We start from the raw sequence: 72,089 nt of genomic DNA on the forward strand, positions 1-72,089 counted from the left end.
TCCCGCTGGGTCCTGTTCTGGTCGGTTCATTCTGTCACGTACGTGGTTAGGGCGAGGGCGAGTAACACAAGGTAAGAACATGGTGGCCCCAATTGCAGGGAAGCAGGGAGGCAAGGCAGGAGTGCGGGAGTCTCAAAATAATATTTAATCTTAGAAAAGGGAAAACTGAACAAAGTCCCACAACAGATACCCATCAAATCAAAGTAACAAAGAAACACTCGAATATCTAAAACTGGAAACAAACTATGACCTGTGAGTAAGACGTGGAATAGAAACGGAAAATGACACCTGACAATGACATACCACAATGATAAAGACAACTGACGACTATGACATGGCAGAGACATGTGACAACGACAATGAACCGACAAGAACTGAAAGAAACCAGGGAACTAAATACAAACAGATAGACGAGACAACGAGGAACACCTGGACAAGACATGAGTGGCTGGAGAGAGCTGATTTGTCGACACAAAGCAGACGAGAACAGGTGGACACAACAACTTAATGAGCACACGACAAACATGGAACACAAGAAAACATGGAACAAAACTAAACACAACCCAAACCAAAACACAGACCATGACATATACTATGATTTCATTTATTTAAAGGGAAAAAATATTTAAAACTACCTGTCCCTGTGTGAAAATGTACTTGTCCCCCTTGTTAAATCATGAATTAACTGTCATTTGGCTAATCACATTTCTTAGAAATCGGAGTTCATTTTTACTGAGCACACCCAAGCCTGATTACCCGCAGACCTGTTCAATTAAGATCTCACTTAGATAGAACCTGTCTGACAAAATCAAGTCGGCCAAAAGAGCAAAAAGTTACAAAAAAGCCACGATCCAAAGAGATTCAAGAACAGATGAGAAATCAAGCCACTGACATCTTTAAGTCTGGAAAGGCTTACAAACCAATTTCTAAAGCGCCAGCAAACCACACTGAGAGCCATTATCAACAAATAGAGAAAACATGGAACAGTGGTGAACCTTCCCAGGAGTGGCAGGCTGACAAAAATGCCAATAACATAGCGACGACTCATCCAGGAGGTCACAAAACAACCCAGAAAAACATTTGAAGACCTGAAGTGCTCCTTTGCCTCTGCTAAGGTCACTAATCATGCATGGCTCAACAATCAGGGAGACTTGGTAAAAATGGCATCCATTGCAGATTCCAAGGCGGAAACCACTGCTGACCAAAAATAATAATAGAGGTTTGTCCTACACATTTTGAAAAAAAATAAATAATAATAAATAAAATCCCTGAATGATTCCCAAGACTTTTGGGAGAATATTCTACGGACTGCCAAGACAAAAGGTGAACTTTTTGGAAGGTGTGTGTCTTGTTACATCTAGCCTAAATGTGACCCAGCATTTTAGAAAGAGAACCTCACACCAGAAGTCAAACATGGTGGTGGTGTGATGGTATGGGGCTGCTTGTTAATTTAAGACCTGGACGACATGCTGTGATTGATGGAACTGTGACTTTTGCTCTTTACTAGAAAATCCTGAAGGAGAATGTTCAGCCATCAGCTGCTGATCTCAAGCTGAAGTGCACTTGGGTTCTGCAGCAGGAAAACAATCAAAAACACACCAACAAGTCAACTTCTGAATGGTTTACAAAAAACAAAAATAAAGTTTTGGAGTCAGGACTTGAATCTGATTGAAATGCTGTGGCTTGACCTAAAAAGGCCTTTCATGTTTGAAAAAACCTCCAGTGTTGCTGAATGAAAGCAATTCAGCAAGGAAGAGAGGGCCAAAATATACTATATTGTCAAAGGTATTCGCTCACCAAACTTGGAAATATCCAAAATATTCACCCCTGAGATCCAGTGAAAGGAACTCTAAATGCTTCAGCCTACCAAGAGATTTTGGACAGTCAAACAGTTTGGGGATTACATCTTCCTGTTCCCACATGTCTATGCACAAAGCAAGTTCCACAAAGACATGGATGAGAGAATTTGGTATGAATGAACTTGACTGAGTCCTGCCCTCAACCCGATAGAAAACGTTTGGGTTGATTTTGAGTGGACAGTGAGCCAGGCGTTCTCGTCCAACATCATTACAAATATGCTCTTGGAAGAATGGGCAAACATTCCCATAAACTCACTCCTAAACCTTTTTGAAAGCCTTCCCACAAGAGCTGAAGCTGTTGCAGCTGCAAAGGGTAGACCAAGATCATATTAAACCATACGGATTTAAAATGGGATAGCACCTAAAATCATATGTGAGTCATGGCAGGTGAGCCAATACTTTTGGCAATATATTGCATCTCTGCAGAGATGTGAAAAAATCATCAGCATTTCTAGAAAACGCTTATTACAGTTGGTGCTGCTGAGGGTGACCCAACAAGCTATTAGGTTTAGGGGAAAGTTTTTTTTCCACACAGGGCCAGGTAGCTTAGAATGTTTTTCCTAAATAAATAAAACCACCATTTAAAAACTGCATTTTATGTTTAGTTGAGTTATCTGTCTGAAATGTACAGTTGTTTGATAGGCTTAAACATTGAAGTAGGGAAACTTGAAACAGGTAATCAAGAGGTCATGAACAAGTCATAAACTATGAAGAAAATAAATTGAAATTAAGAATTTGAAAAGAGGACAATTAATTTTTCACCCCACTTTACAGCGGAAGTCAGATTGTCTTGTTAGAATGAAGCTTTTAAAAACACAACAGATGTCATGTTATATTGGTTAGGAGCTCCACGTATTGCATGGCAACGCAATTATCTAGAAATTACAATATTTGGACTTTTAGTTATCACAAAGTGCACATTAAAACATTTATAGTGTCCAGCAGAGGACACATCCTAGAACTAGCAGCTCCTCTGTTTGCAAACATCAATTTTGGAAGACGTGGTCTGTAACAATGAAGTTTCAGGATGAATGTCTCTTCTAAGGAAATGGTTGTAATGTGACAAAACTCTTCTTTGATCTAGTGAATGAAACATGAACAGTTTAGGAAACTTTGAATGACTGACATCTTAAGGGGCGTAAACAAATGAACAAATCTTGGGAAAAAAAATGTTACTTTCTCACTTGATCCTCACTGAATAATGCAGGCCACCTTTCTTTAAATGCACTGACAGATGGGCTGAGAGTCACCACTTGGGCTCTTTGACTTGAGAACGTTCTGGACATTTTTTTTCCTCTGATTGTCTTTGCATTATTCCTCTTTTTCATTTCATGTATTAATTCAAGCCTCTCCTTCTCCAATGTGTCCTGACTTTCTCCAACAGGATGGGGAGGAAGAAAGGTGACCTCTGCTTTCTTTGGCTTTTTCACATTTCTAGCTGGTCCTACATCAGCTGGATGCTTTCTCTTTAATTTGGTAACTTCTATCTCAGGATAAGCATAATTTATTGATTTTAGCTTGGCACGGTAATTGTGCATCTTGTTCTTGATTTGCTGCTGCCAGCCATATAACCCTGCAAATGACCCTGGCTCCTTAATGCATGGAAACTTCTCAACAAAGGCTTCAGCCAACAGATGTTATTTGTTGATTTGAAGGGGAGGCTGTGGAAGAGGATAGGACTTTTGAAAGGTCATGCATGGATTATTGCTGACTGACAGTAACACATGCATTTTTTTAAGTGTATTCCAGTGGCATGATATGATTTGTTTGCCTCTGCGCGGATAAGTTCTATGTCACGGGAAAACTGTGGTACTTGAAATGGCACTGGCCATGGAGCACAGTGACATGAATCAGGGAGTATAACGGTGTCGTTTGAGCTGGACGATGCACAGTCAACCTCAAGAGAGGATGAATCGTCATATGCATTGGAGGAATTGAATTCACCATTACTCTCAAGATTGGTATCCAGTGAACTTGAAGAATGTAGAAGACAGTCCTGATGTATTTACTGGGTCTAGGTCAAGGGTGAAGGGTGAACATTATTATTCTTTTCTTACCACTTTCGCAGGGGCCTTATCATGTAGATAAAGAGTTGAGGTCAAACTGAAACATTTGTTTCTCAAAGCTTGTTCTTCATATAATAAATAGTCCAAATTCCCCATGTAATTGGAAAGTTTTACCAACAAGTGAAACAAGATCCTCCACTGTATCAAGTATTCCGGTTGGAAGTGTCAACTTTTGTATTTCATATTCTTTTATTACGACTCGTAATTGAACTTCTATTTTGTTTGTTCTCAGCTGTAGGGAGAGAGAGAGAAAGAAAATAAATTGAAACAGTTTCATAATAGTCAATTGAGGGTGTAGTAGTACACTCGCCTGACTTTGGTGTGGGCAGCGTGGGTTCAGTTCCCACTGAGTGACGGTGTGAATGTGAGTGCGGTTTCATCTTTCCTCAGAATATGGTAGAGAAGCAACAGTGCTGAACTTTCTCCACATGTATAGAAAATTAAGATGGTAATCAGACACATTTTATGGCTAATTTAATTTCTGCAGAATTGTAAAGAAATTCCAAAGGGAGTCCTAAATTTTAACTAAACTAAATGTAATGGACTTTCACATGTGGTTTTCAGTATTATCTTGTGTAAACACAGTTTTATAGTTTAAGAAAACATAACCAAAGAAAATGTTTTATAGGATGATCATATCCACATGATCTGATCAAAGTGGGCCATGTTGTCCAATTGACATACTGTATTGTCAGAGACATCATGTGTGTCCAGTCCCCATGTGAGTGCAGTGGGGAGGGTTTCCTAGAGTTGTGTGTTGGAGGTGACACATTTTTGCACAGAATGCCAGCAGAACATCTCCCCTGCCTTGTTGCGTCTTCAGGCAAACAGCTGCGACTGGCCGGGCTGTCTGAGCCCCCACTTTTCTTACCCTACTTTTCAAGCGGCCCTCTCAACATGATTTGTGTTTTATCTCCAATGTTAAACACGTCTCATTAAGGGATTCATGGAGAAACTTGTGACCTTGCAATTACTATTTGCAATCCCAGCTCTTAAGAATGGTGTGGGCTTCTTATGCTAATGGGATTCTTAGAAGGTATTTTTTTCAAAGTCCCCTATTTGGTGGGGGAATCAAACAATGCTTTTATGAAACATTTCTCTCTCTCTCTCTCTCTCTCTCTCTCTCTTTGTATCTACAGTATCGTATCCATCCATTTTCTGAGCCGCTTATCCTCACAAGGGTCGCAGGAGTGTTGGAGCCTATCCCAGCTATCTCCGGGCAGGAGGCGGGGTACACCCTGAACTGGTTGTCAGCCAATCGCAGGGCACACATAAACAAACAACCATTCGCACACACATTCACAGCTAGGGGCAATTTAGAGTCTTCAATTAACCTACCATGCATGTTTTTGGGAAGTGGGAGGAAACTGGAGTGCCTGTAGAAAACCCACGCAGGCGGGCCCAGGATTTGAACCCCGGTCCTCAGAACTGTGAGGCAGACACTCTAACCGGTCGTTCACCGTGCCGCTACAGTATCTCACATTTTCGTAAATATTTAATTATATGTTCACATGGGACTACAGTACTGAAGAAATTATACTTTGATACGTCACACATAGCCATCAATTTCAAAACGGCAGGCAAAAAAAGTGAGTGTATCCATCCATCCATCCATCCATTTTCTGAGCCGCTTCTCTTCACTAGGGTCGCGGGCGTGCTGGAGCCTATCCCAGCTGTCATCGGGCAGGAGGCAGGGTACACCCTGAACTGGTTGCCAGCCAATCACAGGGCACATAGAAACAAACAACCATTCGCACTCAAAGTCATGCCTACGGGCAATTTAGAGTCTCCAATTAATGCATGTTTTTGGGATGTGGTAGGAAACCGGAGTGCCCGGAGAAAACCCACGCACGGGGAGAACATGCAAACTCTACACAGGCGGGGACGGGGATTGAACCCCGCACCTCAGAACTGTGAGGCTGACGCTCTAACCAGTCGGCCGCCGTGAGTGTACCCCAAAGTGAAAATGTTCAAATTGTGGCCGAAGTCTCATTTTGTGTGACCAACCTTTTCCAGCACTGCCTTAAACCTCTTGGGCCTGGAGTCCACCAGAGCCTCAGAAATTGCCACTGAAATTCTCTTCCAATCCTCCATGACCACGTAACGCAGCTGTTGGACGTTAGAGATTTTGCACATTTGAGGATACACCACAGATGCTCAAGTAGGTCTGGAGACATGCTTGGCCAGTCCATCAGCCAGTTCATCACCGTTATACTCAGCTCCTTTAGCAAGACATGAGGTGGCTCTTGGAGTTGTGTTTTGGGTTTTATCCTGTTGGAATACTGCAATAAAGCCCTGTTGTAAGGGAGGTTATCATGCTCTGTGTCAGTATGCCATAGTACATTTCTTGTGCATCATCTTTAGAACAGAGTAGACTTCCTTCTGAGACAACAGCCATGCAGACCAATTGTTGCATTGTGCTGCGTATAGTTTGAGCAATGACAGGCTGACAACCGACCCCTTCCACTTCTGCAGCAATGCTTGCAGCAGTCATATTTTTATTTTCTAAATGGAGACGACTCTGAGCATGTGCTCTCTATTTCTTTGGTTGACCACGGCGAAGCCTGTTCTGAGTGGAACCCATATTGTTAAACCGCTGCATATATATATATATATATGTATATATATATATATATACACACACACACACACACACATACACACACCCTCCTGAACTGGTCAGACGAGTGTACCACTACACCATCAGTGACTGGATTTGTACCCTATTGCTTAATATGCCTTTTCCATGAAAACTAACACAAATGCATCTTAAGAGTTTCTATTTTTGGGTTATTTTACAAATGTCTATGTCACTCAAGCTCTCTTTTCTATTCATGCCACTGGAGGGAGCCTCATTATGTTGTTGCAATACACCAGAGCCATCGGTGTATTGAAGTGCCAGGATGTATGCTTTGCATTCACAAAATAGCAGACAGCCAAATCGATGGTGTTATTTATGAGGTATGTATGAATTTATGAAGGTATCAGAAAAATTTAAAATCTTTTACCGTTATTATGAACATATAAAGACAAGAGTTAAATGGTTAAATGAGTTGCACATGCAACTCCATGCCTCAGTGTATTTCAGTGGACTACCACCATTTGCTCTGTCCATGGGTTCTAGCAATAAAGCTGTGGCAAAATTGAAGTCGTTATCATTGCTTGTGATTTTTTTTTTAAGAACGCTTGTTCAGATTACATTTACATTGGGCTACCATGAAATGAGTGTATTTATCTCTAAGATTGGCACTGAGCTGGGGAAGCATTCTTTTAAATATGCAGTTCCTTCCTCATGGAACAATCTTGAGCAATAAATGAACCTATAGGCCCTGGTCTCATTGAACACTTCTAAAGGACTTTTAAGCAACTTGGAGGCTGAAACAACAGGCTGTTGATGCTTAATTTAACCTGGTTTTAAAGTCTTTGAATGATGCTAAGGAAAACGTAGAATTGTTGTACTTGTAATATGAGATTGTTAGTCTGATTGTTTTTATCTTGACCTGTCAAACCTGTTTTTTGTTTGTTGCCTGTCCTGACAAGGACACTCTCGTAAAAGAGATTTTTAATCTCAGTGAGGTTTTCCTGGCTAACAAAAGGTTAAGTTATAATAATAAAAATATCTTGTTTGTACTATTATGTCTTAAAATGTGTGTGTGTGTGTGTGTGTGTGTGTGTGTGTGTGTGTATGTATATATATATGTATATCCCCTCCTTGAGCCGTCACCTTATCGTGGTGGAGGGGTTTGTGTGTCCCAATGATCCTAGGAGCTATTTTTTCTCGGACTTTATGCCTTTGGCAGGGTCACCCATGACAAACATGTCCTAGGTGAGGGACCAGAAAAAGCACGGTTCCAAAGACCCCGATGACGAAAGAAATTGTTGGATTGCGTTTTCCCTTGCCAGGAAGTGGGTCACCAGGGCCCCCCTCTGGAGCCAGGCCTGGCGGGGGGGGGCTCGAAGGCGAGGGCCTGGTGTCCGGGCCTACACCCATGGGGCCTGGCCAGGCACAGCCCGAAGGGGTAACGCGGGTCCCCCTTCCCATGGGCCCACCACCTGTGGGAGGGGCCATAGGGGTCGGTTGTATTGTGAACTGGGTCTGATCCCCGGCTACAGAAGCTGGCTCTCGGGATGTGGAACGTCACCTCTCTGGGAGGGAAGGAGCCCAAGCTGGTGTGCGAGGTCGAGAAGTTCCGACTAGACATAGTCGGGCTTACCTCCACACACAGCTTGGGTTCTGGTACCAGTCCTCTCGAGAGGGGTTGGATTCTCTTCCACTCTGGAGTTGCCCACAGTGAGAGGCGCTGAGCAGGTGTGGGTACACTTATTGCCTCCCAGCTCGGCGCCTGTACATTGGGGTTCACCCTGGTGGACGAGAGGGTAACCTCCCTTCGCCTTCGGGTGGGGGGACTGATCCTGACTGTTTTGTGTGCTTCGAGGGTGCATGGGAGTTCGCCCAACCAGTCTACATGTGTTTTGTGGAATAGGAGAAGGCATTTGACCATGTCCCGCGTGGAGTCCTGTGGGGGGTGCTTCGGGAGTATGGGGTGCCGAACCCCCTGATACGGGCTGTTTGGTCCCTGTACGACCAGTGTCAGAGTTTGGTCCGCATTGGCGGCAGTAAGTCGGGCTCGTTTCTGGTGAGGGTTGGACTCCGCCAGGGCCGCCATTTGTCACCGATTCTGTTCATAACTTTTATGGACAGAATTTCTAGGCGCAGCCGAGGCGTAGAGGTGTCCGTTTTACTGGCCTCCAGATTGCGGCTCTGCTTTTTGCAGATAATGTGGTTCTGTTGGCTTCATCAAGCCATGATCTCCAACTCTCACTGGAGCGGTTTGCAGCCAAGTGTGAAGCGGCTGGGATGAGAATCAGCACCTCCAAATCTGAGACCATGGTCCTCAGTCGGAAAATGGTGGAGGGCCATCTTCGGGTCGGGGATGAGATCCTGGCACATTTAGAGGAGTTCAAATATCTTGGGGTCTTGTTCATGAGTGAGGGAAGAATGGAACGGGAGATTGACAGGTGGATCGGTGCAGCGTCTGCAGTGATGCAGACTTTGTATCGGTCAGTTGTGGTTAAGAAGGAGCAAAGCCAAAAGGCGAAGCTCTCTATTTACCAGTCGATCTACGTTCCTACCCTCACCTATAGTCACGAGCTGTGGGCCGTGACCGAAAGAACAAGATCCCAGATACAAGCGGCCGAAATGAGTTTCCTCCGCAGGGTGTCCGGGCTCTCCCTGAGAGATAGGGTGAGAAGCTCGGTCATCCGGGAGTAGACCTGTCATGAACGGAACAGAGGCTAGGACCCAAAAATGCAAGACTCCAAAACAAATGGACAGTTTCCAAAAAGAGAGGTTTAATAGACGGGCATAGGTCGGTACACGGGCAGGCAATCCAAGAAGGGCAACAGTATCCAAGAACATGAGGCAAAGAGGCAAGGTCGATAATCGGAACAGGGTCAAAGTCTTACTGTGAGTCTGTGACAAGGAATGCTGGAATGTGACGACAAAGTACAACGAACTGGCAACGAGTGGGAATGAGACACGAGGTTAAATACAATCGGTAATTAGGTATGAACGAGGCACAGGTGGTGAAGATGCTCACAGGAGCAGGTGTGTGAGAAACGAGAGAGAGGAAGACAAAACGTGGAACACACGCACACACACACACACACATGACAAGACCCGCTGCTTCTCCTTGGTCATGGTGACATTGTTGACATACAGTGCTCATAATGGGTAAGTCGCTTTGATGAGCGGTGATGAATTTGTGTGCTTCCAAGTTTCAAATCAGTTGCCAAAGGCGAACAGCTTGACGAAAAAATTTTACTGTACCAAAATTACACTCGTGAGAGAGAGACTTACGTTTGTATTCCTCAGAGATAACACTGCCGCCATGCTGCTTTCTCTCTCTCTCTCTCTGTGCTGTGAGTCTTTGTACAATAGAGAACAGATACAGCAGTTGAAATAAGTATTTAACACGTCAACATTTCTCTCACTACTTATACTTCCAAAGGTGCTATTGACCTGAAAATGTCAACAGATGTTGGGAACAACCCAAGTAATCCATACATACAAAGAAAGTAGAACAAATAAGCTCAGAAATTAAGTTGTGTATACAAATGTTAAAAGACACAGGGAAAAAGTATTGAACACATGAAGAAAGGGAGGTGCAAAAAGGCACGGAAAGCCAAAACAACACCTAAAATCTATCAATAATCAAACAGAAATCCACCCCCTTATCAGTGCAAATGATATCAGCTGGTTCAGTCCTAATTGATGGCCTGCAAAAAGGTCTCATTGCCAAACTGTGTGTCAAGAAATCTCATGATGGGTAAGAGCAGAGAGTTGTCAAAAAACCCTTCACAAATTAATTGTTGCAAATGATAATGATGGCATTGGTTACAGGCGCATATCTAAGCTTCTGAATGTTCCAGTGAGCACAGTAGGGGCCATAATACGAAAGTGGAAAGTCAATCATACCACCATAGATTTTCCTCGATCAGGTGCTCCTCACAAGATTTCTGACAGAGGAGTGCAAAGAATAATCAGAAGAGTTGTCCAAGAGCCACCTGTGGAGAGCTTCAAAAAGACCTGGAATTAGCAGCTAATGTTGTCACAAGGATAACAGTGAGTAATGTACTCCGCCACCATGGCCTGTATGCACGCTCACCACGCAAGACCTCATTCCTGAAAAAAAAGCATATCAAAGCTCGTTTAAAGTTGGATGAAAAACATTTCGACAAGCCAGTTAAATACTGGGAGAATATAGTCTGGTCGGATGAGAACAAACATTTAATTCTTTGTATGGATTACTTGGGTTGGTCCCAACATCTGGTGAAGATTTCATGTCAATAGCACCTTTGAAAATATATTTAATGAGAAAAATGGTGACATGTTAAATACTTATTTCAGCCGCTGTATATCCATCGTGACATGGCTTCCATGTCACTGCCCCACATTCAACATGGCCTCCACGTAGGCACGGAAGGCATACATTTTTGAATTGGATCTTTTTTTTTTTGTATATATGTGACCCAGAAATATATTAGTCCCATTCTCTGCCTGCATTGCGCCACAGCGCCACTAAACAACTCAGGCAAATTCTGGAACTAACGGACTTTGTCAATGGCAGTTTAAGTGACAAATGAAAACTATTTTTAGACACATTGTTCAGTCTCGCTGCGATTGGCTGGCAACCAGTTCAGGGTGTACCCCGCCTCCTGCCCGATGACAGCTGGGATAGGCTCCAGCACTCCCGCGACCCTAGTGAGGAGAAGCGGCTCAGAAAATGGATGGATGGATGGAGAAATGTTCAGTCTCGACGGTCCGGTTTATCCGATATCCGATATCCGTTATATATATATACAATGAGTACGGAACTGGTTAGAGCATCAGCCTCACAGTTCTGAGGTTCAATCCCCGTCCCCGCCTGTGTGGAGTTTGCATGTTCTCCCCGTGCCTGCGTGGGTTTTCTCCGGGCACTCCGGTTTCCTCCCACATCCCAAAAACATGCATTAATTGGAGACTCTAAATTTCCCGTAGGCATGACTGTGTGTGTGAATGGTTGTTTGTTTCTATGTGCCCTGCGATTGGCTGGCAACCAGTTCAGGGTAAATATATGAGTGTCACAGCAAAGGGTCTGAATACTTATGGCTGTGTGATATTTCTGATATAATCTGAATACTTACTGTACCACTATATATATATATATATATATATATATATATATATATATATATATATATATATATATGTGTGTGTGTAAAATGTTTGAATTTTTCACATTTTATCCAAAGTGACCATACCAGTGTGCTTGTCATGGTGACATTGTTGACGTGCAGTACAGTACTCATCATAGGCAATTCGCTATCATGAGCCGCGAAAAATTAATGTGCTTCCTAGTTTCAAATCCATTGCCAAAGGTGAATGACTTGACAAAAATGTTACTGTACCAAAAGTAGCATGTTCCAGACTCCAGAGACTTGTTTTGTACTCCTCAATTAACAGTGCCGCCATGCTGCTCTCTCTCTCTCTCTCTCTCTCTCTCTCTCCTCTCTCTCTCTCTCTGTCACTGTACTGTGCTCTATGGCACAATAGACAATAGATGGCCATCCATCATCACATGGCCGTCATGTCCGTATATATATATATATATATATATATATATATATATATATATATATATATATATATATATATATATATATATATATATATATATATATATATATATATATATATATAGTCACTGATGGTGTAGTGGTACACTCGCCTAACTTTGGTTCAGGCAGCGTGGGTTCAGTTCCCACTCAGCGACGGTGTGAATGTGAGTGCGAATGGTTGTGCCCTATATGTGCCCCCCTATATGTGCCCTGCGACTGATTGGCGACCAGTTCAGGGTGTAGTCTGCCTTTCGCCCGAAGTCAGCTGGGATAGGCTCCAGGGTCCCGCGACCGTAACCAGGATAAGCGGTGTTGAAATGGATGGATGAATGGATATATATATATATATATATATATATATATATATATATATATATATATATATATGAACGCTGCATAAACATATAACTTAAGTATAAAAACAGACATGGCAGCATTACCGCAAGGTGCACCATATGCTTAGACATTAAATAGACATTCATGTACTGTTACTTGAAGCATGAACAAGAAAATGCATGTATGCATGCTCCCCACAAGCACACATATACACGCACACACCCACAGATGTGCATGCAGCAGGAGGTATTGGGGGTTGATGGGGGGGGGGGGGGTGTTTAATCTGGGAGACTTTCCGGACATGTCGGCGGCCTGAGACATGGATCAAGGGCATCCAGGCTAGATTTTGCTGAAGATCCTAGCAGGCGGCCAGCTGCTCCAAACAGTCTTCACCTTGGGCGACGCTCATTTAGAAACACAGCTACATTGGAAGGGAACAGCTCTGTAATTACACTCTATCACCAGTACCCAGTCACAGTAATATACTCGTGTGATATCAGGGAAGAATTTATGACTGCAAATTGCCAGTGATTACCTAATCAGTCCACTTGATAAAGATAATTTTGACCTTTAGATAAATGTGTCCATATTTTTGTCCATATTCTCTAAATCCCATGTAGCTTAACATACAACCCCAATTCCAATGAAGTTGGGACGTTGTGTTAAACATAAATAAAAACAGAATACAATGATTTGCAAATCATGTTCAACCTCTATTTAATTGAATACTCTACAAAGACAAGATATTTAATGTTCAAACTGATCAACTTCATTGTTTTTAGCAAATAATTATTAACTCAGAATTTTATGGCTGCAACACGTTCCAAAAAAGCTGGGACAGGGTCATGTTTAGCACTGTGTTACATCAACAACATTCAACAAAAGTTTGGGAACTGAGGACACTAATTGTTGAAGCTTTGTAGGTGGAATTCTTTCCCATTCTTGCTTAATGTACAGCTTCAGCTGTTCAACAGTCCGGGGTCTCCATTGTCGTATTTTACGCTTCATAATGCGCCACACATTTTCAATGGCAGGTCTGGACTGCAGGCAGGCCAGTCTAGTACCCGCACTCTTTTACTCGGAAGCCACGCTGTTGTAACACGTGCAGAATGTGGTTTGGCATTGTCTTGGTGAAATAAGCAGGGGCGTCGATGAAACAGACGTTGCTTGGATGGCAGCATATGTTTCTTTAAAACCTGTATGTACCTTTCAGCATTAATGGTGCCTTCAAATGTGTAAGTTACCCATCCCATTGGCACTAACACAACCCCATACCATCACAGATGCTGGCTTTTGAACTTTGTGTCCATAACAGCCTGGATGGTTCTTTTCCTCTTTGGCCCGGAGGACACAACGTCCACAATTTCCAAAAACAATTTGAAATGTGGACTTGTTGGACCACAGAACACTTTTCCACTTTGCATCAGTCCATCTTAGATGAGCTTGGGCCCAGAGAAGCCGGCGGCGTTTCTGAGTGTTGTTGATAAATGGCTTTTGCTTTGCTTAGTAGAGTTTCAAGTTGCACTTACGGATGTAGCGCCAAACTGTATTTACTGAAGTGTTCCTGAGCCTATGTGGTGATATCCTTTCCACATTGATGTCGGTTTTTGATGCAGTGCCGCCTGAGGGATCGAAGGTCACGGGCATTCAAAGTTGGTTTTTGGCCTTGCCGCTTACATGCAGTGATTTCTCCAGATTCTCTGACTCTTTTGATGATATTATGGATCGTAGATGATGAAATCCCTAAATTCCTTGCAATTGTACATTGAGGAACATTGGCCTTAAACTGTTCAACTATTTTCTCATGCACTTGTTCACTAAGAGGTGAACCTCGCCCCATCTTTGCTTGTGAATGACTGAGCAATTCAGAGAAGCTCTTTTTATACCCACTTGTTCCCAATGAGCCTGTTCACCTGTGGGATGTTCCAAACAGGTGTTTGATGAACATTCCTCAATTTTCTCAGTCTTTTTTGCCACCTGCCCCAGCTTTTTTGGAATGTGTCGCAGTCATAAAGTTAATGATTGTTTGCTAAAAACAATAAAGTTTATCAGTTTGAACATGAAATATCTTGTCTTTGTAGTGTATTCAATTAAATATAGGTTGAACATGACTTGCAAATCATTGTATTCTGTTTTTATTTATGTTTAACACAACGTACCAACTTCATTGGAATTGGGGTTGTACATGTTTGCCTTGTCAGTCATCTTGTTTGTTGAGAAGAGACTGAAGATGGTGAAACAAGATTGCACATGCATTATTTTGTTTTAATAAAGTGCTGACAAGCTTGAGAAACGTCTTGACAGAATGTTTTGCGCTGATGACACAATCAGAATTAATCGATCCATCAATTTTTGACTTCTTGTCCTTTATAGGGTTGTGGGTAAACTGGAGCATGTCCCATCCGACTTTGGGCAAGAGTCTGAGTACATTGTGGGCGGGTCAGCAATCAATCTATAGGGCTGCTCAAAATTCATTGGCTGATTTTGTCATTTGTCTTGAAATCAATGTCCATGTAAAACAAACCATGTCCATGTGATCAAACCATACTGCAAGTGTAGCATACTGCCGTAGGCCATAGTGTATGTATAGATAACATACGCATACCATTCATAAACACGGAAACATAGTTCTATCAACAAGAATATAAAAGTACCGCAATAAAACAAATCTTCGGACAGATGCAGATGTACAGTATGAAAAATGTGTCACCTCGTTGGGTGGATATAATGCAGTAGGTTAAAATAATATACTCTGTAGCAAACTGTTTCACATTGGTGTATCTTGAGACAGCAAACCGATGTCAATGGCTGATATACAATAATTTGTCTCACATGGACATACACAGCCACTTCACCCAGCCGATCCCGAGGTTTTCCCAGGCCAGCCGGGAGGCATAGTCTCTCCAGCATGTCCTGAGTCTTCCCTGGGGTCTCCGCCCGGTGGGACGTGCCAGGAACACCTCACCAGGGAGGCGTCCGGGAGGCCTCCTAACCAGATGCCCCAGCCTCCTCATCTGGCTCTTCTCAATGCGGAGGAGCAGCGGCTCGACTCTAAAGACTTCTTTATACTCGCGCGGGCGGCGCTGTAGTCACTGTGGCTATCCGGCGCGCAGTTTTCCTTTATACTCGAGCGCAACCCACGCACGCTGTTTTGAAAAGGTGCTGCAGTTCTCCTCCAAGTCGATGTTGCTACGGTTGGTATTGGCTAGTGCTGAAAACAGATTCAAAGGTTTGAAAGAATATAGTATTGTTGAGCTATAGCTTAAGCATCTTTTTCACCATTTGAATTTTCGTGATTTTGTGGGTGGGGGTAAAACACAGCCCTGTGACATCATGGGGGTGGGGCGTATACTCTATGCTTTCTTTCTATATAAGTACAAAGTGAAGTATTTCGTTTGGCTATGCTGCTCAGTTATGAGTTAGCTGTGCTTAGCTTCCATAACAAGGTCCACTTACCACTCCAGTGTGCAGTCAGCAAAAAAAAAATAAATAAATGAGGAAATAAAAAGCGATGGTTTGACTTCTTAAAGACACACTCAGATGGCGAGCTGAACATCAACACCACCAACCGACACTGCAGTGCGCATTTTATGACGGATAGTTTTGTAAAATTTCAACAGAGACAACATGGCATCGTGGGTAACTTGATACTAGTCAATGGGGCAGTGCCGACTGTCTAACTACATGGGCTTCCTCCTAACCATCCCGCTGTCGTCAGGTGCCGTGTTTGCCTGTGACATTATGTCACCAACAACAAGGGTAAGTCGACTTATGTCTTTATTTTTATCATTATAGTCCACAATAACCATTAAATTTACAAGTTCAGCCTCTGTTTGAGACCTTTTGGCGCATCCATTCAACATGCCCACAGCATCTGAGAGCTCAGAGGTGGCTCTTATTATTCAAGTATTGAAACCTTATTTTATTTACTTCGCGATTTTTCTTTATTTAAATTTGGTAGGCTTATTAACATTTCTCTGTGGTGTGTCGAATTCACATGCCATTTTTTGGGCCTGCTTAGTGTCACTTTAACTAATACTGATCTGTGCAAACACTACAGCTCTGTTTACTTTTTGGCTTTGACATGATAACGCTCGGGCCGCTTAGCATCTCTTTTGCTCTGGAACTTCAGCCACCTAGCTGGTAATCGGCTGAGAAATTGAGTGTGAGTTTGGTAATAAATTTGATTCGCAGAAGTGCAGAAGATAAAATTTCTGCTTTTTCAAAGGCATTTTGAATTTCCAACTTGCTCTACCTGGCTACTGTTGATATTCAGTGGATCCCTTTGCTTTACTGAGATTCAGCATGAGGTTTACAGCTACATCAGTGGTCCCATTTTATGCCCCTTTCTTAACACGCTTATCTCGTGGGCTAACTGGGATGAAACAAGTGAAGGGCCGGCAAAACGTACGGACCATTTTTCAAAATAAAATAGTCATGTGCTACAAGTTTTATCTACATAAATTTGCATTTTTTTTTCTTTCTTTTTACCTTAACCAAATAATTTTGGGCAGGTAGTGAGATGCATGCTTTTAGTTGGGATCGCTGCTCTACATGAAAAACTAAGGTAATCCCCCTGTCACCTCATACAGTACCTGGCTACAACCATGCATGCATTATTTCAAAAGTAAAACATTGATATATGTAATGTCATGAGCAGAAATTTACAAGAACTGTGTTTGGAAAGACGATTAAACAGGTGCAGTGTCACAAAACATGAGATTAGCATCACAATGGATTGTATGATCCAACACAGCAGTAAAAGGTTATAATGAACAGTTTAACACTGTAGTCATTAAATCTACTGTATACCATTGGACAATTATGGAATAATATTGCATTGTGCATGTGGTGAGCCTTCTGACAATTACAAAAGCTTAATTAGCATTTATATAGGTTATTAAGATAACTACATACTGGGTAACTGCTGGGATCTGACTAACATGACTTAATGAGAGATTTGTGTTATCTGCACCAAAGCCACAATCCATTACAAACCATTCAACAAAGCAGATGCTGGCAAATAAGACATTATTAGATGCTCATGAAAATTTGTTGAAGAATAGACTGAACAATTTCCCAGTTTTTCCATTTAGTCGCAAAATAAATGGAGAGGTTAAGGTAGCACACATACATATATTGAGGCCTGTTGCAAGTGTGAGTGGAAAAATCTGATTGTTTTCAGCTGCCCAAAGACTTGCTTACAGCCTTTCAGCTTGACCAATCAACTGATGGGCGATAAATGCCAGTCCATTTCCCATGCTTGCGTCTTCCTGGAGGGGAAAAAAAAAAAGCGCTGACACTTTCATTTGTCTCCTGATGGGAGGGGGTGGTCTGGTCTTCTCATGTGGCAGATAAGAAGGAAAGCAAATGAACTGGCAGAGAGCAAAGTGTAATGTCACTGGGACGACTGGCATATGAAGAAAGGTCCCAGAATGAGTGTCATCTAAACAAGCCTCAGCATGAATTACCTCAGACAGACACACAGACAGAACTACGACTCTTTGATCTCTCAAAGAACCGAGTGGAAACAAATTAGCTGAGGTTGGAGGTATTGAAATGATGCTGACACGTTCTCATAGGTCATCCCATCTTCACATACCAGAGGCCAACAAACATAGCAGGTGTTTGTTCAAAGGCAGAAGTATCAGATGAAGTAGTAGAGATCAAGCAAAATATTGGGTGACTCACTAATGACTCATGATAAAGTTGCCTCTGTCTGTAGAAACTTTCAAGACAGACATAGCTGAGAAAAATCAGACAAATGGAAAAAAACTTTAGATTGATATGGTTGCCATTCATGGGTTTCTCTTTGTCATTGTCCTAAATGTACTATTTGATGGACTTTGTTTAGGTTTTCTTAAAGGGGACATTTACAGTCGTTGGATTTCTGGATGGCCAACAAATCAAGTGTGAAATTCCACAATCAATTAAATCTTTAGTTTTCTGCCTATTTCAAGTGACAGCCAGCAGGCTGCTGGACTACGTTCTCTAAATCTCTTTGTCAAAGTCAAAAGGTAAGCGCAACTGCATTGAGTTTTGTTGGATGAACAGACTGGTGTTCGATAACAGTATTAGCTTCATATAAACGTCACATGCTCAGTGAATTTGTCAACTCAGTATTGTGTCTGTGTGTGTGGCAAGGTGGTCTGGTGTGGCAATGTGTCACACATGCAACATGCACCACATACACAGAATTGACAGGTGTAATTAGCTTGATGAAGTTCTGACTTCATGATGGAAAATAGAAACCATGGTGTCTTTTGGGGGGCTTGGCTTTGCTATGCTTTTTGTAGTAGTTATAGATTTGGGGCTCCAAATGCATGGCATTGTTCTCTCAGTTTCCCGGAGTACCATTTTGTCACCATTGAGGCTATTGACAGAGGACACAATCTCAGTGCCCCCAATGTTTTTAATGGCAGTGATGATTAGGCAGAACACAAACCGCACAAAGAAATCCATTCAAACATTCTTTACTGACTTTAGTGAGAATACATTTAGGTACAGTACCTTTTGCAGTCTTTTTGCTTTTGTGATCAATGAGGTCATGATATACCAAACATTACTCATGTCACTATTTCTACTTTAAACAGTTTTCTTGCCTTTTGTGCCCTGTAAATGCACGCCATTAATCATAATGTAAGCGTGTTTTCATGTAATGTGGTGATAGACTGTCAGCAATGCTTCTTTTGGTATAATGTTTAAAACAGAAGGGCAGAGAGGGATAAATACAGTAATCTCACCATATAGACAGTCAGGTATTTTGCAAGCTCACCAGATGTTGATTTAAATAGTCAAATTCTAAATAGTTTTGTTAATAATTTCATTAAATATGATTTAAACTGCCAGCACAGAGGTATAGTGGTAAGCATGTCTGCCACACATTTGGAAGGTGTGGTGTTTGAATGTCAGACGCTCCAGTGTGGAGTTTGGATGTTCCCCATGTGGTTGTGTGGGTTTCTTGAAGGCTCTAAACTGTTCAACGTGAGTATGAATCGTTGCTTGTCAATATGTGACTTGCGATTGTCTGGTGACCAGTCCGGGGTGAATCCCACTTCTTGACAAAAGTCAGATGGGATAGGCTTCCCTGATGATGACCAGCGCTTTAGAAAATGGATGTATGGTTTGATACTTCCCTGGAGAAGGATTTGTATTTTATCACTGCTCCCGAGAGAGTATTTTCCTTTATGCTTAATCTAGGATTACTTTTGTCATAATATTGAGACAATGCGCACATTGTTTAAATAATACCCCACCCAAAAAAAAAATATACATAATAGGACAAGCATAAGGTTACTGCTGATACTTTTACCAATTATAGACATTTCAAGTCAGTAAGAGCTAATCTGAAATTCAACAGGTGTACAGACACATACAGATCTGTTCTCCTGATACTGCCTTTCAACTCAGGCCTTTTTATTGAATTTGATTGTGGCAAACACTTTTCTGGGAAAACATGAATGATCTATTTCCAACATGATGCTATAGTGTTGATGGCATGTGTCATCCCTTTTCCAGATTGTGCGACTTTAAGCGCTTAACAATCACAAAGAACATAGGTAACCCAGGAGAGATCGCCTCAGGGATTTGTGGGCAATCAATGTGTAGGTACCGGTAATGCAATTCCCCAGCATTCTCTGAGTGAACCATCCAGTGGAGCCTCAAGAGTAATCAAGACAACACCGTTAACTAAATCATCGCTCAAAACTTGGTTCAGAGCTGCAGTCTTGGAAACGCACTAAGCTGCAAGAATAACAGAGGTCATCTCGTTGACTTACGGTGGCTGCTGGGTACTATTGATCTGCCTGATTGTTATGTCACAAAGAATGAATCGTGTGACCTCTTTGTGACAGCCATATGCCAGAGAAAACATATCAGTCACATTAGATTTATTTATTGTATGTCGAGGAGTTAAGATGTACTGATATTTACCGCTTTATTACCACGTGATCCCCCTCACTCTTAATCAGCGGTGGTTCTTCAGTGGAATCACTCCTGTAGAGGATTTAATATCTGCCTTACAGTTTTGAGCTGTGTAGCGTTTGTATGTTCTCCCCACGTTTGCATGTTCATTCATTCATCCGTTCCGCTCATCCTCACTAAGGTCCCGGGGGTGCTGGAGCCTATCGCAGCTATCTTCGGGCGAGAGGCAGGGTACACCCTGAACTGGTCTCCAGCCAATCGCAGGGCACATAGAAACAAACAACCATTCGCACTCACATTCACACCTACGGGCTATTTAGAGTCTTCAATTAACCTACCCTGCCTGTTTTTGGGATGCGGGAGGAAACCGGAGTACCCGGAGAAAACCTATGCAGGCACAGAGAGAACATGCAAACTCCACACAGGCGGGGCCTGGGATTTGAACCCCGGTCCTCAGAACTGTGAGGCGGATGTGATAACCAGTCGTGCACCGTGCCGCCCGTTTGGATGTTCAAAACATATATCCACTGATGGTGTAGTGGTACAATCGCCTGACTTTGGTACAGGCAGCGTGGGTTCAGTTCCCACTCAGTGACGGTGTGAATGTGAGCGCGAATGGTTGTCCGTGTCTATATGTGCTCTGCGATTGACTGGTGACCAATACAGGGTGTAGTCAGCTGGGATAGGCTCCAGCGCCCCACGACCCTAACCAGGATAACCGGTGTTGCAAATGGATGGATGGATGGATGGATGGATGATTATTAGGTGGTTTTGTGGTTGTTGTTTTTTTTTTTTTTTGTCAAAAAACACTCAAGAAGAAGAAGAAGAAGAACAAGAAGATAATAAAGAAGAAGAAGAAAGTCTACCAAAAGATGTCAAAAAGCTGCAACAAAATGCCACGATCCAAGGAAATTCAAGAACTGAATATCAGAAAAAAAGTCATTGAACTCTATCAGTCAGGAAAGGGTTACAAAGCCATTTCTAAAGCTTTAGGACTCTATCGAACCACGGTGAGAGCCATTATCCACAAATGGAGAAAACAGAACAGTCATGAAACTTCGCAGGAGAGGCCGGCCTACAAAAATTACCCCAAGAGCACAGTGACGACTCATCCAAGAGGTCACAAAGGGACTCAGGACAACATCTAAAGAACTGCAGGCCTCCTTTGCCTCAGTTAAGGTAAGTCAGTTTGCATGATTCAACAATAAGGAAGAGCCTGGGCAAAAATGACATCCATGGCAGTGTTTTAAGGCAAAAACCACTGCTGACCAAAAAGAACATAAAGGTTTGTCTTCCTTTTGCAAGAAAATACAAAACAATATCTGAATGATTCCCAAGACTTTTCTGAGAATAGTCCATGGACTGACAAGACAAAAGTTGAAGTTTTTGGAAGTCTATATACATGTATATAAACAGCATTTCAGAAAAATAACATCATAAAAACAGTCAAACGTGGTGGTCTACGCTGGTAGAGTGATTGTCTGGGGCTGCTTATGTAATTCAGGACCTGAACAACTTGCTGTGATTGATGGTCTGTGTCTGTTCATTGATGTTAATGTAAGTCGTCTTAATCGAGTCACCTTATGTTTCCTTTTATGTGAGTTTAATCCCTGAATTTGCTTGTTACTTTGAACCTTGCTTTTCTGGACTTTGATGAGTGTTTTTTTTTTTTTTTTTTTTTTTTAGTGTTTTGATTCTATTACATACATTCTTTGCCTTCTTTCATTTTTAAAATTAAATGCCATTCTGAGATTGCTGCACTGATGCCTTGCCACCCCGCTTCCCTGCATTTGGGTCCTCCAACTTTTGCCTCATCAACACGTAAAACCTGCAAACTGTGACAGAGTATGTATAAATGAACTAAAACTTGCCTGACAGACAAAACAATCCCCACGCGCTGGACCCCCAGATGGGCCTGTTCTGGCCCATGGGCCGCATGTTTGACATCCCTATTACTGAGCAAAGTGGAACATAATTGTTAAGTGGAAATGTATGTTCAAACATTTTCAAACACTGTGTCATTTTAAGGTAAGTGTAGCATGCAGAAGTATTCAGCCCCTCTGAATCAATCAGGCCAAATTGGAGCTTTTCCCTCCCTACAATCAAAGTCAGCTGACGCCTAATTCTCTGATGTTGCTAAAATATCCTGATTGATCATCCTGTGGTGTAGGATGTGCGGGATGAGTGAGTTTTTCTCATCTGCTCAGAGTTGACAGGGTCAGGCTGACTATCGTAAATATTAAACCTGTTCACTATTTAGGCTTGCAAATCCTGATGTGTGGTCCACACCAAGTTGGGCCTGTGCTTATGATGTGAAACACAATGAAAGCCAATTAGAAAGGGACCTGAAGCTCACAATGTTGCCAGGCTCAAACAGAGGAGCAACTTGCTGAGTATCCCTGAACTCCATCCATCCATTTATGTGGATTTGGGTCGCAAGGGAAACAGCATGGAAAAGTCCAGATTTCCCTCTCCACAGCCACTTCCTCCAGTTCTTCCGGAGGAGAGCCTGCAACGTTTTCAGGCCTGAATGATTCCCAAGACATTTGAGTGAATATTCCAGACTGACGAGACGAAAGTTGAAGGAGGAGTGGGCCAAAATATCCCCACAGAGATGTGAATTTGTCATTGCCAACTATACAAACGTTTGTAGAAAACGCTTGATTTTAGTTGTTGCTGCTGAGGGTGGCCCAACCAACTTTAGGCGCAATTACTTTTCACACACGGCCAGGTAGCTTTGAATAGTTTTTTCCCCCCCTTGATCAATAAAATCACCATTTATAAACTGCATTTTAATGTTTACTTGGGTTATCATTGTCTGATATTTACATTTATTTGAAGATCTTAAACATCGAAGTCGGGGAGCTATGCAGAAGATAAGAATTTGAGAAGGGTGCAAATACTTTTTTCACAGCACTGGAGCTCACTGTTAGCCATCCACCTGGGCCCCCTTCAGTTCGGGGCTCTTGGCAATTGCCTGGCTTGCCTGGCCGCGATACTGTATGAACCCAAGTAATGTTTTATTATGGGATATTTGTGCTCGTCACGGATTGTGCATAATGAACACCATCAAGCATAAGTATGGACACCCATATGTGCAGGTGTCACCAGGACACCCTAAGCCGCAGTTTGACTTGGTTGTCGTGTCATTAGACTTGCTGTCGCTTGTCTTGGACACATGAGTGAAGTGAGGGTTGGAGTTCTCACCCTATCACCACCCGATGTGTTGGCTCTGATGGTGGGGGAAGATGCAAAAATATTGTGAGGGTCTGCTGGGAATGACACCACCAGAAGGAATTTCAACTCCCATCTCCAGTAGAACTTTGACCGTGGCCAGGGCAAGGCGAGGGACATTGAGTGGGCCCTACCTCGATTGTTGTGGCGGTGGACCAGAGCTGTGGCCATAAGGTGGTCCGTGCCTGTTGTGTAATCCTCAAACCTGTAGGTGGACACAGATGGTGACAAATGCCTAAAAAGCCAAAGAAGGTCTATCAGGTCTTTTTGGCCTGGTGGACTCCAGATACAGCTGATGGGTACTGGCAGGCTAAAATTAATCCAGCTTGGTCACTGAGCCAAAAACCCGTTTGCAGAGCCCATGGAGCACAAAATGTTGGTCGCCCATCTGGTGGCTTAGAAGAAGTTAAGTGGTGCGTCATCTGCAGTGTGCATATATGGCTCGAGCATCTGGTCAGGATACCTCCTGAACGCCTCCCCAGTAAGGTCTTCTGGTCACATCCCACTGGAAGGAGGCTGCTGGGAAATAGCTCAATACTGGAGAGACTATGTTGTCTGTCTGGACTGGGATTGGAATAATATCACTGGACTTATTATTTCAAATATAAAAACACATAACAGCTACATATTGGTATTGACTGCCTGCCTTTCATATACAGCAAGCCATTTCACAGAAAATAAAAGCACTGCACAAGTTTTTTCCTGTCCTGGCACTTCAAAGTCTGTAAAAATATTGCATCCATAATTGCCAAACGCAGACATTCAAAATCATAATAAAGTGGAAAGCTTTCAAATTGCTTTCTTTTTCTATCACATCACAGTCGCAACCTCGCTTTCCCATTTCCGCACCACACGTGCACTTCTTGCATGTCTTTGCACATATGTATGGTCTCGAAACATTAAGCCCATTCATGCACCGGCTTACATATGATAATGATCTTTTATGACCTCCCAAATGCTCGCAGACACCATACATTATCTCTCAATCTCACTAAAGATGTTATTGGCAGACTATTCAAAGTACGTCAACAACATGGTGATGCCAAGGTACTTTTGCCACAAAGCTTAGCCTCTGTGAGCAAAATCAAGTGTCACCGCACTTGTAAGATCAATTTTCATAAGGATATATTATGTACGAAGGAAGTGCAAATGAGTGTCCGCTAATACTTGCACTATAGGCTCATTTGGATACAAAATGTGTCACACCTACCTCATTCACATACTGTATGTTTATTACACAAAAAGTCGAGGGTGCTTGGAAATTAAGCACACAATTAAAAATAGGAAATAATATAACACTAGATTTCCATTTTAACACATTTTTTCCCAAGTAGTAGAATGAAATGCTGGTATAGAGCACCGAGCAATAAGCACATTAACAAAACAATATACTTTAATAATGGAAATGGTTAAACATGAGTTTGGAACCAAAAATGTTTTTTTGTTTGTTATTGTTATTTGTAAGTGAATAGTGGTGGAAAGCATTCATGGTATTCAAGTGGATATCACATCTGCCTCACAGTTCTGGGGTTCAGGAGTCAAACCTCGGCTTGTGGAGTTAGCATGTTCACCAGCGGTGGCTGGCCAATGAGGCTGCTAGGAGCGCAGCCCTAGCACTGTAAGCTGTAACTGGTACGGAAAATGGATGGATGGATGGATGGATGGAAGTTAGATAATTAAAATGTAATATTACAATAAAAATATATATATAAAATATATATAGATATTCATCCATATATATATATATATATATATATATATATATATATATATATATGGATGAATAGGATAGATAGTGAAATGTTAATGATGGGTAAAATTGATTTGTTTATTCCCGTTGTCCCATTTCTTGATGTCATCCGGTTTGGGCGCTCAGCCGTTGCGCTCACTCTTTTACCGTTAAAGTCTTGTTAAATTTGGGCGGGATCGTATACATTGCAAAAGATATTGCAGATTAGGGAGTCAAATTCCAGTCCTGGCAGCCAAAAACATTTATGTTACCGATTATGATTTACCGTTAACCCCTCCCACCCCCGTGGCATCAGCTGCTGATGCCATTTCCGGTCCCTTCCTCACGTAGCCTGCATGCTGCAGACTTTGGAGATGGCAGGAATCAAAGAGTGGAATTACTATTTATTGATTTCAAAGCAATTTTAAGGGTGTGTTTTGGCCTCTGATTGATAACCACGGCTATATGAAATAGCTTTTAATTATGTCAAAAAGAAAAAAAATTGTTGTTTGTTAATAGTTAATTGCGAATGGGCGAGGCTTCACTGTAATTCAAAATGAACACTGAATGAACACTTCTAATACAGAGGTCAGTAATTCCCAAACATTTTGCAATTATGGCAAGAGACTTAAAAAAAAAAAGAGCCAAATCCTGTGGCCTCTTGCTCCAATAACAGGATGGGGTGCAACTGAGTCCAAGTGTAGATTTAAAAGGCATGACCAGTATAATCAAGAGCAATGTCTCTTTTTTTATAAGCAGCAGAGCAAAAACAACTAAACTCACCTAATTAAGTCACAGGACGTTAGCGTGCGCGCGCACACACACACACTCACGCACACGCACACACACACACACACACAGAGCATGGGACATAACCAAAACAAAGCCCATGAGGTTGGATTTTGGCCACCAGGAAAGTAGAAGGGTCATATACACCAACCTTCATTAGGTAAATTGAGGTGACAAGAGGATATATATATATATATATATATATATATATATATATATATATATATATATATATATATAATCCTTTATTGTGGAAGAAACCATATTTTTGGTTTTTAGATTGTGGTTGAAATCGCAACCTTGTTTTAAGGCAGATGTGATTTCTCCCAACGAAGCCACCAATAGAAATGATGGCTATGTTTAAAGAACTGTAAAATATATATATATATTTTAAGATGAAACAACTGTACTGCAATTATGTTGGGAGTTGAAATTTCCAGGGCACTGTACAGAGTTATTAACATTCTTAACATAAATTTTAGTTTCATTTTAAATTGAGGTGTAAACCACGGAGGCCTGGTTTTGGCTGGTGAATGAAAGGCGTGAATCTCCCAACTGGCTTAGGCAGTCACTCACTGCTAAATTGCCCTAGCGCAAGGCATGTCCATTTTTAAAGTAGGTTTAATTTATGATGCTATTTTTTTTGTTTTTTTAATTTTGCCATCGACTGCCGACCAGTTCAGCGTGTAGTGTACCTTTTCCCCAAGGTTAGCTGGGACAGGCTCCAACTCCAGCGACCCTGAACAGAATAAACTGTTATAGAAAACAGAATTTTTAAATTTCAATCTTCTTGAAGGACATATGACATCTACTCGCTATGAAAACCAAATGTCTGAACCCATCTCAAAATGCTCAATTGGTTTAATAAAGTAGAGAAATGTAATGAAGGCTGACGACAGAAAAAGTTTCCTCCACACTAAAAAATGCTGGGTCAAACTTGTAACTCAACTGTTGGTTTGGCATATTTGGGTCAGAGGTTTGGTCAATTTGAAGCCAACACTGGATCAAAATTAGGGCAAATTATTAACCCATCTGTTGGGTAAGAGATGCCCTGTCCACAACACAAAACAAAATGCATTGACTTCACGACCCAGCTATTGGTATAAGCTGATCGTTCTGAGATTGATCAACTACATTTGGTTACAGGTGCACACCACAATTGGTTAGAGAAAACCTGTCTTCTTGAAGTCGCCATTTTTTTTTTGATTGCACTTATTTCATTCAGCTGAGTCTATCGTAAGTGCAGTCCATTTACCATTTTATTTTATTTTTTTACCATTTTACTCTAGCCTTTACATTAATATAAGACAATACATTTATTATTTGTGGAAAAGTTCAATGCGAATGGCTGGCAACCAATTCAAGGTGTACTCCACCTCTCACCCAAAGTCAGCTGGCGTAGGCGACACAAGTGAGGACAGATGGATGGATGGACGGTTGGATGTTAGTAATACTAACTAGAAAATACTTTTCCAGAACAGTTTGGGCTGGTTATGTATGATGAAGCAACATCAAAGTGGGATTACTAATTTATTGGTTATTATGATGTTTACACCACTTTTTATTTCACATTTGACCAATCCAGCGGCAAGATCACATTCGAGCCAAAGGCAGGGTCACATTGGAACCAATGGCAGAGTCGCGTTCAACCCATTTTGGGGTAGACAGCCCCAACCCAACACGAAGGGTCAAACCCCTTAACCCAGACCATCCATCCATCCATTTTCTGTACCGCGTCTCCTCACTAGGGCCGCGGGCGTCCTGGAGCCTATCCCAGCTGTCTTCGGGCGAAAGGAAGGGTACACACTCAACTGGTCACCAGCCAATCATAAGCCAGACCCGCTGGTCTAAAACTTTAGGAGTGCATTGTGTTATCCAAATAACCCATGTGAAGTTGTGTTTGACCCAGCTGTTTTTAGAGTGTAATTAAATCCAAGGCACTGATGTTGTGAATATCTCCCTACATTTCTCTGCATTAATTAGTTTTTTTTCATGCATGTCAAAAATATTTTCCAACTTACACATTTTGAATGCAGCATTTTACTCTTATACTGTATCGTCACTGTAATATCTCTGTGATTCTTTCACCTTTGCATTAAGGAATGACAAAGATTTACTGATGCACATACAGTATATTCCAATGAGAGAAATTTTTCAATTATTTGTCACATCAAATATATGTTTATGTAGATATGCATATCCTGTGGATTGGTGCACCACTTGTCTTTCAGCTTCCATCATGTTTTTCTCCCAATGTTCTTGTATTGCCATACCGTCCTGCAACCGTAAAACCAGCCAATTCCACAAGTCACTGCCCTAGTTGGATCTTAGTATCTTGCAATGAAGGTGAGCAAGAAGATTAGATTTGTGTTGTCTGTCCACAGAATAACATAGAAACATCAGCGCTGTTAAAGCAGACACAGCGTCTCCGACACATTATTTCACATTTCATGATTCCTCTACTATTCCTGTACTTTTTAAATTGAGTGAAATCATTTAACGGTTTCAAACTGGATGTTCATGCAACTTAATCCAATTTCACTGAGAGAAAGAGGTCCGATTAGAAGAAAGTTTGGAGTGTAACTAATTGGATGTGGTCTTTTGACTCTTTTTGACCAAATCACAAGGTTGAACTTGGCAGCGTTGCTTCCCAAACCTGCCAAACAAATTTAGTCATACAGAGGTCAGGAGAGACAGACTAGACAATAAATCCTCATTTAGGAGATGGTCACTGACGTGTGACAAGTTGGCTTCCACTAGCGGGAACAAGATCAAGGACCACGGAGAAATGGAGACAAGTGTACTGTGATTCACCTCTGAAAGAAAAAAAAAAAAGTTTACTTTTGTGACCTTCAAGTTTATGTGGGAGATCAACAGAAACAGAAGGTGTCTGTGAGATTAGCAAACATTTGGAATATTTTGTCATTATGTATCATTTGCTTAAAAACCAGCAAGGTAGTGAAATCAATAACCCATTTTGCAGGTATGATGTTTTAACCAGTGGTATTTATTTATGAAGAAGAAAAAAAAATAAAAATGGGGGCACCAACTACTTGTTGGCACCATACAAAGAAACAACAACGATGTGCAGTGGTGTCACTAGGTGTCGTGGTTGGGGGGGGCTTTGGCCCCAGGAGATGCACAGGATGTGTGTGAATGTTTCACAAACAGCCAATTAAGATGTAAAAATTGCTTTTTGACACTTTTGGACATATTTTAATGTTAATTGAAGACTCTCAAATTTACCCAATTACATTAGGTGTAAATGTGTGCGTGAATGATTGTTGTTTGAATGATTGTTTGTTTATATGTGCCCTGCAATTGGCTGGCAAGTCGTTCAGGGAGTAGCCCGCCTCTCACCTGCAGTTAGCTGAGATAGCCTCCAGCATACGTGCCGCGACCCTAGCGAGGATAGATGGATGTATGGATGTACAGTAAAAATGAACTAAAATTTGCCTGACAGGCAGAACACGCTACAGGCCGGATTGTTCCACAGACCGTACGTTTGACACCCCTCTTAATGACCAACACAAAGCCGCATATAATTGTGAAGTGAAAGGGAATTGCATGGTTTTAAAGTATTTTTAAGGTAAGTGTGGCACGCAAAGGTATTCAGCCCCTCTGAATCAATCAGGCCAAATTAGAGCATTTCACACCCTAAAATCAAAGACGGTAAAGGCCTAATTCTCAGATGTTTCTAAAATATCCTTATTGATTATCCTGTGGTGCGGGATGTGTGTGAAGAGTGATTTTTCTGCTCAGAGTTGACGGGGTGAGGCTGGCTACAGTATTATAAATAAACCTGTTCACTATTAAGGCTTGGGAATCCTTATGTGTGGTCCACACCAAGTTGGGCCAGGTCACGGACTTGCGTGCTTGTGATGTGAAACAGAATGAAAGCCAATTAAAAAGCAACCCGAAGCTCACGCTGTTGCCAGAATCAAACAGAGGAGCAACTTGTAGTGAGCGTCTCTGAAGTCCATCCATCCGGCCGTCTTCTACTTACAGTGTGTGGAGTTGGGTCAAGAGAAGCAGCATGGGGAAGTCCAGAATACTCACTGGACTGACGAGACCAATGTTGAACTTTTGGAAGGTGCGTGTCTGAACTGTAACAGCAGTTCAGAAAAAGAACATCATACCAACAGTCAAATATGGTGTTGGCAGAATGATGACAGAATACGCTATAATGTAGTTGTACCTTGACTTAAGCGCACCCCAACTTACAAGTCACTCGGTTGATTTTTTTTTTCTTTTCTTTGTGTGAGCCAAAAGTACGAGCAAGCTTTACTAGATACACCGTCACTTGGGTGGAATAAAGAGGGGGGAAAAAGGAGTACAACAGTCAGACTTTCAACCATTTATTGAACGGGACAACACAAAGACAAAATAAAAACACTCAGAAGGAGCATAGAGGAGATGCTGACACGAAACCAACTATATGTGTACGGTATATCCGTTTTTCAGACAACTTTATAAGGTCATTTACAATTAAAACAGTTAATGAACAAAATAAAACTCATTCTTTTATACAGATGAAGTACAATTTAAGAGAAAATGAATAAGTACATAAATAGAAAAGTACAAATTTCAATAACATGCAATAAAATAGAATAAAACTCTTACCACTAAGAAAAGGCTAAATACTAAAATTATAAAACAAGGTTATTTCTTTCCATTCTCCTTGATTTTGTTTATTGTACATTTTCAATACAGTGATGTTCATTAAAAACAATTTTTTCAAAAATGTTGTTTGTTTGTTGGCATTTTAAAGGTGAAGTTTACAGTTTTCCAACTGCTGGCAAGATTTCAATGTAGCCTCACCTCACTACTCCCTTCCCCCGCCCTTACGTCTTTGACGAAAGCTCTCTGTGCCCAGCCACAGGTCATTACATTATTACTATTGTTTTTATTTTTTACCTACGTGTGTGTGTCTGTGTGGATTAGTGACAGGAGGTGATTGATTTTAACTCAAGTAATGAGTTTCAATGGGGAAAATATATTTGATATCCGAGTAAATTGAGATACGCACCTGGTCTTGGACTGAATTATATCTCTCTGAATCGAAAAAAAATTATATAATAATAGTCACTCAGGAAATTGCTCCCAAAACATCAGACGACTTTTAAGAATTATGAAATGCGGAATGTGATTATACACATTAATGCTGTAAGTACTCTTTGTGGAGTGTAAAATGTGTATTCGATGAAAAAATATTGTTAGAGTACTTTTGAAATGATGATGCATGTATGCATTTTAGCACGCTGATTCCCCTAATGCACTGGTGTCAAACCGGTGGCTCGGGGGCCAGATTCGGCCCGCCACATCATTTTATGTGGCCCGCGAAACCAAATCACGTGCATCGACTTTGTGTTTCCAGTTCAAATACCAAAATTGCAAATTGCCTTCACTTTAAAAAATATTAAGATATTGCAAGCATTTTGTTTGTTACCGATGCTCATTTTAAAATCAATTAAACAATACCGTAGTCGGGCAAAGTTTTTACTGCCTTCTGATTTTAAAAGTAGCTATCCATCAATTTGTGTATATGTAATAATACGAAGCGATCCTCCATTCATATGGGTCATAACGGCCATAAGTACGATGCGGCCCGCGACAAACATGAGTTTGACACCCCTGCCCTAATGCATGAATGAATATATAAAACTTGGAAAACATCCAACCTGTAGAGACGCACAATGAACAAGCGACGCTGCAAACACCGAACCCGTAAATGATCACTTGTAATCATCCCCTTTGGTGGAGGTAATGAAGTGTGAGTGGATTTTGGAGGAGGATGGGTCCTGTGCGTGCTCAGCGGCCGAAAGGGCAGAAGAGCATCATCATCAGCCTATAAAAGAGACTCCAACACGCCAGAGGCAGCTTCCTCGTGCTCTTGCTCCCCGCGAGCTGCCTGTGAGGCGTCGAGTCCAGCGCGCACGTCGCAGCGGCTCTCCTCTCCTCTGCGCTCACGCTTTTTTTTTTGTTTTTTTTTTGTGTGTGCTCTTTTTATAGAAACAGCTTTCACTTTTTCTTCTAGTTTTCACGCTCTTCGCTGCTCTGTCATGCATTTTGGACGGCGTGGATCTCAACGCATAAACTTGATTAAACGAAGCGTGGCGGCGCGCAACTTGACGTAAAGTTGACAATATGAGCAAAATCCCGATTCCGTCTGCGTTACAGACAACACGCAAGTAGTCTGCACTGTGGTCATGGACTATGGATGCTTTAAGTCTGTCCGTGAACGCGGTGTCCTACACTGTGGCGGCTGAGCTGAGCCCGATCGATGACCCGTTCACTGGACCCATCCACAACATCGCGCCGTGGAACTTCACCATTTTGGCCCTGCTCATGTTTGTGGTCACCTCCCTTTCTCTGAGCGAAAACTTCCTCGTCATGTTTGCCACATACAAGTTCAAACAACTCAGACAGCCGCTGAACTACATCATAGTGAATTTGGCCATAGCTGACTTTCTGGTCTCCCTCACAGGAGGACTCATAAGTTTCCTGACTAATGCCAGAGGATATTTCTTCCTGGGCCGTTGGGCTTGTGTGGTGGAGGGCTTTGCTGTCACTTTTTTCGGTAGGTGCATGTCTTATTACTTTTACTCAGTTGCATGGTTGTGTCACACAACTGACTTTGTGAAATAATGCTGTCATCTGCTTGTCAGGTTGGGGGGTGGGGGGCGGGAGGGGGGGGGGGGGGGGGGAACAACCAACAAAGCAAACAAAACCAAGATGAAGTTAATGAAGACCTGAAACTGCAGTTTCGACTGCATTAATAAGGTAGAAATAACCTGTATCTTGACTTACTGTATCTAAGACAAAATGACTCAGGACTTTCTTCGGACTTGGGTCAAGGTTAAGACTTGAGACGTGCACAGTGACTTGATCTATCTCTAGTTGTGTGTGAACTTCCAGCTTCAGGTGTCAGCGTTGGAACATTGTTTTCTTCAAACCCCTTTAAATATGATTAATAATACGCTCCGCATGACGCAAAAGTTGGCATCATCATTGCATCTATAACACCTGTTTATCATACCTTCTTTGCCATAATAGACCAGCAGACCCAGTTCACTGTCAAGAGTGTTGAAGAATGTTCATGATAGTCAAAATAGTCATCAGAGTTAAGGAACACACCCAATGTCCAATTTTACTCGAGATAGTCACCGTTGAACATTAAAATCAAACTTATCAATATGCGCGAGTACACTTGCCTGGACAATGTACTAACATCCAGGGTCCTGCGTTGTTTTAACAGATGAATTTATTTTTTTGTGGTGGGGGGTTGAGAGCTAGGCGGCACGGTGGCCGACTGGTTAGAGCGTCTGTCTCCCAGTTCTGAGGAGTGGGGTTCAATCCCTGGCCCCGCCTGTGTGGAGTTTGCATATTCTCCCCTGTCCTGGTGTCCCTGCTCTCCTGTAATATGCCTCAAATGGAACACTGCACCCGAAACAAAGTCAGTGTGGCCAAAACGCAGAATTTCATGCGCTCAGCGGTTTATCACTGTGCCCAATTGATCAAGTGAGTTTCCAGCACCGTGACCACAGATTATGTTCAACAAAGTCAGCGAACTGGTCCAAGATCTGTGGTGAGAGTCTGCTGAGGTCAGAATACAGTAAAAGTGGATTCAGCCAACGGCTCCCGATTGGATTTGGTCATAAAGTTAAAAATCCTGCCTTGGCACCATGAATGGTCGGCAGGTTACAGATGAATAAATCAAACGATTTCCTAATTACAGAGTTTGGAAATATTACTGTCAATGTCAAATGTTAAAATATTCTGCAGACACTATGATAAATCTAATGCAATTATGTAAGGATATTATGCAAAAGTAAGTTTCCTCTATTACAAACTAAAATCCTCCAAGCAGAATTATACTGTGCCGTGTTAACTCGTACATATAGAAACACTTAAGGTATTGAGCAATATAGACGTTCCGAAATCCCCAAAACGTGAATTCACTTAAAAAAAAATATTGTAGTACATTTTTCTAGTACACATGGATACATTTTTCTTTGGGGAATTATGACTACTTAGCCAGTGCAGCATTATTAAGATATAAGATATTTTGAAACAAAGGGCAGCTTTAATGGTGGCACAAAACACAATGGGTCTGATTTGCTAATGGTGTGTGCTTACACAAACAGACGCAAATGTGATCGCTCACGCAATTGTGATGTGAAAGCTGATCTACTAACCAGGCACACCCAAGATTTCGTAGACAAACGTGCTCAGTTCATTTTGCGCATTCTCTGAAGAATATATGCAAATATATCAAATTCAGCATGCACAATGTGGTTTGTCAAATTTGAGACGAATCGTAATGGCTAATTTCACATCTTTAAATACCGCGTCTGAAAGGAAGGTGCAAACAGCACCGCTGTGTATAAAAATGAGGAGTAGGCACAGGCAAAGTGAGAGGCGACCGGGTAAAAATCCCGGCCCGCCTGTGTGGAGTTTGCATGTTATCCCTGTGCCTGCGTGGGTTTTCTCCAGGTACTCCGGTTTGGTCCCATCCACCCATCCATCCATTTTCTGAGCCGCTTCTCCCCACTAGGGTCGCGGGCGTGCTGCAGCCTATCCCAGCTGTCATCGGGCAGGAGGCGGGGTACACCCTGAACTGGTTGCCAGCCAATCGCAGGGCACATACAAACAAACAACCATTCGCACTCACAGTCACACCTACGGGCAATTTAGTCTCCAATTGATGCATGTTTTTGGGATGTGGGAGGAAACCGGAGTGCCCGGAGAAAACCCACGCAGGCACGGGAGAACATGCAAACTCCACACAGGCGGGACCAGGGATTGAACCCGGGTCCTCAGAACTGTGAACTGTGAGGCTGACGCTCTAACCAGTCGCCCACCGTGCCGCCGGTTTGGTCCCACATCCCCCAAAACATGTGTGGTAGGTTGATTGAACTCTAAATTGCCCGTAGGTGTGAGTGCTAATGGTTGTTTGTTTAAATGTGCCCTGCGATGGGCTGGCGACCAGTTCAGGGTGTAGCCCGCCTCTCGCCCGAAGACAGCTGGGAAACAAAATGTCTTTTATGCCGTGCTGGCTTCACCAAAATTATTTTCTCTAACTAAGTTTGTTTGTCTTCCAATAACACTTCTAATTCCATCACTTCACTTTTCTTTTTGCGCTTGCTGTGCACTCCCAAATGTTCCAAAGTGAAAACCATCAGCGCTACCTGAAGCAGAAAGTTCACTTTTTAAATACAGCTGTCTCTACCACTTTTACACCCGTTGCGAATAGATTGTGCAAATCTGCAAATATTTTTGCGTGAGTGAAGTTTACTGCCCGGTATTTGAGATGTTAGTAAAAGATTAGTAAATCACACACAACGCAGCCTCGACCATTGCGTGTGTTAGTGTAAACGCAATTGACCGCCCGCTGTTTGGGATCTGAGTAAATCAGGCGTCATGTGTTTGGAAGATGACCAAAAAAAAAAAAAAAAAAAAAAAAAAAAACTCTTACATAATATATTAGCCCTGGGGGTATTATAGTTATGTGTAATCAATAGCTGCGATTGGCTGGCGACCAGGTCAGAGTGTACCGCCCGATGGTAGCTGGGATAGGCTCCAGGATGCCCGCGATCCAAGTGAGGATAAGCGGTACAGAAAATGGATGGACGTCAATAGTATTGGAGAATTCAGTCGTGACTAGTCTCGTTTTAGGGGCCGACGGCTGTGTCACTGTTTGTGGTCACCTGCGTTGGCGTGTAATGACAAATTAGAAATTGATTAAGATGAGCCGGATGAATAGTCTTCCCAATTATTTTGCTCACAATGTCAGTATTGAATAGATTAAGAGGCCGTGGTAACAAGATAAATTAATGTTCATGCGTGTGTGTTTGTCTTTCTATAATCAGTGCACCATTTTGACTTTTGTGGTTAGAAAAAAAAAAGACACAAAAGTGTCAGTTTCATTAGTGAATCTTTTTATCAGCTCATGTTTTTAACACGGGAAACATAATTGAACATCCTGGTTTCCACCACTCCCTTTTTTTCCTCTGCACTAAGCTCAGACACTGAGGGTCTGTGGTTGTGCAGAGAAAGGTAATTACCCGCTTGGTGAGAGCGAGTTATTACCATAATTAAAGGGAGCTTTTTTTTTTTCAGTCCATCATGAGGTAGCCTAATTCAACCACTGCTTCATTTAACTATTTCTATCATAAGTACCTTACTTACACATCGTTGGCTTCACAGAATCGAGATGTGTTCCAAACAATAATAAATAGCTGCACTGTAAGAGTTGTAACCAGGCCATCCCAGCTCCATATGTTACAAAGCATAACATAACAAAATGGAATCAAAATTTCAGTTAAGAGAGGGAAGATGCAGAAATCACACCCATCACACACGCTTAACATTATAACGTTAAGGAAATCTTTTATGTAATTGAATTACTGTATTGGATTGCAAATGAGACACACTGAGCGGTGATTATCACAGATATTAAAATGAACTTTTAAATGGGCATGGTGTTGTCTTCTGCGAAGCTGGATAAAGGAAAGTCTGGACACACTTTGAGGTGAGCGCATTGCTTCATCATTGGTTAAATATGTCGCATGATTTATGAACGTCATATTTTTGACCTTTTGCAAATTGATTTTTGGCAAAATGGTTTGTTTTCAGCCTGTAAGCTGTTCTGCTCTTCCCAGACAAGGGATTTGGTTTAATAATCCTATTTCTTTTCAAGTTCACTAACTGGCCGAGGTGATAATGTGTTTAAGATAAAATATACATGCAGTATATTTTGAGGGTTCTGTAGAAAATATCCCTTAAAAATGTATTTTTAAAATTATTATTATTATTTTTTTAATAGTTACTTGCGTTGTAAGTCGAGAGGGTAAAAAAGTATGGCGCCTGCACGTGCATGTCACTGTCCAGACTTTCCTATATACTGCCTTAGTCTTCTGCGGCTGGGCCACCGTGACCGACCTCCTGCTGTTCGCCTCAGGAATTGTAGCCCTGTGGTCTCTGGCCGTTCTGTCCTTCGAACGATTCTTCGTGATCTGCCGACCTCTGGGTAACATTCGACTGCAAGCCAAACACGCCGTCACGGGTCTGCTCTTCGTCTGGATCTTTTCCTTCGTTTGGACCTTCCCTCCAGTGCTGGGCTGGAACAGATACACTGTCAGCAAGATTGGAACAACCTGTGAGCCTGACTGGTAAGAAACGTCCATGTCTCAACAACAGTATATATGACTTTAAACCTTAACGTACCGTAACTGAAAATTTAAGTTGACTTACAGTATTTCATAAATAGGGCTGCACGGTGGTTCCAGATGCCTAGAGTACATTATTGATTTAACTGAATTCTGGGGGCAGCAGCCAATCCGACAACTGGGTAAAGAGACCATTTAATAACCAAAATAATACTCGTTATATCGTGGTTCACCTATTATGGATTGAGTCCATTGTGGATTTTTTTTTCATATTCATATCGTGCATAATTTGGCATGTTGTGTGATTCCGAGTGTATGCTGTAATTTTTGTGTGTGTGATAAAATAATCGCTTCGTAGCCAAAAAAATTAACGTAAAAAAAAAAAAAAATAATAAAAAAAAAAATCATGAAACAAATTTACATAGTGTACAGTACTACTGAGCATGTTTAAAAGAGTTGAAAAGGTGTCTAAGAGTATAGAACGTGTTTATAAGAGTAAGTAAGTAAGTGAACACATAAGAGAGGTTAACAGGAGTGTGGGAAATATCAATAAGAGTCTGGGGAGGTTCATATAGCTTTAAAATCTGCAGATTTCATCTATTGCAGGTATGGTCTGGAACTTCCACGATAAACGAGCGATTACTGTAACATTTATTTGTCAATGCATCCCACTTGTGCTATTGGAATTACAGCATAGAGTAGTTGTGTGTTTACTGCCACGACACAGATTTGTTCTATGGGTGTGTCTCAAAAGGCTGTGAAACAAAATATTAAGTTAAGGGCACTGTCATTGTTGTCCAGGCCAGCATCATCATTATTATTATTATTATTATTTGTTTTTAAATTCTGTTGGACTTAAATAAATAAACAAACAAATACATAAATGAAAAACAATTTCCTGCTTTCGTTAGTTAATTCATTTTAGTACTTTAAACATAATACATTTAGTGTGTCATTTGTTCGTTTCAAGTTCTCTTTGTGACCAATATGGCCTTTATTCTTTTTTTTTTTTAATGAAAGGGTACCTACTATTTTAGCCTACGTGAGTTGAATGTTTGATTTTTTGTTATGAGCAGTAGTAGTACTTGATATCTTATAATGTGCCAGAAATTTGCATCAATTGTCATATGCCAGTTTTTAAAAGGACATATTTTAGCTTACTTTACTGGCAAAAAAGTAATTTTGCTAAAACAAGTGTGATTGATGTTAAGAGGTCAAAATATTTGAGTCAAAGAAGGTTGACGCTAATTTGAACGTACAATATCAATTCAAAGACACAGTTAGGTTTTTGTATAAATGTAGTTATATTGCTTCCATTAATTTCCAAGCTGAGAGAGCTAAGAGTCTTGTATGTTGTGCTTTAAATATTTTACCAAAATGGACTTGAGTGACATTACATAAAGAAGTGAGAAAAGCTGTTATGACAAAGCAATTGGGATAATACACTTGCTGAGCAACTTACTTTTGGAATGTGTAGGTTATACTGTATATGTGTATGTCATAAACAATCGAAGGACGCTCTGTTAAATACATTGCGGTAGCCTCCATTTATTTCTAATTTGCTTTTCATTTACATACAAAATACATACTGTATACCGAGAAATGCGCATAAAATACTTCATAATGTAGAAAAAATGCACATCATTTACAGTTATTACAGATCGCATTAACATACAGTAATAGTGACCCTACTGACATTTTTTCGATGGCATGCTGTTTCAGCAAAACACAAACAAAAGACTTAAAGCTGCCAGTCATAAATTCGCTCCGCATGAATGTGTCTGTAGGTAAAAGTCAAGAGGGAGTGAACGCTGACCTTGCCTTGAAGGGTGCCATCTGGGTCATACCATTTACTGGAGCTGCTTAAATCAAGGAATGCACATAGGGGGTTGTTGGGTGTTAGACTGCGAGGAAACCACTGTTCAGATGTAGTCTTAGCCGGATGCTTAAGTCCAGGCACGACAAGCTCACGGCCCGCGCAGGATCAATTTGAAGTCAGCATGACATTGGCCCGCACAACGACATCAGCCAAACGTGCAGATAATTCCATGCGGAGCGTCTTCTTACGACTATACAGTACTCAGTGTTAGGGGTGTGGGGATACGACAGGTACCAGTTTCAAAGGAGCCACATGGCTACTTACCTACCCGCTCGTGCATTTTAAGTACTAGTAACTGTTACTGCCAATTTTGGAAACTGTTTGTTGTCGATTGAATGAAGACGCATTGCCAAAGAACTCGTGGTTGTGTCCGCACAAATCTGACCGCAAAAAGTGAAAGTGAAAGGTGAACAACAACAACAACGAAAAGAACACCGACCTCTTATTTGATCGGAGGCAACGACGTCAACAGGAATACTTTTCAGATTCTTATGGGGTGAGTTTTCATCAACATTATCTACGTTACATTAGTTTTTATTCGAAGTTTTGACAAAGTTCCTCATGGTTGTTACAGCGCAAATCTGACAGCAAAAAGTGTTTTGGGTGTCGGAAATCACACGTTTATAGGATTTGCACAAAATAGAAAACGATATTGATGTGATTTACTTTTACTATCATCCTTGTTTTCTGTGAAGTTTGAAGTAAATCTGATGATGTGCTTGTTCTTCTGTTTGTTGTATAAAGCTAGCTGTCTTAGTTGGCTTGGCGGCAACCGTCGCAGTTACGATCTCAAAATCCCTGGATGATCGCGATTTCAGCAAGTGCTGGCGATCATATGGCAATTTACTTTGGATATGGACTATTTTTGGTGTCGTAGGCAAAGAATTTTGGTGAAAAAAATCAATGACCGCTGCCGACATCCCCCGTAGCTTGTGCCCTAGCAGTTTGCTAATCTTCCTGGGGTCCACATGTACACAGCACACAGTACAAATAACAGATTAGTACACCACATAAGTGCATCAATACAGTAGTTACACATGATTTATTTATACGGAAGTTACTCAAAATGCATGCCACAGAGTCGAACAAGTAAACAACATTAACACAAAAAAACCTCCACAATAATTAATAATTTGGTAAAATATAAAATCAAATACTGTTGAAACTAAAATTGTATTGTAATCCTATCAGATGAAAAGGGTATCAATTGGATATAATAAAACCAAATAGCAGGCATGTCAAACTCGCAGTCCGGGGGCTACATACAACCCGCCACATCATTTCAGTGGCCATCGAAAAAACAAATCATTTTGATCAACTTCCACAATTCTTGCCCAAATCTGTACTCAAATGTTCTTTCACCAAACTCCTTTACAGTAACTTGAATAATAGTTGAACAAACAAGGATCCTTTACATTTACATGGTTTCACGGTCATAATGGCCATCTGAGGGAAACTGTACCAACAATGTGGCCCACGCCAAGAATGAGTTTGACGTCCCAGCTTTAAGCCACTATAATTAAGAACTCACCTTAGGGAGACATAGACAAAAACAACACGATTCATCTCTGGCTGTGAGTTCTGTGAGAAAAAATAGCATTTGGTGCCTGAATGTTAGAATGCTCCTACATGCACAGTCAGGATCCATTTTAAAAGCCTAATTTAGGTGTGCGTCCTCATATGATCACTGAGTGCATTTTAATATTGAGTGCTGGTTGGCTTTGAAATGCTTAAAACCATACGTTGAAAAATAGCAATTGGTTTGCAGATTGATTTGAGAAAGAAGAAGAAACGAAACAACTGCTGGTATTCAGCCATTTACTTTCAAATTACCACCGATTTTCTTACAAATTACTTTTTAGACAGACACACAGATGAAGACATTGAAAAATATCAATTTACAGCGTGGATTGGAGACAGTTGGACAGCCATCTCGAAAAATGAAGGCAATACAAAAGTTTCTTAAAACGCCTACTTGTTTCTTGGCCAGCAGGGGGACACTAGCGATTCAGAGTCAGAGAAAGAAATCACGCAGTCTCATGTAAGAATCAACCCTAAATCACAACTGGAATGAGATTGCATCACAAAAAAATGTCCCTCACTTTCAATTAAGTGTAACAGAACAAGGAAAAGATGTCAGAGTGAGGGGGCAATGCAGATTGTTGCAGCCCTTGAGCAGTCAGGGCATTCAGTGCCTTGCTCAAGATCACTAAGTAACCAGATTAATTTGGTCCAAACATTTGTAAATCTGGTGTGGCGGGCGGTGTAAATCTGCGCGGAGGCTTATTAGAGTGGATTTTCATAATCCTGCACAGGCCCAAGACAACATATTAAATAAAGAGCACTCTGTACCATCGTGGGCGTTAACACATCTGACTTCATTTGCCACCAATCAAAGCGGCTCTTCACATTCCCTTTAAATGTGGTGCCGTGACAGTCTCGCATGGGGACATTTCTGCGGGGAACAGGACACGGCGAGCCATATGTGACTGGAGCATTGTCGCTGCTCTTGACCAGTGTGCGACAGATAACGTGAGCGGGTAAACTTATTAAATCGAGAATGAGCTGCTGATAACCGCTTTTGAGTTAAATATGTCCGCGTAACTCATGTCTCTATCCACACCCCTGAACGTTTGTGTGCCCCCCTACAGCTGCGTACTGGCCAGTGGGATGATTAAAAAATATAATAATGATGGTAATAATAATAATGCATTCAATGAATTGATATATTCTATGATTCAGAGGGTTTTATGGCCGCTGTTCACATATTTATGAATGGAACGCATCAGACATCCACCACACATGTCCGCAAATCTATGAATCTGTGAGCCTGTGTGCCCTGATCAAATTCACCAAAATCGTGAATAATAATAATGGATTGAAGAAAGTGAAACTCACACATCCTATACTACTTGTCCCAGTGCCTTAAAAAGTGGGTCCTATAAATGCACTGCAAACTATATGTGAGAAGGCGCAATGGATAACAGCAGAGACCTGTTCTGAGCATTTGGCCATCCATTTGCTACCATTTATCCTGTGCTGGGTCACAGGTGACTGGAACCTATATCACCGCATCACACCACAGAGCTAAAATAACATTTCTTGCCGAACAGTTGAATTATGTTCAATCGCTGCATTGAAGTGCATGTCATAAAACACTGACAAGGGTTTAAGCCATCAGCCGCATCAATTTCTTGTCAAGTTGAAAACTATCTGGATTTGTGTACATATAAACTGTGTTTTACTGCACAGGTGAAGAACTGCTTTTGAACCACATTAAAGTATGAAACAGCAATCATTAATGGGAAGCTCAGCACAGTATGTGTGATATACCAGACTCCATATAAATGAGTAGAATTACCCGGCACGCAGGCATGCACGGACACATGCAAGCACGCACACCTGGTGGTTCCTCTCATTATACAAATCAATCTGGAGTCTGGTTAGACATGTCCCCCTCTCCTTACGTCTGTTGCAAATTTGCATAATTCATTTTTATCAGTCGAGAGGGAGTGATGCTGTACTGTATATCATCACGGTTTTGAATCGATCTTAGATAAACAGATCCAATAAGGGGCGATACGTCGAAAATGCAACGCGGTGTGGCGACACATTCCCAAGTATGTTCCCGAGCCCTATTTGTTTTTTTTCGTGCTTTCTTAATAAAGCATTAAAAAAAAGATATTGCTCATGTTCTTCCCACCTCTTAGCTATTATGAATGGATAGTAAACAGCTAATCAAAATTTGCCCTGTCTGACTTCCGATTGGTTGACTTTGTGGTACATTGGCAGACTGAGAGAGAGAGAGAGAGAGAGAGAGAGAGAGAGAATGAGTGAGCGCACTGTAGCCCCGAAATGACAATTGCCAAAGTTACCCCACTGTGTAAAGATTAGGATAATATACATCCATCCATCCATCCATCCATTTTCTGAGCCACTTCTCCTCACTAGGGTCGCGGGCGTGCTGGAGCCTATCCCAGCTGTCATCGGGCAGGAGGCGGGGTACACCCTGAACTGGTTGCCAGCCAATCGCAGGGCACATACAAACAAACAACATTCGCACTCACATTCACGCCTACGGGCAATTTAGAGTCTCCAATGAATGCATGTTTTTGGGATGTGGGAGGAAACCGGAGTGCCCGGAGAAAACCCACGCAGGCACGGGGAGAACATGCAAACTCCACACAGGCGGGGGGATTGAACACACAGGCGAGGGGATTAAACCTGGGTCCTCAGAACTGTGAGGCTGACGCTCTAACCAGTCGGCCACCGTGCCGCCGGATAATATACAGTATTGTATTATTATTATACTACAAGTATTATTAGTATTTTGTTAGTTTTTTCAAATAATGATTCTGAAGTTAAGCACTTCATTTGAACATGTAACACTTTATTTTTATTTACTTGCTCTTATTTTGAAATTCACAGCCCTACTTTTATTTAGTAAATGAGAAATCACCCATTTGTGTTCCTATGTTTGATTACCCAGGCAGAATTTGTAAGATGGGTAACAATTCTTCATGGTCTTGAAATATGGTTAAAAATGAATGAATGTCAATGGAGGAATGGTATTTAGTTGAATGAAAAATATATAAAAATAAAAAAAATACATATACATACATATAAAAAACATACATTCATATAAAAAAAATATAAAAATACAAAAGAATGTGTCCAAATATAACAAGGGTCTGTCTTGGGATGGAAAATGTTTAAGTTGTACATCAACGATAAATGTACTGACATTCTTAATTTTTCTTGATGACACACACAAAAAAATATTTTTGAAAATAATTTTGTAACTGTAAAAACTGGATCAACAGGGTGGGCAGTTAATTTTTCAAAGTGGAGTGGTTGTCGAGGACCACACTAACATGCCAACCTCGCTTTTGTTAAAAATATGAATTGAATGTCTTGTTATAAAGCAGTAAATTGTACTGTTTTAATAAGATGTTACTGGTGTAGCTATGGTTGATGTAGTTATAATTAGGAAATAAACATTTTCAAATAAAAATGTTTACAAAATTACAGTCAGTCACATTCACCACATATGAACATCCATCCTCAATACCGCTTCTCCTGTTCAGGGTCGTGGTGTGTTGGAGCCTATCCTAGCTGAGTTCAGGCGAAAGGCAGACTACACCGTGAACTGGTTGCCAGTCAGCCGCAGGGCACATATAGACATGGTCATCCACTCACACAAACATTCACACCGTCACTGAGTGGGAACTGAACCCACGTTGCCTGCACAGGTCAGGCAAATGCATCACTACACCATATTCACATTACATCACAATATAATAAACATCCACAGACATCTACAGTGTCCATTTTTGTGTGTGTGTGTGCTGACATTTTGAGCACAAACCACTAACTCATATTAGTTCTTCTTACTTGGGACTCCCAAATCATTACCAGGGCAAATTCCACTATCCCCTCCACCATGCAGGACTATAGTTGACATGGTTGCTATTCGCTTAAAAAAAATAATACAATTAAAAACAAATAATTACTAGAATGGTCAGATATGACAATATCGCTAACTTGGCAAAAAAGAGGTCAAGTCATTGCTTTTGTTCACTTGCACTGCTGACACTTGCACATCAAAATAGAAACTCCACTGTCAGGGTTTTGGAGGCAAGGAAGTGGAGGACCCAAGTGGAGTGAAGCAGGGAGGCCAGGCAGGAGTGCAGGAAGTACAAAATTGATTTATTTAAAAAAAAAAAAAAAAAAAAAAAAAACAACAACAGGCAAATCAGTCATGTGGAAAAATCTAACTAAACAAAAGTCCCAAAACTAATGATCAAAGTAACAAAGAAACACAAAGAAACCCAAAGCAAGACATGACTAGTTATATACCCGAGTGGAATAACCAACGACTTCGACATATGACATTGAACCGACAAGAACTGAAAAAAAAATAAAAAACGGAACTAAATACAAAGAAATTGATGAGAAACAAGGAACACCTAGACAAGACACGAGTGGCTAGTGAGAGCTGATTGGTCGACACAAGGTTGACGAAAACAGGTGGACACAACCAAATGAGCACACGAGACATGAACAACATGGGATTCAGGATCACATGAAACAAAACTAAATATAATCGAAACTAGAACACAGACCATGACATCCACTTTTAAAATAAAAACACCTCAATTTACATTTTATCTTTGACTTCATAAAGACTGAAAAGGCTCATCAGAGATTGTGGACGGGCTGGATGTGGCCTGCGGGCTGTACTTTGCTGAGGTGTGCTGTATAAGTATTAAAATGGAAATAAATAAAGTGGAGATAGCGTTTAGAAAAAGAAAAACAGTTTGGATGTAATATTGGGCCATAGAGTTACAGTAACTGTGAATGTGTGTTCTAGGATGGCAATATGAATTGGAATTCTTGGCGAAAGAACATTTTACATTATTAATGCTACAACATTACACACTCTGCAAAGTAAATTATACAACATATGACTATATCTGGGGTAACACGTACAAGAACCTTCTTCAAAATATATTTAGTCGCTAATGGGAATTTTACGACACTGCTTTTTTTGAAATTGTATTTTTCTTTCTTGTGTGGAACTAAACACGATATGGTTGTGTGTCTACCAGGTATTCATCCGACATCACTGACCACAGCTACATCATCACTTTCTTCTCCACTTGTTTCATTCTGCCTCTTGGACTTATCTTCTTCTGCTATGGAAAGCTCCTGAAGAAGCTCCGGAAGGTCAGTGCTGTGTCTAATGCACTTGGGGAGTGCATTTTAAAAAATTATTATTCACCACAAAAGGGTTAACGCAGAGGGTTAAACTACCCTCCTTCTACCTGTGCAATTTGAGAGCCAAGGGTTCCAACAAGTTCCAATTCACACTTTTAAATGCTATGTTAATTAGTACTCATTGATAGTGTGGTGGTACATTCACCTGACTTAGGTGCAGGCAGTGTGGGTTCAGTTCGCACTCAGTGACGGTGTGAATGTGATAGTGAGTGGTTGTCTGTCTCTACTGTATATGTGCCCTGCAGTTGTCTGGTGACTACAACGGAATATACGAAGGAAATGGCCATAAAAAAAAAACTTCAAATCAAGTTTTAAACCTTAATTCCCAGAAAATACCATTTTTTTTTAATTTCTTAAAATATATCATAATGGCAGCACACCTGGATCACAGTTCTGGGGTCCTGGGTTCGAATCTCAGCTCCTGCCTTCCTGTGTGGAATTTGCGTTGTCCCTGTGATTGTGTGGGTTTTCCTGCAGGTGCGCTGGCTCCTGCCACATTCTGAAACTCATGCATGTTTGGTTAATTGAATATTGAATAGTGAATTATTATTATGTTGTAATTATAATTGTACATGCTGTATTATAATACCATTCTGTATAGTATTTTTATAATTTGTGAATAAAATATCGATCGATCGGTCTGCCTTTGGTATAAATGTGTATAAAAGTGAGTATGAATGGTTGTTTGTCTGTATGTGCCTTGTGATTGGCTGGCTACCAGTCCAGAGTGTGCCCCGCCTCTCATCCAAGGTCAGCTGAAACAGGATCCAGTTCACCCGCGATCTTAATATGAGTGCTATAGAAAATGGATAGATGGCAATATTATAATAATAATGATGCCTTTCTTTCATGATATGAAACTATAACTTTGTCTTTAAAATTAAATTTAACCATAAGTTTTTCAACATCAATGATATTTAAAACATAAATATTCCACACATATACTATTGGGCACATGTCAAGAATCATAGTAATGTCATTGTAACGTGAGGCGACAAATTGGTATTGTATTCTTAATGTACGTATTCTGTACGTATGGAATGTGTGCCATTTCTTTTTGTTGCATTATTGGGCCCATCACAGATGCACAAGGGAACTGACATCCGAAAACTTCGTCGGTCTTTTGTTTCATGACCTGTTGAGGATAAGACCAAACATACTGATTTGTCTGACCTTATCATAATGTAAATGCAATAGTGTACTTAAAACTGGCTTTCAAGTACACTTTATTTTGACTTGTCAAAATCCTATCAGCAATAGCTAAAATCCAAATAAAATCAACAACCTTTTTTTTTCCCCCTTCTAGGTGTCCCATGGTCGTCTGGCCACTGCCAGGAAACCGGAGCGTCAGGTGACCCGTATGGTCGTAGTCATGATTATAGCGTTCATGGTGGCATGGACACCATATGCAGTCTTTGCTATATTGGTTACAATTCATCCAAGCATTGAACTGGATGCGAGGTTGGCTTCCATCCCTGCCTTCTTCTCTAAGACAGCTGCGGTGTATAACCCAATCATCTACGTGTTCATGAACAGACAGGTAACATTTCCACACACTATTTGGCTCAATATAAGTGATTGAACAAATATTTACAGAGTGTAGTTTGTATAAAAGAAACAAATTGACTGGAAGAAGTTTAATAAAAGAAGCCATTGCTAAGGTGCCTTTACTATACTTTACTATACTGTACTATACTATACTATACTATACTAGAGTCCATCAATCTATCTATACTAGAGTCCGTAAATCTATCTATCCATTTTCTTCTACTTATCCTTGTGTGATAATTTGTTGGTCATTTGATCATTTGAAATATAATGCAAGAAACACTCTTTGGAGGCTGGTGATGTTTTGGTCTCTGTATTTTGTTTTTTCAAGACAGCAAGCAATAGACTTCTCATGTGATCATCTGAAATGATCAGAAACTCGAGGTCTTGATGACACCATGAGGTTTTCCCCTAATATTATGTATACCTAAATGTTATACCCCTCCTTGAGCCGTCACGTTATCGTGGTGGAGGAGTTTGTGTGTCACAATGAGCTAAGTTGTCTGTTACTTTATGCCACTGGCAGATTCACCCATGGCAAACAGGTCCTAGGTGAGGGACCAGACAAAGCACGGCTCAAAGACCCCTTATGATGATGACAAAAAATTGACTCAGGTTTCCCTTGCCCGGACGCGGGTCACCGGGGCCCCCCTCTGGAGCCAGACCTGGAGGTGGGCCTTGAAGGTGAGCGCCTGGTGGCCGGACATCGAGTCTGAGTGAACCATGTTCCGCGCCTCCATTGCTGAGGCGGCCGACCGGAGCTGTGGCCGTAAGGTGGTTGGTGTCTGTCGTGGCGGCAAGCCCCGAAACCGTTGGTGGACACCAACGGTGAGGGATGCCGTTAAGCTGAAGAAGGAGTCATATGGGGCCTTTTTGGCCTGTGGGACTCCTGAGGGAGCTGATGGGTACCGGCTGGCCAAGCGGAATGCAGCTTTGGTGGTCGCTGAAGCAAAAACTCAAGCATGGGAGGAGTTCTGCGAGGCCATGGAGAAAGACTTCCGGACGGCTTCGAAGAAATTCTGGTCCACCATCCGGCGTCTCAGGAGGGGGAAGCAGTGCACCATCAACACTGTGTATAGTGCGGATGGGGCGCTGCTGACCTCGACTCGGGATGTTGTGAGCGGTGGGGAGAATAATTTGAACAAAAAGCGGGGGGATATGCTTCTAGATCAACGAAAAATTTTGTACGGACGTCACGGAGCTCAGCACACACTGCAGCCCGCATTTGGAGTCGCTGTTTTTGAACTGTAAGCCATTCTACTCGCCGCGTGAGTTTGCATCGTTCATTCTTGCTGGCGCCTATATTCCGCCTCAAGCTAAAACGAACGCCGCACTGCTAACGCTCGCCAAACAAGACCTCATTATTCTCAGGGACTTTAACAAAGCTAAACTCAACCATGAACTCCCTAAATACAAGTAGCACATTGACTGTGTCATGAACGGAACAGAGGATAGGACCCAAAAATGCACAACTCCAAAACAAATGGACAGTTTCCAAAAAGAGAGGTTTAATAGACGGGCATAGGTCGGTACACAGGCAGGCAATCCAAGAAAGGTAACAGTATCCAAAAACATGAAGCAAAGAGGCAAGGTCGATAATCGGAACAGGGTCAAATCTTACTGTGAGTCTGTGACGTGGAAACAAGGAATGCTGGAACGCGACGACAAGGTACAACGAACTGGCAACGAGAGGGAATGAGACACGAGGTTAAATACAATAGGTAATTAGGGTGAACGAGGCACAGGTGGTGAAGTTGCTCACAGGAGCAGGTGTGTGTGAAACAGGGGGGGAAGACAAAACCCGGAACACACACCCACGACAGTCTGTCCTACCAGGGAAAATAACATTTTAGACCACTGCTATACCACGCTAAATAACGCATACCGTGTGATACCTCGTGCAGCCCTGGTCTCGTCTGGTCACTGCTTAATTCCCTTAATACCGACGTACATGCAAGAACTTAAATGCGCGAAGCCTACAGTGAAAACAGTTAAAAAGTGGACCAATGAATCAAAGATAGAACTTCATAGCTGTTTCGACTGCACAGACTGGAGTGTCTTTGAAAATTCAGCTGGCAGCCTGGATGAATATACGAACACTGTCACATCCTATATCAGTTTCTGTGAAGATGTGTGTGTACCAACAAAGTCATTTCGCACCTTCAACAACAACAAGCTGTGGTTCACTGCCAAATTTAAGCAGCTTCGCCAAGCTAAGGAGGACGCATATCAGAGCGGGCACAGGGCCGTGTATAATCACGCTAGGAACCTACTGACTAAAGAAATTAACACTGCAAAGAGGAACTATGCAGCAAAGTTGGAAAAACAGTTTAGCGCTAACGACTCTAAATCAGTCTGGTATGCATTCCAATCGCTGACCAATTACAAGCGACGATCCCCCCAAGCTTGTGTCAACCGTCAAGACCTTCAAGTTCCTGGGAATTAAACTCTCTCAGGACCTGAAGTGGGTGACCAACATTAACTCCGTCCTCAAAAAGGCCCATCAGAGGATGTACTACCTGCGGCTTCTGAGAAAGCACGGCCTGCCACAGGAGCTGCTGAGGCAGTTCTACACAGCGGTCATCGAATCAGTCCTGTGTTCTTCCATCACAGTCTGGTTCGGTGCTGCTACAAAAAAAGGACAAACTCCGACTGCAACGGACAATCAAAACTGCTGAAAGAATTGTCGGTACCCCCCTACCCACCCTTGAGGACTTGCACACTGCCAGAACTAAGACAAGAGCGTGCAAAATCCTCTCGGATCCTCCACATCCCGGTCACCGGCCCTTCCGGCAAGTCCTCATCATCAAGTGAACACCATGGTCCACAGGGATTCCAGTCTAACCTCATCTGTCAGGCTAGCCACCATCACTGCAAACAGGAAGGGATTCAGGACTGATCCCTGATGCAGTCCCACCTACGCCTAAAATTCCTCTCTCACACCAAGAGCACACCTCACCACTGTTCTGCTGCCCTCGTACATGTCCTGTACAATTCAAACACACTTCTCTACCTCTCCAGATTTCCCCATGCAGTAGTACCACAGTTCCTCTCCTATCATAGGCTTTCTCTAGATCTGCAAAGAGACAGTGTAGCTTGTTCTGACCTTCTTTGTAGTACTCAATCTATACTCTCAAGCCAAATAATGCATCTGTGGCACTCTTTCTATGCATGAAACCATACTGTTGCTCGCAAATACTAACATCTGTCCTGAGTCTAGCCTCCACTACCCTTTCCCATAACTTCATTGTGTGGTTCATCAACTTTATTCCTCTACAGTTCCCACAGCTCTCATCACACTTGTTCTTAAAAACGGGCTCCAGCACATTTTTCCTCTGTTCCTCAGGCATCTTCTCACCTGCTAGAATTCTGCTGAACAAGCTGCTCAAAAACTCCACAGCACCTCTTCTAGATGCTTCCATACCTGCATGGAATGTCATCAGGAACAACTGCCTTTCCATTTGTCATCCTTTTTCAGCCTCCTCTTTAGTTCCTTTCCACCTTCTCTCTCATTTTCCTCATTCATCAACTCCTCAAAGTATTTTTCCATCTTCCAGCACACTACTGGCACCAGTCAACACGTTTCCATTTCTATCCTTAATCACCCTAACCTAATCCATATCCTTCCCATCTCTATACCTCTCTCTGGCCAACCTGTATAGATCTTTTTCTCCTTGTTTAGTATCCAACCTGGCATACATGTCATCATATGCTTCTTCTTGTGCTCTTTGCTACCTCTACCTTCGCCTTTCGTTGCATGTCCATGTATTCCTTTCTCCTCTCCTCAGTCCTCTGTGTCCCACTTCTTCTTGGCTAACCTCTTCCCTTGTATGATTTCCTGTACTTTAAGGTTCCACCACAAAATCCCCTTTTCCCCTTCCCTACCAGAATATACACAAAGTACTTCTCTGCTTGTCTCTCCGATCACCTCGGCTGTAGTGGTTCAGTCTTCTGGAAGTTCCTCCTGTCTACCAAGAGCTTGTCTCACCTCTTCCCGAAAAGATGCACAACACTCTTCCTTTCTCAGCTTCCACCACATGGTTCTCTACTCTGCCTTTTTCTTCTTCATCTTCCTCCCACCACCAGATTTATTTTACACACCACCATCCTATGCTGTCTAGCCACACTCTCCCCTACCACTACCTTACAGTCAGTAACCTCCTTCAGATTACATCATCTGTACAAGATGTAATCCACCTGTGTGTGTCTACCTCCACTCTGGTAGGGCACCCTATGTTCCTGCCTCTTCTGGAAGAAAGTGTTCACTAGAGCCATTTCCATCATTTTTGCAAGGTCTACCACCATCTGTCCCTCCAAGTTCGTTTTCCGGATGCCGAATTTACCCATCACTTCTTCATCACCCCAGTTTCCTTCACCAACATGTCCTTTATAATCTGCACCAATCACAACTCTCTCTCTGTCTGGGATGCTCAGAACTACTTTGTCTAGCTCCTTCCAGAATTTCTCTTACATCTCTAGGTCACATCCTACTTGTGGGGCAACCCATTAATTAAATTATACATAACGCCCTCAATTTCAAGTTTCAGCCTCATCACTCCATCAGTCACTCTTTTAACCTCCAAGAAATTCTTAGCTAACTCTTCCTTTAAAATAACTTATTTTCCCATCCACACCATGGTAAAATAATTTTAACCCTGCCCCTAAACTTCTAGCCATACGGCCTTTCCACCTGGTCTCCTGGACACACAATATATAAACCTTCCTCCTAATTATCATGTCAACTAACTCCCGAGGTTTTCCTGTCATATTTTCAACTTCCAAAGTTCCAAAGACTATGCTTTCCTCTTCTCTTTCTGCCAAAGAACCCGCTTTCCACCTTCTGCTTCATCTTCGACCCACAGTAGCTGAATTTCCACTGGACCCCTGTAGGTTAACGGCGCTGGTGGCAGATGTTGATAACCATGACTGATCTAGTATGGAATTCTTTGGATTAACGCTCACATTTGTTTGGCAAGGTTTTAAGTCGGATGCCCTTCCTGACACAACTCTCTGCATTTATCCGGGCCTGGGACCGGCCTACAGTTTGCACTGGCTAGTGCCCCCCATGGGGCTGAATTTCTTGCTACTATAATTATATATTTATATTTATGTATAAATCCCTGAAATGGAACATTTGCGTGTCTGTTGTGCACATTCACACAACGGTCGCGGCCTTGCGCATTCAGATAATTACATGCATGGTAATGTCAGTGCCAGATTCTGGGACCACGTCAGTTGCGTTTAACACAAACGGCCGTGGGAAGTGGGTCTACGGTCTTCAACTTCACACTCTGGCTGTCCGGCTATCCACCTCTGCCAGCAAATTTGTGGGTAGAAATCCACTGGCCATTTTATTTCAGTACCTTACACACACTCACAGGACAATGAGCAGGGAAACAGCCGTCTTAGATTGGTAGTGTGAAAGGGGTTTAAGATTGAGATTTAAGGAATTTGGATTGTAGCTACAGCTTTAGATGTGTAATAGTGTAGTAGTAGTGTAGCTTTAACCTTAATAAAGAAGTTGATGATTCCACTCAATTGTGGTATACAACAACATTAAAATATAAGCCTGAAACACTGTTTTACTTGCAAATACAATAGTCTTTAAGGTTAATTACCTGCATTTGAAGACAAGTGGTTATGTAGTATCGTAAGACCAACTCCGAGATACAGCAAAAGCTATTTCTCTTTTCAATAAGGTGAAAAAAGTGGTTATACTAAGTGTGATTGCACAGACCTTGTGGTCCAGATGTTTTTATAGCTCAGTGCAGTGCAGTTTTCCCCTGATCTGTCATTCTTGGTACATAGTCAAATTGCCTCTCTTAAATGTATTAAAATCAGTTTTGAAGTTGTTCTGCTTGTCAAATTTCAGTCCTTCAAAGTTAAAGTGTCACGGATGGGGTTGTCGAAGGCGAGGAAGACAAAACAAAAACGTGGAGGACCCAAGTACAGGGAAATAGGGAGGCAAGGCAGGAGTCTCAAAAAATTATATTTTATTCCCCAAAAAAGGCAAACAACAAACATGGAAAAAGCAAACTAAACAAAGTCGCACAACAGATAACCAAAGTAACAAAGAAACACTTGAAAAAACTTAAAACTGGAAGCAAAACATGACTGGTAAGTAAGACATGGCAAAGACAGAGACACCTGAAAATGACATACTACAATGAGCTGACAAGAACTGAAAGAAACCAGAGAACTAAATACAAACAGATTGACGAGACAATGAGGAACACCTGGACAAGACACGAGTGGGCGGAGGGAGCTGATTGGTCGACACAAGGCAGAAGGTTGACTAGAACAGGTGGACACAACAACCAAATGAGCACACGACCAACATGAAACACAGGAAAACAAGGAACAAAACTAAACACAACCCAAACCAAAACAGACCATGACATAAAGCCCATTGTGACCTCACAACTGCCCTATTTTCACCAGTGTGATATTTTTGGAATTCATGTCAGCATTTTTGTTTTTATTACATTTGACACAATGAGGAGGTTCTACACAAGGATGAACTCATTAAAAGGTCAAGGAAAAAGTGACAAGATAAAACATAATTTGTAGATCAATCTTTCAGTATCGTGGTTGATTAATATTATGATTACTGCGAGATGCGAAATGACACGTTTTAAAACCTGTGTTTTCAGTTTAAAAAGACTAGAAATTTCTGTCCCGAAAGAGAACGTACCAATGTGAAAAAATTTCCACACTGCTATATTCTCAAAAGAGAATCTACTATATCTGGAGTGAGGTCATTTCATATTTTGTTGTTGTGTTACATATCGTAAAATAACTAGGAGTAAGAGGGGGCCATACAGAATGTAGTGACGGTGCAGGCAGTGTATGGATGCCAGTAAATGGGAAAAAAAAGAAGAAAAAAAACCTCCAAATAATGTTAGTACTCATTGTTTTTGTTTTTTCTGTTTTTTGATGAACTATTGTAGGTGCATCCTCACAATGATGGCAATTAGAAAAAAAACTAGGTATTAGAATGAGAGGCATCTAGAAGTACGTACGATTTCAAACAGGCTATATCTGGTTAAATTTAAGGACAGCATCAAGTCATATTTTGAAGTCAGTTAAGGTTTTGTCATACATTTGTCTTAAGTATACAGTACATACTGTGTAACAGTATGTACTGTATACAGTACATACTGTATAACATATAAGGATGTGTTTAATGATGACTTGTGTTGCTTTTGATTTGTGTTTAGTTCAGGAAGTGCATCATCCAGCTCTTCACCGGCATTGTGGCCATGCCGGAAAGCAATATGAACCAGACATCAGAGCGACCAGGAACCACTGCCGACAGTCAAACAGGAGAAATGGCTGCCATCGCGGCCCGTATCCCCATCGGTGGTACAGGATCGCCCAGGTCTGAAGATTCTCAGACTGACTGTGGCTCCTTTGCTCAGCGCCCCATCCCAGAGAACAAAGTGTGTCCGATCTAAAAGCAAAGCTACTCGCTGCAGCTCTACTCCAACATGTATTTCCTGTCCCAAACCCTTTTGCCATATTGTAGCTTTGGACTTTGTCATTTTCTCTTATTGTGAGGAGAGGGTAGGCTCAAAATATCAATCCAATCAATCAATCAATCAATCAAACTTTATTTGTAAGCTCTTTTCATACAATGGAGTGCAAATGCACACAACTTACCCATTTGATACTTCGTAAATACAAGCTTGTCTTACATTTGTTTCTGCTGGCGGCTACCTTTGTTGTTCTCTTGACCACACTTGCACAACTTCTAGTGTGTCACAAAATACGACCCGTACTTTAACAGACTTGATAGACTTTCATACGGTATCGCCATGAGAATAGAAACTTCTGGCAAATCACGGCATACGTTGGTCGAGGGCTAGTCAGTAATTTTCAAATACCAAAATTCAGCCTTTCATCTACTCTATTGCCTTTGTCTTTCAAGGACCGAGACGAAGCCTGCAGAGGAAGCATTGTTTTACTATGCTGTTTCAGTGCTTTGCTTTGGCAGCACATCTTCAGTCAAATCCACCCGTCAAAAAGTTGGAAACCCCCGTCTGAATTTGTATTCTTTTTGTTTTTGTTCATACTGTGTAGACGAGTGATGGGCAGTGCTTTCATCCATACTGCATGGTCAATGGGAGAGGTCCCAATTGACTGGACTGCTGAGATACAGAGCAATACATTCATGCAGTTAAAATGGGATAAACAAGCACATGAAGATGCACACAATAAACACCATGCTCAGTAGAATTGATCGACACACATCTTAATTTATGAAGAACTCAAAGGTTCAATAAGTTTCCCTTGCATTTTAATGTATCGTATTGCACCAAGCCATTTCGGGCAATTCTATGTTTGGTTGAATTTTGCGAGAAAAGTCAGCAACATGAGCTGTGTGCAAACATCACCAGGCTTTCCTGGTGAATAAAACAAATGACGCTGAGATGACGAATAAGACTACACTGTACTGTACTTTGGAAGCAAGGGTTATTTCGCCAGCGAGCATGAGCATAGCTGATAACTGCTGATTTACCACCCACTGTAATGGACTCGCACAGAAGTTATTGGGTAACACACATAATCCTGACTACTATTTAATCAGAATGAACAACAAACAGGCAGAAAACTGCTCATCAAAGACCTACAGCACTATGAAAAATTATTTGCCTTCTCAAATTCTTATTTTTTTCCCCCCACTCAACAATAAGGAATAGACTGAACGAAAATGGTATCCATGACGGTTCCAAGGCGAAAATCACCACTGACCAAAAACAACATAAAGACTTGTCATACTATTGAAGAAAATAAATAAATAAATCTGAATGATTCCCAAGACTTTTGGGAGGATATTCTATTGACTGACAAGACGAAAGTTGAACTTTTTAGAAAGTGTGTGTCTCAGCACAGATGGCGTAAATGTAATACAGTATTTCAGAAAAAGAACATTATACCAACAGTCAAACATGATGGTGGTAGTGTGATGGTCTGGGACTGCCTTGGCAATTCAGGAGACTTGCTGTGATTGATGGAACCATGAACTTTACTCTCCACCAGAAAATACTGAATTAAAATGTTTGGCCATCAGTTCATCACCTTGCTGAAGTGCTCTTGGGTTGAAATGCTCGAAATCCCTCCAGTGTTGCTGAATTAAAACAATTCTGCAAGGAATAGTGGCCCAAAATATCTCCACAGAGACGTGAAAGACATTGCTAGTTATAAGAAAAGCTTGATTTCAGTTGTTGCTGAGAGTGGCCCAACCAGCTATTAGGTTTAGGGGGCCATTACATTTTCACACAGGACCAGGGAGCTTTGAATATTTTTTTTCCCCTAATGAAAAAAATGACCATTTAAAAACTCAATTTTATGTTTACTTGGGTTATCTTTGTTGTTTTCATTTATTTGATGATCTTAACTATTCAATGGAGAAACTATACAAAAAAGTCAGATTTTGAGAAGAGGGCAAACATTTTTTCACAGCACTCTACCTCTGGCTGTACTAGATACTACAGTACTGGCATCATTACATGATTACATGACACAGGCAGGAAATTAAGTCACAAATTAAATTACAAATTAAACCACCACTACATTTCTTATTAGTATAGGGTTAAGGCGATAACAGTTTCACATGTGATTGTCTGAAACTTCTGTATGTACAGTATGCTTCTAACTTTGTGTTGCAGGTTTGAGACCCTTTCTGTTCCAGCATGACTGTCCCTGTGCACCAAGCAAGGTCTTAAGACTTGCTTGGATGAGTTTGGTGTGGTAGATTTTACTGGCAAATACAGTGCCAACTAAGTCCCATCGAACACCTTCGTGAGATGCAAGGACAGAGATTTTGAGCCAGGCCCTCTTTTCCAACATGAATGACATCTGAGATCATAAATGTTGTAGCTGTTGTGTCTTTTCAGTCCATGTTGGTGTACCAATACAACAGTATTGGCCATATATATATATATATATATATATATATATACTGTATATGTATTGATACATACTGTACATTTGAACTGCACTCTGCTGTTGTTTTATGATAAACTCTCCATGGTAGCATGTTTCAATCCATATTATTGACATTAATCTTGCAAATAATAAGATCATAAGCACAGATCGGTTATCTTCACATACACACATACACAGATGTAAATTGAACAGTGTTCTATTTTTACTTGGCTTTGTGCTGCATGTTTGTTTTATATTTTTGGATGTATGTCCAACACTGTTGTACTCTCAATTGCACAAGATGTTGCACAATGCTCTAAAAGTAATTGTACGGCGTTTGTTGTATACTGACTTTGTGTGTAAATGTGACCAGTCAGGTAGGACAAACTCTGTCAGTACATCTGTGACAAATTCATTGTGTTCCTTTGTCATGGTTATGATTAGAACACACCATTGTGAATCTAAACTGTGACTTATCAGTTATAGAGGATATATTAGGATTTTCACCCATACACTATGAGAACGAGATCGTATGTGTCTGTTGTGTTATTACCCTCAACTTGATATCAGCATCAATTGCATATCTACGGCGTATAGAAATAAAAAATAGAAAATAAATTAGGATAGTTTTAAGAGCATGGCCTAATGTGATTGTCAAGTCGCTTCTGCTGCACGATGGAGATATTTCTCCAAAGATCCGCCCTTTCATGCAATTATCTTGCGCCTGTCAAAACTCATGATGCGTGACATCACTGTGGATGTGTCTGTTTTTTATAAATGAATTATTTCGACCCACACTAGGCTGTCGGTGGCAATATATATGATGGAAACACTACTACTACATACTAGATAGTATAAAGCTAATTGTGCAAGTGTTTTGTTCAATGGGGTAATTTTGGCATATTAACCATATTCAATAAGAATTTTTATTGTGACATTATAAATTATAGTAGAGCAGGAATGCGTAAAGTGCTTGAATGACAATTTCATTTCAGCAGTAGTTTATCTGTAAGTACTTGGCCTTTGAATCCGGAGAGTTATGGCCCAAGCACTCCTGACAAACTGGGCAAAAAAATGGTGACTTGTTGTCAGACAGATGTCAGTCTGCTTCTTGACTACTGTTGAGCAAGGCAAGGAGCGCCCCCACCTCACCCAGCGCAAGAGGTGCAACACTGTTTGCGTGCCTCGACAATATCACTCGGACAGTGTGTGATCTTGTTCTTTGTGTGGAGAGCATTTTAAAAAAAAAAAACATACAACAGATATGTTAAATTTCCCTGTGAGTGATTACAACCAATAAAATAAACAAATAAAAACACCAACAGTATGGGGGCAGGGGGGATTCAGATGATTTGAGAAGTAACTCAAACCTTGCTACTTACGACATGCTAGCAGTTACCTCATTATGATAGTTAGTTCTCAGCAGGATGCTTTAATTATACAGTAGCTCCGAGTGCACATTAATAGGAGGCGCATTCATAATCAGTGCGCCAATTGGAAATGAGGGACTCTACTAAAGAGCCAGTACACCATAAACACCCCTCTTAAATTGTGATCAACCATGGATCCACGTTCTGGTGGATCCATGGAATGGTGGACTACAAACTGGACTGGTTGCCAATCAATCACAGAAACATTGCCTATGGGTCATTCATTGGTAATTTATATCACACCAGCTGCGCAAACGTCTGCTATATATAAACCATTATACTACAATGGCTTTCTACTTTGACTAATACTGATGTTTTAATCCTAGCTCCAAGCACAAGGGAAATAAAGAAGCACCGAATTAAACTCAGTTTGACTGAAGTTTACATAAACAAAATGCTGAAAATATGGCCAGGAAATACAATAGCACACAAACATGTATAGAATCATGGGTACAAAAATAGTCTTGCTTGGCAGAGGGAGCAAAGCTAAATACTACTTAACAAACACTGCTCTCTTTCTACATTTCATACTGTCTACTTACATTAACTAATAGCTAATTTAATGTCAAGTCTTGTTTGGACAAGTACTTTCTGTCTTAAGTTTATCTGTATGCATTAGGTAAGTGCGTGCTAGATGTAAAATGTCTGTATTAAAGTTAATTTTTCAAAAAACAAAATGTATTATTGTGTTGTTCTGTTGGAAACAGTTATGTTTTCCTTGTATATCACTGTCATTGTATATGGATTAGATAGATAGATAGACAGATAGACAGATAGACAGATAGATAGATAGATAGATAGATAGATAGATAGATAGATAGATAGATAGATAGATAGATAGATAGATAGATAGATAGATAGATAGATGTGACCGACTGGTTAGTACATCTGCCTCACAGTTCTGAGGACCCAGGTTCAAATCCAGCCTCGCCTGTGTAGAGTTTGCATGTTCTCATTGTTCCTGCGAGGGATTCCTCCAGGTACTCCGGTTTCCTCCCACATTCCCAAAACGTGCATGGTAGACTATAATTTGCCCGTTGTTGTGAATGTGAGTGCGAATGGTTGTTTGTTGATATGTACTCTGCGATTGGCTGGCGACCAGTTCAGGGTGTACCTCGCCTCTCGCCCAAAGATAGATGGAATAGGCTCCACCATATACTTGTATATATACACTTCCCACAAAATTGTAGGGACATTGACATTGAATTTCAGGTGACATTTCAAGTTGAATCTAAAATGCAGTATGACCTTTACAGGTAAACTTAATTGGAGCTTCTCTAAACCTTTCAATGCATGTCCAACTGTTCAATGTTTCAGTATTTTTTTTGCACAACTTGCTGTTCTCTAACAAAGAGCTGAGCGACAAAATTCACATGTATTTGATCCATGAATCGACCAATACATTTCCCAGTTCAATTAGAATTGGTACTAAAACAGACCTCTCCATGATGCTTTTCACATTTTGACATTATGAGACCAGGATGGCACCAAACAATCAAAAAACAGTACATCACCATTGCAAGGTTTCAAACAGGATGTTCTCAGAGCGAAGTGAGCATTGAGCTTTGATTGTCACCAAATGTCAGTAGCAGAGATACAGAGAGATACGAATCACAGAAAGGCATAGACGTAGACCTTCTTGGAAATATATTGGTCGATTTATGGATCAAGAACCTGTTATGAATTTTGTCTTTTGGGTTTTTGTTAAGTGAGTTCAGTGAAAAACGTTTTGAAACATTGAACAGTTGGACATCCATCCATTCTCTTAACCGCTTATCCGCACTAGGGACTGCAGGCGTGCTGGCGCCTAGCTCAGCTGACTTTGGGTGGGGAGGGGGGGGGGGGGGTATACCCTGAACTGGTTGCCAGCCAACCTCAAAGAGTTGAACACGTGCATTCAAAAGTGTAGCAAAGGTCAAATTCAATTCACCTGTTAAGGTTAGAATGTATTTTAGGTACATCCTGAAATTTCACCTGAAAGCCTTATACCCCTACATTTTTGTGAGCAGTGTACAGATATCGCAGACATTTAAATATGTTTTTGGACCAAATGTATCAAATTATATAGATCGTTAACAGGCAAAAAAAAAAAAAAAAGCTTGTATATGTATGAAATATTGTGTAATATCACTATCATGCAGGTCGTTGTCTCTTCGTATGATGAAGTGCAGTTCATATCCTGCAAACTAGAATAGCACTCAGAACACAGACCTCCACCAAGGCAAGGCTAAACCAAACAAGTGGAGCACAGTTTGTTACGCCTTTGTTTGGTGTCTGGATGTTTTTTTTAGTTTGCAAACAGTTTCCTGGTATTTACAGGGTGATGCATGAAAATCAACTATTCCCATTTTGTCTTCTTGGGTGGAATGATCCAGTCATAAAACGATGCTTCAATTTGCACCTTTATCCAGACCTGTCACTAAAGCGATATGTTCCACATTGACCACCCGATTACAAAGTTTGTTAAAAAAGGTTATGTAAATTAGTTCTCTCTGACAGTGATAAATTGATCTATCAAAACTTAACTGTTTTCTTTTTGAAGTTTCTTGTACTGCTCTTACTCTAGTGAAAGTGTAAACTACCGATGGAGTACAAAGGAATCCCATTTATGTCCCATTTTATCCCTGTGATCCTGAACATCAGAAATTGTATAGAAAATAGAGGGATGGGAGTATCTTCCCTCTTCTCAACAGTTTCTTTCTGAGACGAATTGTATAGAATGACATTCAGTTGTTAGAGGTTTCTTGTGATGTATTCTGATGTGACTAAGGTAAGGCCTCAGGTGTCGACACAAGAAAGTAAAGCAGCTTGTAACTTTGATTGTCTATCTTCGTTGTTCGTGTTTTCAAGGTCTTCCTGTACTGCCATGTTGAACCGATCAATATTTGTGATTTATCTTATTTTTATGATGGATGTTGGCCCAGATGTACGTTGTAAAGCTAGTGCCACACATAACAAATTATTAACTGACACTCTATCACATATAGGGAGTGGTGGCTGTAAATACTGAATGTCCAGAGACATATTGTATGGCTTTAGTGATGCAAACATTCTAGCCAAAGCTTACCAAGTTTTGAACAGATACATGGGGAGACCAGCATTATCCATCCATCCATCCATCCATTTTCTTCCGCTTATCCAAGGTCAGGTCGCGGGGGCAGTAGCTTTAGCAGGGAAGCCCAGACTTCCCTCTCCACAGCCACTTCCTCCAGCTCTTCCGAGGTGATCCCGAGGCATTCCCAGGCAACCCGAGAGACATAGTCTCTCCAGCGTATCCTGGGTCGTCCCCGGGGTTTCCTCCGGTGGTACGTGCACGGAACACCTCACCAGGGAGGCATCCGGGAGGCATCCTAATCAGATGCCCGAGCCACCTCATCTAGCTCCTTTCAATGCGGAGGAGCAGCGGCTCTACTCCCGGATAACCGAGCTTCTCACCCTAACTCTAAGGGAGAGCCCGGACACCCTGCGGAGGAAACTCATTTCGACTGCTTGTATCCGGGATCGTATTCTTTCTGTCACAACCCACAGCTCATGACCATAAGTGAGGGTAGGAACGTAGATCAACCAGTATATAGAGAACTCCGCCTTTTGGCTTAGCTCCTTCTTCACCACAACAGACCGATACAAAGTCCACATCTCTGCACCGATTCGCCTGTTGATCTCTCATTCGTCCCTCACTTCTGAGCAAGACCCCAATATATTTGAACTCCTCCACTTGGGGAAGGATCTAATCCCCGACCTGGAGAGGGCACTCCACCACCCTTTTCAGATTTCGAGGTGCTGGTTCTCATCCTAGCCGCTTCACACTCGGCTACGAACCGCTCCAGTGAGAGTTAGAGATCACGGCTTGATGGAGTCCAACCCTCACTGGAAACGAGTCCTACTTACTGCCGGCAATGCGTACCAAACTCTGACACAGAGGGACCGAACAGCCCGTATCAGGGTACCCCATACTCACAAAGCACCCCCCACAGGACTCCACGAGGGACACGGTCGAACGCCTTCTCCAAGTCCACAAAACACATGTAGACTGATTGGGCGAAGTCCCACGCCTCCTTGAGCACCCTGCCGAGGGTGAAGAGCTGGTCCACTGTTCCACAGCCTGGACAAAAACCACACAGCTCCTCCCCGTATCTGAGATTCGACTTCCCGACGGACCCGCCTCTCCAGTACCCCTGAATAGACCTTACCAGGGAGGCTGAGGAGTGTGATCCCCCTGTAGTTGGAACCCACCCTCCGGTCCCCCTTCTTAAAAAGGGGGCCCACCACCCCAGTCTGCCAATTCAGAGGCACTGTCCCCGATGTCCACGTGATGTTGCAGAGGCGTGTCAACCAGGACAGCTCTACAACATCCAGAGCCTTTAGAAACTCCGAGCAAATCTCATCCACCACCAGGGACTTGCCACCGAGGAGCTTTTTAACCACCTCAGTGACCTCAACCCAAGAGATAGGAGAGCCCACCTCAGAGACCTCAGACTCTGCTTCCTTATGGGAAGGCGTGTTTGATTGTTTTTGTTGTTCCACAGGATTGAGGCCCAACTTGGACCTCTGCGTACATGGTTCCATCCTTTTTGTCGCTTACGTTGCCATGATGTACAGTATATCTGAACTGCCCTACCACAGGGAGAAAATATTTTCATGTGTAAATCTGTGTAAATCCAATCATAAATCATAGTTGGCATTTCTTTTTTTCTCTAAAGGAGTATAAACACTTATTGTGATTTATGTAAAGGTTTAAAGTTCCCCACAGGAGGAAATGTTACGCTAAAAAAAGGATAATGTGGCTGTATTATTTAAAAACATAAAAAGATTCTAAATGTATCAGCACATACAGTAAATTAGTCATGTAGATATCTAAGTTACATGTATATAACAGAGTGATTGTAATGTTTCAATTAAAACATGCAACACATTTGTTTTACTCTTAGGACAACATTACAATATGAATTTTCATTGGTGCATCAGTTGAATTCATGTTAACATAGGTGGTATATGTAACACCCATAAAATTAGCTGGCGAAGGCCCACGTCGAAAATAGAGCTAAAGATCATTTCAGGGTATGTACCATTTGTCATGTAAAAGAAAATAATTAATCAATAAAAACACATGAATAAATTAGAAGTCATACTGAATCACAGGACATTTATTCATCTATAGTGATGTGTCGACCAGTGCAGGGTGTACCCTACTTCTCGCCCAATGTCAGCTCACGCAGCTGGGATAAGCTCCAGTTATCCTCGACCCTAATGAGGACAAGCACTATAGAAAATTAATGGATGAGAACCAGAGTCGAAGAAAACACTCGATGACTGTCAAGTGCCTTCTTCTTGACAACAATGAAAACGACTAATCAGGATACTAAATCACTCAAATGCATTCAACTTGAGCAGCCCAAGGTGAAACAAGTAAAATAATGTAAAATATATATAACCATATATAACCATTCACATTTTCTGTTCCACTTATGTAGTTCAGGTTGTGAGAAGTTTAATTCTATCCAAGTAGATTTTGGGCAAAAGGAAGACAACACCAAAGACTGGTTGCCAGTCAATCACAGGGCACATATCGAGACAGCCAAAATGATGACAGATCTGGAAATCACATGCTAAAGGCTTCGTTATGAGCAGCGAGTGGAAGCAGTTTGTTGAATTGAGTTTTTACCAATCAGCAAAGTATTTCATTAAAAAAGCACTCACGACTTCAGCTCCAGAAAATAATCATATTATTGTATTATGACAAAAATGTAAAATCGTCACGAAGTAGCCTTAAGAGGTTTTCATCAGCAATGACATCTCGCACATATTTATTTGTCAAGATAGCAAATAAATGACTATTATTTGTGTTTATTTTTGTATACTTTTTAGCCTTGGCAAAGGTCTGTGCTGCATCGATACATTTACTGTATGCTGATTCGATCTTAACATTCAGACACATACATGAATAAATACGTTAGGATGTCAGAAACAATGTAAATCAGGCCAGCACACAAAACATATTGCATTAGAAGACAAACTGGGAGACAGGGAATGCCCGATCTACAAAATTCAATCTTGACCACTACTAGCACAAACTGACACAATGGGGGGAACTGACACCAACATGTCATGAGGTCAAGTCTTATCATGTCTAGTCTTATACAATTTAGGTGTTGGGTCAAATTGCTGATGTATAAATATTCCACAGCATCAGTCCTTTCTTCACAAGATGAAAAAGAACATTAGTGCTTTCTATATCTCCTACACGTTTAAGCCCATCATTAATTTATAGGTTGTCGTCATTTTGTCAGCCTTTTGGTATTAATATTTTATTTCAGGAAAAAGGGAAAGGCAGACGATAAAACCCCCTGTGTTGTTGGTACATTTGGGTAATTTGGTTAACCCTAAATATAACTTCACACGTCAGTGATGGATTTTGACTGAAATAGGTGATTAATTTGAATATATTCTAAATGAGGTTCTAAAATAATTGGTCTTGAAATATAATAATGTCTGAATATTCACTCTTCCTGCTGGGAGAAGAGCCAAGCTTTGGCAAAGAATTAAAAATGACTGACTTCCTTTATGGTTTTCCTAAGACAAATGACAAAATTAATTTTAGAATTTTGTTTTTACTGTCAGACTACCCCTTTAAAGGTCCCATATTTTATCAAACCAACTTTATGTAGTATTTATACAATATACAATATAAGCTCTTTGGTGCCTCAGTAAACATTTGAAATATGAATAGAAATCGTCCATGCATTCTTGAGTTCCAGACATTTTTCTACCGAGAGGACTGAAATCAGGTCATTCGAGTCTCTCGAGTTTATCTACATCACTAACGAAGATCTCTGCCTACCTCTCCGGTCCTGAGCCAGCGCAGTCAACATAACAAACACGTATGCTCTCACAAGTGGGTCTTCTACACAGAGGCAGCCAATCAGAGGAAAGGGGATGGTCTTAGCCAAATATGGACAACGCGAATGCAAAACTGGGTCAAACAGAAGTAGCTGTCAGAGGGACCTTTTTTGGACACTCGTATGACAAAACCAAGGTGTTTTTTGTAATGAAATTGACAATTTTATACTAAGTCCATGTTATAGAGTCTCTCAGTGGAGATCTAACTAGCCAGAATATGAGACCTTTAAAAGTTTAGTCTAAAAGGCTGATCACAAGAGTGAACATGACAAGCACACACACAGTGTAGCCTTACTGCAAAGGCCATCAATGTGCATAAAGAAATAGAGCTATGATGACGAACAAGTATTATGGGTTTGCGTCTGTTTTTGGGATCACAATGTTGGAACCAAAAACTTCTAAAACTCAAACTTTAAAAATAGTGGCAAACATTTGTCAACAAGTGAAGCAGTCCCTGGTGAGGATAATTAGCAGCAGTGTGATTTCCTAAATCCTTGACCATGTGAATCACCAAATGGTAAGCGGCACCATATTGGGAGTGCAGATGGCAAGATTGGCAAAAGTGGCCTATGGTGATCTGAATGGTGTGCCACGTGCATATAATGAGCGGGACTCACAGTGTGATATCGTCTCCGAAGGCAAGCTTGTGCATCCCACCATTTATCAGCAATGGAGTCACATTTGGGAGGGTGGGAGGCTGCTGTAACTGATTATGGGTAAGTTTATCTTTATTAAGTTATTTAAGTTTTTTTAAGGGCATTCAAATATAGTGATAAGCAGATTGAACACAGTAAATAGCAGAAGTTTAATTATTTCCTATTGCAGGTTCTACTGCATTATAGAATCAATGTAGCTAATGGATAGAGTATAATGGAAGTCTGAGTCTTTTTGGATTGCAACAGTATTTATAACAATAGTATTTATTTATATATATTTATATTATACAGTATTTATAACAATATATTAGAGATACTCTACATTTTCCTTGCAGAGTGCGCAAAATGAGAAGGTGATGCGTAAATGAAAACATAGTCGGAAAAAAAAACTTGAATACTTTCCATGGTGTGCTTTCCATGGTGTGCTGAAGATATTAAATGGCAACTCAAATTATAACACCAAATAATCATATTAATAAATAATTCAGTGGACCACAGACAGTACTATAAATCGTAGTGTAGACACTATTGTTGGGGGCACCACTCAGAATCAGAATCATCTTTATTTTGCCAAGTATGTCCAAAAAAACCACACAAGGAATTTGTCTCCGGTAGTTGGAGCCGCTCTGGTACGATAACAGACAGTCAATTGACAGAGAACACTTTTGAGACATAAAGACATTGAGAAAAACAGTCACTGAGCAATAAAGGGTTGCTAGTTATCTGGTAATGCCGGTACATTTTGTATTTGTTTGAAAATTGTGGGAAAAGATGCAGAGACCTCTAGCACTTAGAGCAGTTTGAATGACTAATATAGCAAAAGTCCGGTGAAATGACCATTGGGCAAAGGGCGCCGAGACTTCAAGGAGTGTACGCAGTTTAAACTGACGAGTAGCGCGATAATGTGGGACAATGTTGGTTGTGCAAATGTTGCAGATACTCCTCAATCAGTGTGCAAATGGAGCAGATGCTACTCAACAGATATGCAAATAGTGCGGCGTGGCGAGACTACTACAGTGAGTGCACGAGTAATGTATAATTGGCCCGACAGAAATGTGACAACAAACTCGACAAAAAAATTGGCAGCATGTTGCAATGGAATTGTAGGTTAGCTGTTTAAGAAGTTCATTGCAAGAGGGAAAAAGCTGTTGGAATGTCTGCTAGTTCTAGTTTGCATTGATCGGTAGCGCCTACCTGAGGGAAGGAGCTGGAAGAGCCGGTGACCAGGATGTGGAGGGTCCGAGAGGATTTTGCACCCTCTTGTCTTAGTTCTGGCAGCATGCAAGTCCTCAAGGGTGGGTAGGGGGGTACCGACAATCTTTTCAGCAGTTTTGATTGTCCGTTGCAGTCGGAGTTTTTCTTTTTTTGTAGCAGCACCAAACCAGACTGTGATGGAAGAACACAGGACTAATTCGATGACCGCTGTGTCGAACTGCATCAGCAGCTCCCATGGCAGGCCGCGCTTTCTCAGAAGCCGCAGGAAGTACATCCTCTGATGTGCCTACTCAGGCCCTGAGAGACTGTAATTGCCAGGAACTGTAAGGTCTCGACGGTTGACACAAGGCAGCTGGACAGCGTGAGGGGCAGCTGTGGCGAAGGATGCCTCCTGAAGTCCACGATCATCTCTACAGTCTTGAGCGTGTTCAGCTCCAGGTTGTGTCAGCCGCACCACAGCTCCAGCCACTCCACTTCCTGTCGATACGCAAACTCGTCAGTGGTGTCATCTGCAAACTTCAGGAGTTTGACAGCCGGGTGCGTTGAGGTGCAGTCGTTCGTATAGAGAGAGAAGAGCAGCGGAGAGAGGACACAACTGGTGTTGATGCTGTGGCTGGATGAGGTGGTCTCCCCCAGCCTCACCTGCTGTGTCCTGCCCGTCAGGAAGCTGTAAATCCACTGGCAGATGGCAGGTGAGACGCTGAGTTGGAGACGCTTGGAGAAAAGGAGTTCAGGGATGATGGTGTTGAACGCTGAGCTGAAGTCCACGAACAGGATCCTCGCGTAGGTCCCTGCGGTGTCGAGGTGTTCTAGAATGAAGTGCAGTACAAACTCGATGGTCTACATACAAGGAAAACTTCAACACTCTCTCTTAGAACCTGAAATTGATTTTTAAAATTCCAATTTCTCTTCCGAAGCAAATCATAAATCACAAACATCACATACAGCACATGATTAGAATTATTCAGATTCTTTGTCCTGGTCATGTCACAATCATAACTGCTCCAAAGGCCAACCCAAAATTTCACAAAATGTCAGTCACGCTGTTATGCAACTATTTTACACAGTACATTGTCTCCACCACTCTTATTGTTTGGGGTGCTTTCTGTTTTGCTTTTAAATCCAATTTGTCCCCCAAAACAAGAGTTATTAATCACACAGACCGCTTGCTGTATGCAGTTCAAAGGTCTCAAACAAAACTTGAATGTAGCCCCAAACTTGACAATTTGAAGCTCCCTGGTGGCTATGATTCGATGCTCTCACTGGCCAGGGCAAGATTTTTGGTCAGGAGTCATCCCCTGCTCCAGTATTGCTCTGTTCACCACAGTCATGGGTTACACAGGTTTCATGAATATATGCCTGGAAAAAGGGCGTCATGACAATAACATGACAATAACACACCCACAAGGCTAATAAAATGGGAAACAGGAAGTCAGACAGACACACACTTAAAATGACGCCAAACATTAAAAGGATTACGATTAGTCTGTTCATAGATATTCATTTCACCAAAGACTATCTTCTCTGTATCAAATTAAAAAGTACACATTACATACAGGTAGAAGGGAAAACAGTATCATCCTCTGAATCTGGTAGTACCATGCCTCATGCCCTAATAAAAGGTTGCCACAGAATAATAGAATTCAGGTCGGGCTGCTTGCCAGGTGAGCGACCAGTGTTGAAAATGAAACGTTCACATTTCAAATTAAAACACATTACAGAGGCTGCTCGGAAAAATAAATCAAGCAGACGAAAATAAACTTGTTACTTGGTTGTTTCTATATTTCCATGCCTGTGTTGCCTCTGACGACTTTAATTTTGGACTCAAGCAAAGGAATCACTGTTCGTAAGCAGTATCAAATTTCTAATGTCCATCCATCCATTTTCTGAGCCGCTTCTCCTCACTAGGGTCGCGGGCGTGCTGGAGCCTATCCCAGCTGTCATCGGGCAGGAGGCGGGGTACACCCTGAACTGGTTGCCAGCCAATCGCAGGGCACATACAAACAAACAACCATTCGCACTCACAGTCACACCTACGGGCAATTTAGAGTCTCCAATTAATATATGTTTTTGGGATGTGGGAGGAAACCGGAGTGCCCGGAGAAAACCCACGCAGGCACGGGGAGAACATGCAAACGCCACACAGGCGGGGCCGGGGATTGAACCCGGGTCCTCAGAACTGTGAGGCTGACGCTCTAACCAGTCGGCCACGGTGCCGCTAATTTCTAATGTAATAAATAAAAAAAAAATTAAAAATTACAATATCAGCTTCATTTATTTTTTTCTTTGAAACCAATTGAGAGTTTCCTTGGCCTTATGTTTTGGATTATTTTGTCCACCCTCGTTTCATTTTCATCATCCTCGTAGATGGCAGCAGGTTTTGTCAAGAATGTTTCAGTACATTTGCCCATTCATCCTTCCTTCAATAATGTGAAGTTTACCAGTACCATTTGCTGAAAAGCCGTCCCAAACCATCATGTTCCCACCTCCGAGCTTCACTGTTGGTAGGGTGTTTTGAGGGTGATGTGCAGTGCCATTTCTCCTCCAAATATGGTATGAATTATGGCATCCAAACAATTTAATTTGGTCTCATCAGACCAGGCGATATTCTCCCAGTGTTTAACTGGCTTGTCCCAATGTTGTTCAGCAAACTTTAAACGAGCTTTGACATGCTTTTTTTCCCCAGCAATGGGAACTTGCAGGATGAGCGTGCATAAGGGCTGTGGCGGTAAAGTACATTACTCACTGTTTTCCTTGTGACAACAGTACCTGCTAATTCCAGGATTTTTTGAAGCTCTCCACAGGTGGTCCTTGGCTCTTGGACGACTGTTCTGATTATTCTTTGAACTCCTCTGTCAGAAATCTTGCAAGGAGCACCTGATCGAGGCAAATTTATGGTAATATGATTTGCTTTCCATTTACGTATTATGGTCCCAATCGCGCTCACAGGAACATTCAAGCTTAGATATGCGCCTGTAACAATTAGTTTGCGATGATCTTGAAACAGCTCTTTGGTCTCTTGTAGGCCATCAATTAGGACTGAACCATCTGATATTCATTTGCACTGACAGGGGGCTGGATTATTGATAGATTTTAGGTGTTGTCTTGGCTTTCCATGTCTTTTTGCACTTCCCTTTCTATAAGTGCCACGCTGCAATATTTGCATATCTGTTGTTGACCAATAGCGTCCACTCATGCCAGAGTAGTATCTGCAACATTTGCACAATCAGCATTGACCCAATCTGGGTCGCACTAGTCGCTTGAAGTCTTGGCGCTCTTTGCACTATTGCAATATTAGTCATTCGGACTGCTTTAAGTGCTAGAGGACTCTGCATCTTTACTACACAATTGTCAAAAAATAAAAAAATAGAAATTACCGGCATTATTAGATAACTAGCAACCCTTTATTGCTCAGTGACTGTTTTTTGTCAATGTCTTTATGTCTCAAAAGTGCTCTCTGTCAATTGACTGTCTGTTGTCGTACTAGAGCGGCTCCAACTACCGGAGACAAATTCCTTGTGTGTTTTTTGGACATACTTGGCAAAAAAAAATGATTCTGATTCTTTCTTCATGTGTTCAATACTTTTTCCCTGTGTCATTTCACATTACACACAACTTAATTTCTGATCTTATTTGTTCTACTTTCTTTGTATGGTGAAAATTACATGTCAATAGCACCTTTGGAAATATATTTAGTGAGAAAAATGGTGACATGTTTAATACTTAGTTCAGCCGCTGTAGATATATTTGAAATGCAGCATGTCTATTGTCATCAGATTTCTATAACAGTCGAGAATTTGAACCAATTTCTTTGAAATCATCAAAGTTGCCCTTAATTGCATCTCATATTTTTTCGAGCTGAAGTGTGTTTGTGAGCTCTGTGAGCCACATTTTCTGTGCTTACAAACGTGTTTTTTTTTTATTCGATGCAATTTATAGCCCCATATAAATGGCATAATGATGACATCCAATTTTTTAAAAAACGATTTGGGCAGAAAAACGGGTATATTTTGGACTAAGTACAGATATTTTGGAAGGAATACCATTCCTATAGAGTTCACCCTTCCAACCTGCAAAGACAAGTGTCCATAACTTGAATCCAAATGTCTATCGAAAATGGTATCTGGTGTTGATATGTCCTGTCATGATTCGACTTGTTCTTGCGCGTAGCGACTTTCTTCACTGGGGTCTGTGAACATCCGCTGCTTACCGTTGTGTGTGATTAAGTTTGGCCGGGTATAGAAGTCCGAATTTAACTTCCAGTTTGTCGCGCAACAGATTCCTGCTTGCCAGTCGTTGGAAGACCAACTATTATTGGTATGTAAGGAGAGTATTACTTTGATGAGTATCGTCATTTTAATAATTTAGCTGGAGGCGCCACCAACACACGCGTCCTCACTTTATTCTGTTTATAAGCTTAAATCTTCTGCAGAAAACCCACCGTTCATGTTCTGCACTTCTGTCAAAATAAATCTGATCACATATCA

General features: G+C 41.4%; 1 protein-coding gene across 1 annotated transcript; it reads left to right on the plus strand.

Annotated features, from left to right (window-relative positions):
- The first annotated feature begins 32,165 nt into the window (after nucleotides 1-32,165).
- On the plus strand, nucleotides 32,166-59,410 carry valopa (vertebrate ancient long opsin a). The gene is made up of 5 exons (XM_061689687.1): nucleotides 32,166-32,676; nucleotides 37,060-37,270; nucleotides 45,758-45,875; nucleotides 47,233-47,466; nucleotides 54,695-59,410. Exons 1-5 carry the CDS (start codon nucleotides 32,313-32,315, stop codon nucleotides 54,929-54,931), a joined length of 1,164 nt encoding a protein of 387 aa, XP_061545671.1. The 5' UTR covers nucleotides 32,166-32,312; the 3' UTR covers nucleotides 54,932-59,410.
- Nucleotides 59,411-72,089: the final 12,679 nt, after the last annotated feature.

The sequence above is a fragment of the Phycodurus eques genome, chromosome 11, assembly GCF_024500275.1.
Source record: "Phycodurus eques isolate BA_2022a chromosome 11, UOR_Pequ_1.1, whole genome shotgun sequence".
Taxonomy (NCBI): Eukaryota; Metazoa; Chordata; class Actinopteri; order Syngnathiformes; family Syngnathidae; genus Phycodurus; species Phycodurus eques.

What these genes read in the sequence shown, in the direction of transcription:
- valopa (XM_061689687.1), top strand. Translation starts at nt 32,313, where the DNA reads ATGGATGCTTTAAGTCTGTCCGTGAACGCGGTGTCCTACACTGTGGCG. An exon ending in CTTTGCTGTCACTTTTTTCG is followed by an intron (nt 32,677 to 37,059) that starts GTAGGTGCATGT and finishes TGTTCGCCTCAG; the next exon opens with GAATTGTAGCCCTGTGGTCT. An exon ending in TCCTGAAGAAGCTCCGGAAG is followed by an intron (nt 45,876 to 47,232) that starts GTCAGTGCTGTG and finishes TCCCCCTTCTAG; the next exon opens with GTGTCCCATGGTCGTCTGGC.